Here is a 72,089-nt window from a genome sequence, read left to right on the forward strand (position 1 = left end):
GTAAAGCTAGGGAAACAATGGAGCATGTTTTATTTGAATGTGAAGGCGTCTACCCAGCGGTCGACTTAGTAAACATGTCCGCAATAGGCATTAGTAAGAGGCGATTGGAGAATTGGTGGAACTAGGGAAACGACAAAAAACGGAGACGTACAAAAGCACTGTTTGCACTAGGGGATGAGAAAATTTGGGTGTGGTACTTCGTAGTGTCTTTTTTATATTGCTTAACGTAGGTAGAACATTACACATTATAATAGCAAGAGCTTGGTGGCGCAACCCACCGCCCCATTCCAAAGGGGACGCTCATAACATCCATCCATCCGTGATTTGAGGTTTGGTGGCAAAAAAAAAAAGTAGGGAGCCCACAAATAACGGAGGCGTACAAAAACAGTTCGCAGTAATAGTTCAAAAAGTTTGATGCTGAGAATGAGGGGTTTGTTTGTTTTCTCAAAAGTATAGGTAGGACGTTAGGCATAATAAGAACATGCATCCATCTACCCGCGGCAGCAGAGGCGCTGGCCGAGCATGCTAAAGAAAGAAAAGTAACCAAAAAGCGCGCCTTGGCGGATAGCGTTCGCCGCAAGCGTTTCCCGGGGAAAATTACCGTTACATAAGCTGCAGTTGCCGGGAAGGGGCAACTGTAGCATACGAAGCAGGGAGTGACGTCACCACATCTTCATGTGTAAGATAACCCGCCTAGCAATTGATTTGTGTTGATAGTGCTATGAAAAGGCTACGCATAGTTATGAGGGCAGAACAGCAGCGGGAACGCGGTGAGCGACGAATGGAACAGTAACGTGAAAATACACAACGGCACCGTGCGCGCGCTTGGCTGGACCTAGTTCAAAGCTACATCACATTTTACGTCTTTCCGGTCAGTTGATGCCACAGCTTCGCTGGCCAACCAGCTTTACTGCGTGGATTAGAGCCATTTTTTTGTCCCTTTATCTTTTTTAATTGGTATAACCCATGCATCGGACGTTTAAGATGCCACAAAGTGACAAGAAATGCTTTTCATATATTTTGCAAGAGGCTTTCATTTTTCATGATTAAGAGGAGGTCTCATTGAAGTGCTTTCACTACTTTTTGCTATTTGCTTTCACTACATTTTAAAAATCAAAGAAAATAATTCCCCTAGACTTAAGCGTCTCCTTGAAAATTCATCAAATGCTGACAACCCTAATGAGTGCACGAGTTTATGCAAAGCCACTATAACCTTTCGCGACTTGCCGCAAATAACCCACGAAGTGGCTCAACATGAAAGCATATTATTGAAATTATTTTGTTTTTATTATTATTGCCAGTATGGTGGTGGAGAACTCGACAAAAAAAAATTACGCAAGCTCCAATGTAATCGGAAGCCTTGGTCCCTTGCATCTTGAATGCGGGTCAGCTGGTGAACGTGCTGGAAAGAAAATAGAAGAGCATGCAACAAATCACTTGAAATATCCACTGACTGCTGTGAATGCTGCTTGTCGCGATTGTCGGCGACAACAAATGCCATTGTAGCGTTGTATAGTAACAGTAGTAACAATAGTGTAGTAATAGTATAGTATATAGTAACAATAGTATAGTAATATAGTAGCAGTCGAATACGAATCGAGTAGTTTTTTCTGCCGGGCTCATCATCGGCTTGTGTTACTCAAGACCTTAACATTCGGCAACTGGAAAGTCACGTCTTGTGGGAAAATGAACAAGTCGGGGCACGCCACCACACCGAGCATGGTCGTGACGCCGACTTTGTGCGCGCAGGCGCTGCTGCTATTGTCAATCACCTCGGCTGCCTTTCTCGGTGGAACCTGCCCTTCCTCATATTTTTCTCGCAACTGGAATGCCATCGCCTGCCAACTACACCTGCATTCGGACGAAGAGGCCAATTCAGCCTCAAGCCCGCCACTTCTAGCCCCAACCGTGCTTTCCGCCTGGCCACAGCGAGCAACTTCCTGCGCGGGAGACTCGCTACTTCTACTTAAGCAGCCTCTGTCTTGGAACTACTTGGGGCAGGCCGCCGCACCGAGCGTGGTCATGACGCCGACTTTGTTTGCGCAGGTTAGTTACCTACCTTGTGCAAGATGTGTACGTTCTAGTGACCGAATGTTTATCGCAGTGTCGTGCCCCTCTGACACATTTGATGCCACTCGGAAAATTTTGTTCCACTCGCTATTTTCATTATGTGTAAATGATCATCTCACTTTTCTTTTACTTGCCCTTTCTGGGGACATTGAACTTAAACCCGGTCCTGCTAATGACACTCCCACTCCGGTATCCCTTGAATCCATTGCTAGCGCCCTATCCCGTTTAGAAACCTCTCAGAACACCGTTCTGTCTGAGCTCGCTCTAATTTGTGCTAACCAGGCCACTATTGAAAACCAGGTCGCTCGTATATCCACCCGTGTCGACGCCCTTCGGGAAATTGTAGATGCTCATAAATCAAGTCAATGGATACCTGTATCCAGTGACAACCTTGTAATAATTAAACTCGCTTCACAAGTTAACAACCTCGTAGAGAAATGCGATGACTCGGAAAACCGCCCTCGTCGGTACAATCTACTTATTTTCGGTGTTGAGGATGCGCGGGGTGAAACTTGCGAGCAATGAGTCTCGTGTTATTTCACTGTGTGCAGGTAAACTTCAAATTGACATCACCAAAAGTGACAAAACGCGCACACAGGCTTCGCCATTTCCAGGCCGCTAAACACCGACCAATTAGAGTGAAACTTGCTCAGTCCAAAGATACGTGTAGCATTTTGTCTGCCGGGCCGAAGCTTAAAGGTTCGCAAATTTCTATCCCGAACATTTTTCATCGCGCATCCGGCTTGCAAGGAAAAAGTTGTACGCCTATGCGAAACAAAACAACGCCTCCACTTTCAAGATACGCTTCGATAAGCTTAGGATGGATGAAAGGCAGTTCTTTTATGACGTGCAATCCGACTGAGTTTTAGAAGTTAAATCCTAGCCATCACTGCAGGCTTGCACAGCACTCTCCTTTCCATCCTAACCGCTACTAAACCCTGTTGACGCATTACGCAGTCGCATACTATCTGTACCGTTGATACGGTATCGTTGATAGCGATGATACATAGATACGTGATACCGTTGAAGCACTTCTCGACGACAATAATACAGACATGGCCATTTTCACTGAGTCTTCGTTAACCCCTGACATAGATAGCACTGAGCTACTGCATGCAGATTTCCCCAACACTGTTTTCAGACGCGATAGGAAGGAACGACGAACTCAACACTGCCATTTTAGATGCAAACTCTCAATTCCCACGTGCAAACTATATTATTTGTGGTGATTTTAACTTTCCGGATGCCAACTGGGATAATCTAACAGCATCAACCCGCCAGTCAAAAGATTTCCTTGATTTAGCCTTAAACCTCAACCTCCCACAAACAGTAAACTTTCCTATGCGTGGCTCAAACAGCCTTGACCTGATCCTCACTTCTCAACCCGAATACATTCAGTTGTTAGCATGTGACAATGGGTTGAGCGATCACAGTATTGTCCTCTTCAATTGGAATCTCCCTCTTCCAATCAAACAGCATTCAATAAAATTAATACAGGGCTACAATAACGCTGACTTTTCCAAAATTAATAGCGAACTAAATCTTTTTTTTGAATACCTAAAAGAAACTGCTTTTAGAAGGTCTGTTGACGGAAGACGGAAACGGGCTGCTGTATAAGCAAAAGCTACTCAGCCTAATAATTATCTACCTCTTTGCATTCGTGGTGTAATGAGAAAGCCTTGGTACACAAACCAACTAAAAAAACTAGTGCAAAAGAAAAAGCGTCTTTTTAGAGTGGCAAATAAATCTGGTTCTGCCCGGAAATGGAAGAAATATTTCACCTCCCTGCGCGAGTACAACAGCGTTCTGAAGCTTTCTGAGAAACAGTTTTTATCACCAGGATCTTCTCAATATCATCCGTGTAAACCCCCCAAAAATTTCCAAAATACTCGCACCAAGTCGAAATCAGTCGCATACCATTACCATAACTAATCCTGATGGGTCCCATGTTCTAGATGAAAAGCGTTGTGACGTCTTGAATTCGTACTTCTCTTCCGCCTTCACTTGTGAATCTTCCACCAACATTCCTGTTTTACCAAGATTTTGCGGCACTGAAATGCCTCCCATTGATGTAACTGCTGCAGGTATCATGAGCCTAATCAATAAACTTAAGATATCTAACTCCCCCGGACCTGACAACATACCGACGAAGATACTAAAAGCCAATAACGTCATTTCTAGCCAGATATTACACATGATTTTTACCCAATATACAAGCGAGGGTACTATGCCCAAGGACTCGAAACTAAGCAAAGTAACCCCGTCTTTAAATCTCGTAAGCGCTCCAACCCATCCAATTATCGCCCGATCTCACTTACATATATTGCCTGTAAACTGTTTAACATGTCATATATTCCTATATGGCGTCAAACTCGACAGAAATTCTTTAGTAAACAACATGGCTTTCGACCGCGCTTTTCATGCGAAACACAACTTTTTGAATTCACCACAGAGCTCCACCTAAACATAGATTCTTCATTTCCGAGTAACGTAATTTACTTAGATGTTTCAAAGGCTTTCGATCGCGTCCCTCATCATCGACCAGTTTCCAAACTTTCATGCCTTCACCTCGATCCTCTAATCCTATCATGGATCATCTGCTTCGCTGTTCAGATACTACCAAAGTAATATCGGGTGTACCCCAGGGATCCGTCTTCGACCCACTCCTTTTTTAATATACATTAGCGACCTCCAAACAGACATATAATCTACAATATGTCTATTCGCCGATGACTGTGTTATTTACCGTCCTGTCACTACTAACACTGACCAATCCATTCTGCAAAATGATCTAAATTCTATTGACAAGTGGTGCTGACGCTGGATGATGGAACTGAATGTCTCCAAATGCAAGTTAATGCATGTATCACGTAAACACTCTACATCGAAATTTCTATGCTCTTTGGGCTCTGTGAATTTATCTGAGGTCGACAGTTACCGCTACCTTGGCGTTATCATCACTAACAAACTAAATTGGTCGAACCACATTCAACAAATAACAGCCGATGCCTCAAGATTCCTTAACTGTATTAAAAGATCCCTATCGTTGTCTCCTCCGTCGATTCGTAACTAACAGATGAAATTTTCATCTGTACCAAATTAGAATATGCGTCTACAATTTGGAATCAGCATCAAAAGTACGTGATTGACACTTTAGAAGCTACTCATAATCGTGCCTCCCGCTTTATCTTATCGAATTATGACAACACTATCAGCGTTACTAACTTGAAGTTATCTAATAGTCTACCCCTTTTAGCATCAAGACGCATAATTTCGCAACTCTGCCTATTCCATAAATTGTACTATAACTTTCATGACCTTCGTTCCTCACTTTTATTTCCACCCGTGCGCTCCTGACACCGTCTATTCAATTCTTTATGTATCCAACGCCTTCATGGTTCGACAAACGCTTTTAGCAAATCCTTCCTTCCCTTTGCAATCGAACAATGGAACTCGCTCCCGGAATCCATTGTTGTAGAGCGAAACCCTTCGAATGTTCGAGAGTTACTAGCCACCCATATTTGCAACTAATTATGCAAAAACCTGTTCTTTTTAGTGTATTTTCTGTTGTTGCCTTTTTTTCGTTTGTAGATGACCATTCCTTCGATGCTTGCGTTATTGTTTTGCCCTCCCCCTTTATGTAATACCCCACATGGAGCCCTTAAGGGAATAATAAATGATGATGATGCAACTTAGGCTGACTGACTTCTTTAATTTTGTGGTCGTGTATGTTTACCTCGTATAGCAAATTATTCTGCCATAACCTCAGCTCAGATCCTACGTGAGGGTCTTTTTTTTCTGTTCCCCTTTCGTCAGTTTCATGGTCTTCGGCGCACTTCTAACCAAGGGTCACGCGTCCGTGGCGTTGGACGGCATCCAGAAGCAGGGGCGCTTCTTAGCCGACGCAATTCCGGGCGTCTTCCACGGACCGATAAACGTGAGTGTGCTCTGAGGATCAATCAAACTTTGGGAAATCTTCCGATAGACCCACGCAGACGAAACACCGCGCCGTGCGGTGTTCCGAAGACCTTAGTAAATCATTCAATCGGTAGTAGCGACGGGCGGTGTGTGCAAAGGGCGCGGACGTAATCAACGCGAGCTTATGAGTCGCGCATGTACAGGGTGTTTCAAAGAAGGCTTTTATATTTTATTGCGATAGCAATTATATGGATACTCCAGACGCATTTCTACCGTTGCCGTCACCGTGAGGTTCCGTGTGAGTCCAGGGCCGATATAACTGTCGCCGGGTGCCCGTAAGCCGTGTGTGCAAGTGAACAACTGTGAGGGTGAGCTGGCGAACGCGTTTCAACCTCGCGTGCGCGAGCTAGGAATGCCACCCGGAGGCGCGTCCTCTCCTGCCACGCGCGAGGCAGGGGACTTGGACGAGGGAGGTGGGGCATTCTTCTCCAGTGGTTGCTAGGGTGCCTCGATGTCCTTGTTGAACGCCGCTCCGTACAGAGTGGATGCAACCGCGGCGTCTACTGCGGCGTTGGCCACGCGAATCGCGGACGCCGTATTAGAAGCCTCTGGCGGACGCCGTAGGGAGGCGTTACTGGCGCTCGTGTGTCTTGAAAGCGATCTGCGACGTGGCCAAAATGCGCGCCCGCGCGGGCCTCATCTTCAAAGTGATCAGCGATGTTTGAGCGTGCGCGTAGTGCTGGTAGGTTCGTATGCGCTGCGCTTTCGATGTTTTATTCGCGTTGAAGCAAGAGATGCATGAAGGTCAATTCGCTTGCTGCTGCCGCGATTCTCCCTCCAGAATTTGATAGTGAGTTTCCGCGCTTATCTAGGAAGATGTGTTCGTGTTTACTTGTGCGCGCGTGACATCCTGCTGGTCAATTTAGTTAAAACACGTTGGCGGGCTGCCAGTTGGATTGAATCCATGATAGAATGTGTAAGCGCGACTGAACAAGGACATAGAAAGAAGCAGACGCACAAAGACAGCGCTGTCTCCGTGTGCCTGTTTCTTCATACGTCCTCGTGAAGTTATGCTTGCACTTTCTATTATTGTTACTTTCGTTAGCAAACGGATGTCTACAAGTTTGCACGGGGCGCTGGAAACTACTATCCTTAATTCGTACAGCTATCCACTAATTTGCTGTCGCAATCAGTGCGCCTTTCGGGCGAAACTGCGAATTTTTTGACGTTGCCTGTGGCAGATGGCACAATTCTTGTTCATGAGCAGGGGATATTCTTTAACGGTCCGCATAGTGGACTGGCCATTTCTGCCGCTGCTGATTGACTAGGGCCATTCGTCTCCTGCTCACTCGCGCAGCTGCATCCTATCAGCAGCGGCTGAAATGGACTGTCCACTAGGTGTACTCTTACAGCTTACCCCTCCCCCTAGTCTATCCGGAGAGGCGGACATGGAAAAATAATTGAAATGCATAATCGGCTAATTAACAATTTGGTGTACTGGCACAGCTAATTTCAGTGGTCGCCATCTAGGCTATGACGTCCCACAGAGAGTCGCCATTTTGGACTTGAGAAATGGAAACTATGGCGTCATTTTGTCCCATGACGTAATTATAACGTGGTTCCACATCAATCCGCTATATAAGACCGTTACGTCATCACTGGCACCCGAATTTCGCCGCCATCTTCGATTTCAGAGTCAAACTATGACGCCATTTTTGAGTCTGACGTCATAATCACGTGGTTTAACTTCTTGCCGCCATATTGGATCATGACTTCATCATCGGCACCCAGATTTGGTCGCCACCTTGGATTGGAGATTCCTAAACTATGTCATGATGTTTAATTATGACGTCATAATCACATGGACTCGCTTCCATCCACCAGATTTGATTACGACTTCGTCATTGCCGCTATAATTTGGCCGCCATCTTTTGTTACGACGTCAATCACGTGACGTCACCAATCTCCGATTGGGTTGCTAGTGATTTACTATGGTGCCGCTATCTTGCATTTATTGATGACATCAACAAGTGGCAGCCATCTTGGACATATCAGTGACGCCACCGATCAATCACCAATTCAATATACTAATGACGTCAGCAAGCAATCACCAATTGGGTTGTTATATCGGTTTCATATGGGGGCCGCTATCTTGATTTCCTCGGACTGAGTATGTCACGCTGAAGGGAGGTAGTAGCAGACCTCAAGAAATCGAGAAACGCGATGAATAAGGGCTAACGCTCTTAAAATAATTTATCACGAAGAAAATCGAAAATGACTGCCAGTTATACATACTAGCGACCCATTAGGGCATTGTGGTGAAATTACAGTAGCGTGCTGCAAAAATGCACGTAAGATCCTAAGACATGTGAATATTTTTTTTTATTGTGTCCATGGGAGAGCCGCCTAGGCTGTATTTCTAGAAATAGCTTTTTTTCGGCGACCTATATTTGTATATAGTACGAATAATTTACTGGCCGAAAAACAAACAACAGTGCGACCAAGTAGTTCTTTGTTCGAGTGAGGTATAACCGAGATAACAGTTATTTTATAATCCTCGTTTATTTTCGTTACGTTTTAAAGCGAAAATTTGGGACTGTTAGGTGTCAGGCAGCTTGCACTGCTGGCTGTTTGACATTTTGTGCCAAACACTCCTTCCGCACGCTTGCCTTTTACACCGCACAGGAAAGGGCTGGGAAACTCCCGTAAACAGCTTTGGATAAAGGTGAGTCAAATCTTCGTACGGAGTGGCACAGTGACGGTGGTGTTCTGCTGCTTACCACGAAATTGCCGTTTCGATTGCCGACAACGTGCGAGAACATAGCAACAGACGCCCACATTCTGAAAGCGGTCGCGACCTCGCTTTGGGTCGAAATTGCGCGGTCTGCTTAACAAATGTTTTTAAACTAAGAATAACCTGTTCTTCCGCTTTATTTCCTTTTTTTCACATTGCTTTCTCTAGAAGTGCAAGCGTATAGCTTCCATTTGGCGCGTGTTCATTTATGCACTTAGCGTCATCGTTGATGAATTCGTTACTTCTCTTATTTCTCCCTGCTTGCCGTGTTTTTGAACGCTGCCGATCGATGCCGTTGTACATTATTTCGCTAGATGAATTTACTTTTCTTCATACGAGTGTTGCATACGTGTTATCAAGTGACACTCTTCCTTCTTGCGTTAAATACGCAGTAATTGTTTGTGCATTGTATTATAGCTAAGCGCATTTTTTCTAGGAGTATTCGTTTTTTCTTTAGTTTAGTGGCTTCTAAATTAAGTGATGACACTGCGCTTGCAGGATTTACGCATTTTACGTATGATAAAATTTTAAGTAATGATTGATATGTGTACCTTTGAAATATTGCTCCCCTTTACGCTATGCCCAGTGCACTTGGGCATTTCCTGTATGTTATTTAGAAAAAGATCAGAGACACGAGCACAGCATCGCTCATGCTCGCGGCCGTTTTCGCTCGTTAAACTTGAGAAAATGAAATTTTTCGCTCAAAGGGAAAAGTGAAAAGACGACACAACTAAATAAATACTAAATAAAGGATCGAAAATTCGCCGGTGGATAGAGTGTAATAAACAAGTCCAAGTTGCGGTTTTGAGAGCTAAAAACAAGAAAGTCAACTTTCATTTAGCGCTTTCTCTTGGTACGCCAAAAAATGAGGAGTTCCTGCTGTGAAATGTCTTGGCGTACTCTTTAATGAAAACATGTCCTGGGATTCGCAGTCTGATTCTGTTTGTTCCAGCCTTTCTCGCTCGGTTGCTATATTATCGCGCACACGTTTTCTTTTGCCTGAGAAAGTTAAACTGTTGCTGTATAATTCATTTTTCCTTTCAAAACTGTGCTATTGCTACCTTGTCTGGGGAACCACCACAATTTCCAACATTCTGAGGCTTTCTAGATTACAGAAAAAGGCTGTCCGTTTGATTGTCAACGCTCCGTATAACGCACACACAGGGCCCATCTGTAAAAACTTAAACGTAACACCTGTTGTCGACTTGTACGATTCTTTACTAATAACACGCTACAAACAAGGCATTAAAACACACAATCTGTGCTTGAAAGAACTTGCTAATTTCACTGAGAGAATGCATGCTTATGACAAGCGCGAAATCACATTTTGGTTTACAGCACGGACCCGTACTAACTATGGCCAACAAATGATTGCATATACATTGCCTACTCTTTTAAACAACCAGCATTGTTTTCTGTAATGCTGCTGTTAAGTTTTGATATTGTGCTGAAAAGTTTTTCCAAGTTTTCATAAATTTTCATGTCGTGCATAAAAGTAAAGTATTTCCTTTTTAATGTTAATTTCAACACTTGCAGTTTTATTTTTCAAACGTATAGTTTTGGCATTGCAGGCTTATCGCATACGAACACTTCCTGTTGCCCCTGTGAAAGTGCAACTATCGGGTAATGACCCCGTCAAGCTTCTCGCTTTTAGCCTGTGCCCCCAGCATTTTTGTACATGCTGTAATGTACCGTAATTGATTGTTCAGCTTGTTCTTCTAGACCATTACAGTACTCATCTGTTGTAAAATATCTTGGTTTATATCTTAATAATAATAATAATATTTCGGGTTTTACGTGCCAAAACCACTTTCTGATTATGAGGCACGCCGTAGTGGAGGACTCCGGAAATTTTGACCACCTGGGGTCCTTTAACGTGCACCTAAATCTAAGCACACGGGTGTTTTCGCCCCCATCGAAATGCGGCCGCCGTGGCCGGGATTCGATCCCGCGACCTCGTGCTCAGCAGCCCAACACCATAGCCACTGAGCAACCACGGCGGGTTTGGTTCATATCTTGACAGCGACCTTTCTTGGAACAGCCACCTTGCTTACGTTTATAAAAAAACTTCGCGCCCTATCCTGTCTACTGTACTATATAAGATACTGCATGCCCTTATCAGTAAGGAAAACTATAACACATGCTTTAGGCTACAGTCTACTCCGGGATGGAATAACAACTTACGGGCACTGTGCTGTCCGCTGGCACAACAGAATAAATGCGATACTGCACTCCCTCTCAAAAAACATATCTTATGATCTGAACCTGAATGCTGACACAGACCGTTTCAAAGTACTTTCGATGCCGAATTTCAACGATCTTTTAATGCAAACGGTTGTTTTAAAACACTTCTGGTCCAGTCAACTCCGAGTTCCGTACACAGCTTCCCGATGCTTAAGACCCAGGGATCCCTTTTGGAGGCCACGTTGTTCCACAAGTTACGGCACTAGAGCTCGGCCGCATTATGTGACAACCTACTTCAATAAATTACCGCACAGCACTTTCTGTGCAAAAACAAAATATAAGTTAAAGAGACTGCTAAGGCGTATCTGTTCGTAAAGGCGTACTTGTTCCGTTTATTTACCGTTATTGCTTGTGTTCGTGCATGTGACTGTGCAATTCCTTTGCACCATGACGGTCAGTCTGGTATATGGTTATGCATTATATCATGGTAATTTTTGTTCACACGCATTTCTGTACTTCTGTGTTCCATTATGCTCAATGAAATTTCTTTTCATAGACACTGTATAAATTCTTATAACCTTTTTTGGCATTCTATACTTGAGTTCGATGCTTATAAATGGTCTATCAATGTACCGTGTATGGTTTTGCTGCCTGCCAGGCGCTGCCGCTGAAGCCTTCAAAGGCTTTGGCAGGCCTGTATGAATGTACTGATTTGATCATTGGCAATAAAGGCATTATTATTATTATTATTATTATTATTATTATTATTATTATTAATACTGAAATAAAATGAATGAATGAATTTTGAAGACAAAGCGGTCTTCGATGGGGGGTTCTCCAGATGTCAGCCTTCATTCTGGTGGTTTGCCGGAACGTGTTTGAACGGACGGCCTGCTGCGGGCGCTGCGACGGCGGGTAGGCTTCTCTGCGTTGAGCTGGCGTGTAGGTTTCCCGTCGACACCTAGTTGGCCTCGCTTGCCTTTGCAGAGCGGCGGCGTAACTTGAAACGCGTGGCTTTTGGCAAAGTCGCAATAGGGTGGGTGCCGTTTCGGCGGGATCGGCTGTGCCTAGCGCTTGCTGTACTTCGTCCCTCACGAGGTCTGCGAGCGAGGATATTTGTGGTTGCGCACCCGGTAGCAACTTGCGCAGCTCATCGCGTACGATGGCGCGAATGGTATCTCGATGGGCCACCGCGGAGGCAATTCGAGGGTCGTTGCAGTCTGACTAACGAGCGCGTAAGTTGCTGCGCGAAGCTCGAGCGTCTTCTCGATAGTGGCCGCTTCGCTAATTCATTCAGCGACGGTCCTCGGCGAGCTGCGACTGAGAGCGACGAAAAGTTGCTCCTTGACGGCCCTCATAATGTACTGAAGATTCATGTCCTCAATCATTCATGTTGGCGTGCGTGTGGCTGAAGAGCTTTTGCATTTCTTCTGCAGCCCATCATGACAATCCATAATGTATTCAAACCAACTGGCCCGTCAACGTGGTAATTGAACTCACCAGCACGCTGTCGCGCGCGCAGAGGTGAACATGAACACATATCGCACGATGACAGCGGAAACTGTCTGTGAAAACGCTGGAGTTAGGAACCGCGGCAGCAGCCGCGAGCCAATTGACGTCCGTGCAGGCGTCGCTTCAATGAGTACGAAACGTCGAAAGCACAGCGCATACGAAGCTACTGGCACTACGCACACTCTGCAAACATCGCAGATCGCTTTGAATTTGTGGCCAGCCCGGGCACGCACTTTGGCCACTGGGCTCCATGGGATTTGGCTGAGCGTCCGCGGTGCCATGCCTGTTAATTATTCAGCGAACGTTTATTGCAACTTTTACGGCTGATAATTCTTCGAACCTGACTTCCTGTAGTCATCTAGCAACTTGCAATCTACATCACTATTTTGCTTTTGGTCAACAATAACCTTTTTGTTAGGTCGCAAGGCAGCTTCGGTGTTTTCCCTCGACTGGCTTAGAACATCAAAAAAATTAAATTATGGGGTTTTACGTGCCAAAACCACTTGCTGATCATGAGGCACGCCGTAGTGGAGGACACCGGAAATTTCGACCACCTGGGGTTCTTTCATCATCATCATCATCATCATCATCATCATCATCATCATCATCATCATCATTATTATCATCATCATCATCATCAGCCTGGTTACGCCCACTGCAGGGCAAAGGTCTCTCCCATACTTCTCCAACAACCCCGGTCATGTACTAATTGTGGCCATGCCGTCCCTGCAAACTTCTTAATCTCATCCGCCCACCTAACTTTCTGCCGCCCCCTGCTACGCTTCGCTCCCCTTGCGATCCAGTCCGTAACCCTTAATGACCATCGGTTATCTTCCCTCCTCATTACATGTCCTGCCCATGCCCATTTCTTTTTCTTGATTTCAACTAAGATGTCATTAACTCGCGTTTGTTCCCTCAGCCAATCTGCTCTTTTTTTATCCCTTAACGTTACACCTATCATTCTTCTTTCCATAGCTCGTTGTGTCGTCCTCAACTTGAGTAGAACCCTTTTCGTAAGCCTCCAGGTTTCTGCCCCGTAGGTGAGTACTGGTAAGACACAGCTATTATATACTTTTCTCTTGAGGGATAACGGCAACCTGCTGTTCATGATTTGGGACTGCCTGCCAAACGCACTCCAGCCCATTCTTATTCTTCTGATTATTTCCGTCTCATGATCCGGATCCACCGTCACTACCTGCCCTAAGTAGATGTATTCCATTACGACTTCCAGTGCCTCGCTGTCTATTGTAAATTGCTGTTCTCTCCCGAGACTGTTAAGCATTACTTTAGTTTTCTGCATATTAATTTTTAGACCGACTCTTCTGCTTTGCCTCTCCAGGTCAGTGAGCATGCATTGCAATTGGTCCCCTGAGTTACTAAGCAAGGCAATATCATCAGCGAATCGCAAGTTACTAAGGTATTCTCCATTAAATTTTATCCCCAATGCTTCCCAATCCAGGTCTCTGAATACCTCCTGTAAACACGCTGTGAATAGCATTGGAGATATCGTATCTCCCTGCCTGACGCCTTTCTTTATTGGGATTTTGTTGCTTTCTTTGTGGAGGACTACGGTGGCTGTGGAGCCGCTATAGATATCTTCTAGTATTTTTACATATGGCTCATCTACACCCTGATTCCGTAATGCCTCCATGACTGCTGAGGTTTCGACTGAATCAAACGCTTTCTCGTAATCAATGAAAGCTATATATAAGGGTCGGTTGTATTCTGCACATTTCTCTATCACTTGATTGATAGTGTGAATATGGTCTATTGTTGAGTAGCCTTTACGGAATCCTGCCTGGTCCTTTGGTTGACAGAAGTCTAAGGTTTTCCTGATTCTATTTGCAATTACCTTAGTAAATACTTTGTAGGCAACGAACAGTAAGCTGATCGGTCTATAATTTTTCAAGTCTTTGGCGTCCCCTTTCTTATGGATTAGGATTATGTTAGCGTTCTTCCAAGATTCGGGTACGCTCGAGGTCATGAGGCATTGCGTATACAGGGTGGCCAGTTTCTCTAGAACAATCTGTCCACCATCCTTCAACAAATCTGCTGTTACCTGAGCCTCCCCAGCTGCCTTCCCCCTTTGCATATCTCCTAAGGCTTTCTTTACTTCTTCCGGCGTTACCTTCGGGATTTCGAATTCCTCTAGACTATTTTCTCTTCCATTATCGTCGTGGGTGCCACTGGTACTGTATAAATCTCTATAGAACTCCTCAGCCACTTGAACTATCGCATCCATATTAGTAATGATATTGCCGGCTTTGTCTCTTAACGCATACATCTGATTCTTGCCAATTCCTAGTTTCTTCTTCACTGTTTTTAGGCTTCCTCCGCTCCCGAGAGCATGTTCAATTCTATCCATATTATACTTCCTTATGTCAGCTGTCTTACGCTTGTTGATTAACTTCGAAAGTTCTGCCAGTTCTATTCTAGCTGTAGGGTTAGATGCTTTCATACATTGGCGTTTCTTGATCAGATCTTTCGTCTCCTGCGATAGCTTACTGGTTTCCTGTCTAACGGCGTTACCACCGACTTCCATTGCACACTCCTTAATGATGCCCACAAGATTGTCGTTCATTGCTTCAACACTAAGGACCTCTTCCTGAGTTAAAGCTGAATACCTGTTCCGTAGCTTGATCTGGAATTCCTCTATTTTCCCTCTTACCGCTAACTCATTGATCGGCTTTTTATGTACCAGTTTCTTCCGTTCCCTCCTCAGGTCTAGGCTAATTCGAGTTCTTACCATCCTGTGGTCACTGCAGCGCACCTTGCCGAGCACGTCCACATCTTGTATGATGCCAGGGTTAGCGCAGAGTATGAAGTCTATTTCATTTCTAGTCTCGCCGTTAGGGCTCCTCCACGTCCACTTTCGGCTATCCCGCTTGCGGAAGAAGGTATTCATTATCCTCACCTAAATCTAAGTACACGGGTGTTTTCGCATTTCGCCCCCATCGAAATGCGGCCGCCGTGGCCGGGATTCGATCCCGCGACCTCGTGCTCAGCAGCCCAACACCATAGCCACAGAGCAACCACGGCGGGTTGGCTTAGAACATGAACGACGAAAGCTGTACCGATTCCTCAACGTTTACTTACATGCTCGGGCTATAACAATTTCCACATATGGCGTAGCGCCACTGCAAAAGGACGTCTGGGATAGCTTTCAAAACCACAGCTGCGAAATCCACTCGGACTAAATTGTGACTTATGTACTAATGAAGTAGTAATCGCGAATCTGCAATTTCTTAACATCTTCCAAATGGTGCCTCAGCAAATGATCCACGCATGTGGTTAACAAATATGAGGCAAATCTTTGACATGTCCTCCGAAGAGTTTCAGTGTGCCACGAGCGTCATAGAATCTTGAAATGACAGTGGTGTCCATGAGCCGCGCTGGTTTTTCATTTTATCTTTAAATGAGTAACCACTTGTACAGTACGCTTCCTCAGTAAGGAAAACCATCCGTTTGTCCGTCCCTGTGTTCGTCCACCCCGTAAGACCACCGCTTTCCAGAGAGGTACCACCGTAGCAGCGGGTGAATTCCCCTTCGTGGTGCCGATCGCTTCAACGCGAGAAAAGCTCTGAGAACATGCCGCTCACGAAGCAGTAAGCATTCGCCGCAATCGGCCGCCATCGCTTTCAATATAGTGGCCCGCCCGTACCGCTTCAACGCTAAGTGGCAAGAACAAAATGCACACGCACCTATCTGCACTCGCGGAACATTGTTACCATCGCAGATCATTTTCAAGATAGGGCCTGTTCGGCCGCGCCATATGCAGCCACCGCAGGGGGTCGGTTTATCACCGTTGAAGGTGGTTCTATGCATATCGGTAAGGCGCTAAATAGCGATAACGGCTGATCAAAATCGGAATGCCATCACCCCATATGATGCCGCAACTGCAATAGATTGCTTGATCCATCAATTCAATTCGTGTCGCCGCAGCGCTGTCGTTTGTAATAGTCGCATCAAATTCTACAGCGCTGATAAGTATACACCGGGCTGCGCGGAGTTGAGCAAGTGCCGCAATGAATATGCATGCTTACAAAACTGCCAGACGAGACTCCGTGGGAATATTTTATGTATTTCCATATATATAACCATACATTTTGTGTGATAGACTAAAGGGTCATCATTGCCGGCTAGCGGTAGAGGCAGCGTTTGTTTTGGAGTTCTTGTTTTAAAAAAAGTAGCAATTTTCCCCGAAAAACGAAGTATCCATTGGGATATCAAATCAGTAGAGAGCTGTACGAAGTAAGGATAGAAGATTTATAGGCTGTAAAAAGTTGTAAATATGGCCTAACTAAATTAATAAGCCAGGTGTCAGTCGCACACAAGCAAACATGAACTAATCTTACTGAATGACCAAGGAAACTCCCTGTCAAAACGTTGGAATGACGAAGAGCGGCAGCAGCGGCGTGCCAATGTACCTTCGTGCTGTCGCTCGAATCAACACGATCTGAGACGTGAAAACACAGCAAGCGGCGGACTATGTGCCCATCCCAGGATGTTTTAAGAAACTGCGGCTCGTAACAGGCGCCCTCACTGCCCCCCACCCTCACTGCCCTTCACTGGAGTCTAGCGCGCGACGGAAGGCGGTACGCTTCACGCCCGTTTACCTCCCTCGCGTAAACGAGATTGAACCGTGATCGCAGGCTCACATTCGCACATGCAGCGCACGGCGAGCGGCTACGGTTGTATTGCACTTGGAGTTTATATGGAACACGGAAGCGACGGCGATGTCTACTTCTACAAGCTACTCATAACCTTTTCCTTCTTATTTCCAGTGTAAAATATTTCATGGGGCTCCTGCACATAAGTACTATCTAAATTTTTTTTTGCCACTTCAAATCAAAATTGTCACAGTTGGGCTTTACCGATGGCTCGTTCAGTAGGCCTAAATAAGCCTAGTAATACTCACCTTTATGTAAGTAATGACTACTTTACGTAAAATTAAGCTTCAAGATCAATACCCCTAAAATCTGGTACTGATTATTCTCCGTAAATGAGAGTCGCATCTGTCATAAAATTTCGAAATGTTCATTTTTGTATTGTTTGACGTGTTCAAAGACCATGTTTCTTGCAGCGTCTGTAGTGAAAGAGCTCTTTGCAGAAGCAAGAGGCTATCACTCACCTCTATTTTGACGTCTTCGAAGGAGCGTGCGACATCGTATGCAATGCCACTTTTCGCTCTGAGGCCCAGGTCACGGATTCTCTTCATGGAGGCCTCGATATCCTGCCACAATTTTGCTGACGCTTTTACTCTCTCTTTAATGAATTCCTGCGGTAGAAACAAAGTTCGAGCTTGTGAAATCAAGCTGTGGACGGCCTCAGAGAGGCTGAACATACTTTATCTGTAAATTGGCCTATAGAAAATGTGTCACTGTGTCTGCGGATTTGCATTCGGAGCACAAGTACAGGGGTTGCCCCTGTTGCCCATACAGCTAAACTTAGCTGGCATTTTCGTAGTATATATATATATATATATATATATATGCGGCACGATTGCGGACGGTGCCGTTCCTTTTCTGCACAAACAAATCGGTGGTGCTTGAGACAACTCACATCGAGGCTCTTTCCGCCAGCTTCGACGCCTTTTTGAGACCCTTGACGCCTTTGCTGATCCCATTATGAATAGGTAATACATTTCCTTTGAAATAATCTGCATTATCCGCTTAGGGTGCGTCTCATTCCTAAGCACACAAGCTTGCGTTGCCCTCATACAGCCTTTATCAGTAATCATTTAACAGTAGAAAAACCTCTCACCCAAGAGAGTCACAAGCAACATAATGCATTCAAATAACTGAGTTCTTTAGAAGCTTTGCTGACGCCTAATTTGCCTGCTTTAGAAACTATACGCAATGAATTTACAAGAAGCAAATTCTCCACTGAAAGACGGCGTCTTGTAGGCAGACATGATGCCTGAGCACAGGCCATCCCATTTTTGTTCTTTAATGCTTTATAGTGGGATTGCACTCGGGCGCATATTTCAACAGATTTAAGACTTTTTTCGGCAACTGTGTCTTTAGTACAACATCGTGTAATATTCGCGATGTCGTAGTATGGCTTGAAATTCGTAGATTACGAAAGTTTTGGCACAGTTGGCACGTGCGTCTAATGGCACATTCAATTAGTCATTTTGGAGCACTCCAAAGCACTCTGGCAGCGCGAATTCCATTCGGCTGGGCTAAATCGAGCTTTGGATAGCATTCAGCTGGATTTCTCAGAGCCCCTTGCTCAGACAACTCAGAGCTGGTCTTCCCTGCTACCTGGAAATTCCGCTTCCGAGGAATGGCGGAATTCCTGTCACGTGGCTCATGTCGCCCCCCGTTGTTAGCGTGGCGTCAGCGATGGCGCTGACTCGGTGCAATGAATGGCCGTCGCAACCGCACCTTGCGTGTTCGGAACAGACGACGCGCAGGCGTCTTTCCTATTTGAGCCTCAGATTGCTCTGGCGAGCTGCTGCACATTTAGCTCGCTCACATCCATCTATGGCTCCAATGAGGAGCGGCCTCACCATTGTTGTAATGTAGTAGACTACGTCAGGGACTGGCTAAATATATCATAAATGATCGGAGCTTCCAACTCTCTTCTCTACAAATTTTATCTCTGGCGGCGGTGTATGGGATATAATCAACTGTATGCAGCGTTGCGATTGTAGCCCTTTCGCTTGCTTCCTTTCGTTCACCCAAGCCCAATCATGCGCATTTGCCTAATTGGGTTGATTATAGGACCTATAGCAACAAAGTAAGAAGTGCAGTGATTGTCGATTTCAATGATGCTTCGAAGTGCGCTCAGAACGTGAGTATCTCTTCGTTGATAAAGGGTAAGAATGATGAAGGTGACTAACCACACACTGAGAAGGAACGATTAGCGCCGAAATAGGACACAGCTAGCACATTTTTGAGCTTCTCTTGCTGCCACGCAGAGTAAAAAGCGAACAAGCATTTCTAAGAAACAATGAGAAGTCACTGCAGGCGGCCTAATTATCTCATATTCATTGTCAGCAAATGTAACGGCGGTTGTTTATGGCATGGTTCTTCCACAACTAAAATACGGCGCAGTGCAGCAGTCTTCATCCCACCGCCAACGCCAAACGATCTGAATCTCTGTGTCTTTATTAATTAAATTCACTATGGATACCTGTTCCCGACATTTAACATTAATATGAAAACTTGATATAATACATATACACGAGCTCTTAGGGAATGAAACGGCAATGCCGTGCGCTGTAAGCTATCAAATGCTTCTAAGAATAGGGTACAATGAATCGCCACCTCATCAGTCATTCATTGATGGTTTTTTTAAATGCAATATAAGTGGAAAACATTATGTTTTTTGAAAAAGGGTTCAGCAATTAGGGACGAGAATATTCGTGGCCACTATCCTGCAAAGACATTTTAATTGTCTACAATAATTGCGGCTAGTTAAATGACCTGAAGAAGTGTTAAAGCTCGTAACTACGCATTTCAAGCAACAAACCTGAGAGAGTTGTTAGGGATAAAGCTCGTTTTAAAACAAATCCTAAAGTGGAACTTCCGGCAGCTCAAGAGCAGAAGTGGCGCCATCTATCGCCCCCCTTCACTCTTGAAACAGAGTTGTGCTCGTCACTGAGAACGTTTTCATTACGACCCCATCCTAATGTGGCTGCCAAGGATGCGAAATGGACACGAGACCTCATCGGCTGTAACACTAGAATGCAAGAGACACTGGGCCGCAGCGGATGGACGGCACGTGAAGAGTCCCACATTTAACAGAAACTGTTACTATGTACGTGCAACGAATTATTATCTAGATACATATCAGCAGGCAACCCCCGGTATTTCAACTTTTCGCTTAACTGGAACAAACCGTTCAAAGCACCGGCGAACAACCAACGCAATGCCATGGAAGGACAAATCGTTTACCTCAAACTGGTATGCACACCGCGTTGGTTAATTCAAACCCCACCAGTGAGCCCTCAGGCACGGATGGTTCCTACAAAGGCTTGAATACATCGCATTCAGCAGTAGCGATCGCGCAGATGTGAAGCTCTTTTAGCGAGATTGATTTCTACCCTTTAGTGGTGGACATTCCGCGCAGATGCGATTTCATTCGTGCCCACGGTTTTCATGCCATAAGCTGGAGAAAATTTTACGCATATCGGATCTCAACGCCTCATGATGGCTGGCACGTGTTCGACCGGAACAAACAAAAATCACTTCAAACAATGTAAAAGGCTTCAATTAAGTGTGCCACCATTTCTTCGTTCGATATTTAGGATAAATTACGGACATAGGACTGGGCCATCTTACGTAAGAGCGCATGCTCTCTTTCAGGTACATCATCGTTGTATTCTTAACCTGCAACGTGGTTATACTACAGAACTGGCATACTCGATAGACGGTACCTACGTACGGCCTGACGCCTTGATTGCAGGGAGTGTTCACAGTAGAACTGTACAAGCCGTAGAAAGCTCGACAATCCCCCACCGTCGTGCACACCTGCAAGCGTGAGTGAATTATTTTACAAAAGCACAGATTACTGTCGCATCTGCATTGATATAGGCGAGTGCTTTTGGATAAAAAGTTCGGTGAGTTGTTAAGGTTACATGATCTTGAACTGTAGCGCGACATGATAGACACAGAAACTAGAAAAGAGGACAAGCGCAGTCTGCTTCTGGTCTCCGTCTGTGCAATTTCGCGCTACAATTCCAGAGTGCTTCTGATGTGGCAATTTTTTTTATTAGAAAGCCTTTAAGCGCAATGGTTGTGGCGTCTGTGGAAATCATATGAAAGGTGAGGTGGACCTATTTGGTCGCTAGTATCACAAGGCCGTGTGAAAAATTCATTGCTGGTTATTATAATTTCAAAACGACTTCCACGGAACGTTGCCGGGTATTTGCGTCTTATCTAATAGTATTTCAGAATTTCTGGCGCTCCCGGCGAGCTTTCTTTCAAGGTTTGTTAGACGGAACTTTTGAGCTTTTCAACTTTTCGCTTAACTCAAACAAAGTGTTGCAGAGTAGTCAAGTCGGCGCGACCGGTCAGATAAAGAAAAAATTTGCAGCACTGGGATGAGCCTGCCTCCCTGTTTGCCAGAAAAGCTGCCTCGAAAATTTCGGAAAATGGTATTTATCAAAAGTTTATTTTTTACACAGTTAGGATGACAGAAGCAAAGCATTTCCACCATGCATTATAACTACTCCTTAAATCTCTGCGTTCGGTGCGCCCAATGCTGTTTTATCAAAGCCTCGAAAGAATAAAAAAAGAGTTCCTTCACGGAGTATTAACGAGTCACACTGCTCGAAAGTAGTATACCTCCGGCTACTTCTTTTCCCCTGTCATGTCAATTATAAATGTCCGCAAGGAAGTAGATATTTTAAATCAGTAGGCAAAGGACCCTTTGGTACTTCCGAAAAGCTCACACAAGGAGGACATGCCAACAAACGCGAGTTTTCAGCACGTGTCCGTACAGATACATGATCATTTCACTGTTTTTCTTTCAAAGGCCACTAACCGGCCAAGTATTGTCCCTTGCGTCTCCAGTTGACTGCTGAGCGCCCTATGTTCGTAGCATGAAGGTGCCCTTAGCTGAACATATAAAGGGCCTCTGCTACAACTCCACCTGTATGAAACATGGAGGTGTCAATACCTCTTACTTGCCCTAGACTGGCTTGGAAACTGCACCGCTCAAGCTATAGAGATCCTCAACAGAACCGGATCGCAAACACACCCAGTTCGCACCGGCAACACAGACCGTACTCCAAGAGCACTAGCACTATTTTTCAGACCACTATACTAAAAATAACACGCTAGCAATATATATATATATATATATATATATATATATATATATATATATATATATATATATATACATACATACATACATACATACATACATACATACCGGGCATGCTTTTGCCTAAATATTCGTTAATGTTGCAAGCGCTTGCTTGTGTTGGTTATTTTACTGCGACAGCAATCATAACGACACTCGAGGAAAATTCTCACCATGCCCCGCGCACCGAATGCTGTGTTAGTTCGATGCGATGCGTGTGATTTTGAATCTAGAATGATCGGGGCTTCATGTGCAGCGCCCTCCCTTGCACGGAACTGTTAGAAGACACGTCAAAAAGCCACGAAGGAGGGAGGAGGGGTACAAATACTGTTCGGGATTTCCTATAGTGTCTGCTGACGTTGGTAGGGAATTTCGCTCATTGTTCAATACGTAGCAGATATGCATTAAAAATGGAAAATTTCTTCTAATGTAGAGCCTGGGATAAGTCCGTGATGACCAGGCACATTTAGCCACTTCGGTAGCGAGATCCTAGTGATAATGCAACCTGTCAAAGAAAGCCCTAAAACAGCCTAGGTTAAGGCATAAGTTCATTTCAGTTATACTAGTGTCCCCATCACATTGTAAATTTAACGCTTTGCAATTACCAGAGTGCCGCACTCATGCAGCATAGACGAGTTTTCTCAACGCAAGAGTTTTGCATAGAAAAAGCCGAAGTGTAGCATGTTATTTCAAAAAGATCCGTCAAATGTGCTCGAGGATAGAGTTCGCATTATGCTTTTATCGATTGCTGGCATTCCAAGAAAAGTTGGCAGAAACGTGGTTACCGAGACAATGATACGAGGGCAGAGTTTCCATTTGACACTTTTACGTTTAGCAAGAAATTAGCGCTGTATCTCAACTCCAAAAAGGAGACAGAGATACTTCAGTTTGCATCGGTGGGACAAAGTTGTTGTCTAAAGAGTTGTAATAGAACCCTCAAATTTGGCTGCTTCAAACTTCCGAGTCTCTTTTTTTCATGGGCTGTTGTTTTATGGGGGGTACATCTCAGAGCAATGCAATCGCGGCTTGCAGGATGGCTTGTTACTGGCTTTATTTTACATTTCGCGAGTTTTCTGTACGACGCAAAAAAACAATGATTACGTAACAAGTAGCGAGTTAAAAGCTGCTAAAAAACGTTTCCTAAACGTTCTAAAGCTTTATCGAAAAGTTTGCCCAAATAATACCGCACTAATAATTGCATTTAGGCGGAATACGAAATACATTCATACGAAATACTCAATAATTTTCATTCTTATGTTCAGACGGCCGCAGTGTTTCTGCATTCGTCGCGCAAATACTAAGACTGGGCTACCCACTGAAAGTTTATGCTGTATGAGGTGCTGCAATTTTACGTAAATCATACAGTACGCTATAGCTTTCCGCATATGGAACTTTTGTCACAACATTTTCAGTGCCCAGTGTCTAAAGGTCGCGAAAAATCTAGCAATGTTTGGCTATGCACGGGTACGTACGACATAGGAACGCGCCTAGCAATTGTGCGCCCGTCTCCTCTTTCGGCATCCTCGACTCTGGGTCTCTGGTGCTAAACACTCGTTTCTGGAGCGAGGAATACGAACGCAGGGAAAAACACAGAAACAACGCCAAACATTAATCTGTGTTTGTGTTCTTTTTTTTTCTATGGTTGCGCTATATTAGGTTCCACTATCTATTTATTGCTAGCAGGCTTCATCACACGTACCTTGTGGTATCTCAGTCGAAGTCAAGATGACTCTGAAACCTGCATGTAATTTGATGAACATCCTCTGTAAGCCGCTGATTTCTGTCATTCCGACCGCTGATGGTCAGTGGAGGCGGCAATTAAGAGTAGACTGTCGCCTTTCTGTCACTGCGCACGTGAGAGAACAAACATAATCGACATGAATTGAAGCAATCCTCCTGCTGTCCGCTCTGCGAGAGCAGCAGAATTTCACGACGGACACCGCCATCTTCCGATTAACAGCTTCCCTGAAAAACACACCCTGCACTCTCGTTTTGAGCAGTCATCTATTCATTCCATGTATAAAAAAATACATAAATTTGTATCTACGCAGAAGTAGGGCCTCCGTGGCACATGAGCGAAACGGGATCTTCGCTGTTTCATAATAAAGAAACCTCAGTGCAAGGACTGTACAGGCTATCAATGCCTAGTGTCCCATCAAATTTAATCAAGGATTGCAATTATGCCGACGCCCTCCTGGACCCCGCGAAGCGAGCCACGAATCGAACCTGCTAATTGTGTTCGCTTTAGTGCATAATTAGTCGAGCTTGTTTACGCAATTTGCGAGCGGTAAATTAAGGCAGAGCGTCCAGCAAGAAAGGTGTTGAAATTTCTAAGAAACGTCCGTTTGTCAGCTTCGAACTTCCGAGTCCGTTTTTTCAGGAGATGCCCCTTCATGAGCGTTATTTTTCATGGCATTGAAATTGCGGTTTGCAGGTTGGCGTGTTACTGGCTCTATTTTACATTTCGCGAATTTTCTTACGACGCAAAAAGCAATTATTACGCAACGTTTGGCGAGTTAAACGCTGCTAAATTAGACGTTTCCTAAAACGCTTTAATGTTTTATCGAAAAATCTGCGAACTATAATACTTCAAATGTTCGTGAGTTATTCCGCACTATTTGTTTCATTTAGGGAGAATGCCAAATATAGTACGCATTGCTGCATACAATAGACAAAAACATGCATTGGTTCGCTTCTTGCTTTAATGCTCCGGCACATTTTGAAACCTGCGTTAAACTGACCTGGGACAGCCCGTATAGAATATTGTTACAGTGAGGGTACGTAGAAGATACTGGCGCAGCAAATGCCGACGGATGTACATGTGTGTACTCCTTTTGCTTCGTGACCATTTTTTACCTGCTAACCACTACTACGAAGTTCTACAAAAAACGAAGGGTAAGGCGGTTATACTCAGCACAGCGAGGAATATCGATATAATTGCGACTGCAAGGTGTTTAAGGTTTCAGTACTTAGTAAAAGGAAGCTTTCATTTAGGCCGTGCATAATGATGGTGATAGCTTAATAGCTAAGTGGATGCTGAAACAAAGTTATTAGACGCGAACTTGGTTGGTCGGTTTAGACCTAGAATACTTGTTTTGACCGCATCAATGTTCTGTAAAGCGTTATTCGAATTTTTTATCGGAACAAACTGTACACCGCGATTATTTGGAGTTCCTGCAGTAACGGAGGTATTCGCTAGTGGTGAACTTCCCGCCCACAATTAAATATTAGCCCATAACATGCTGTGCGACATACACCTGCTGATGAAAGTGGTAAATGGTAAACATGGTAAATAAATCACTCGTGGTAACATGGTGATAAATAACACACGCACATGCGTGTGCGTGTGTGATTTACATGGGAGATGGTATGGTGGGTGCGATTTGAAAATATTTATGCACCGGAGGGGAAAAATTTTAGGCACCGCGCTTACCGCTCTCAAAAAACTGGGGGGAGCTGATTATACAGCTAAAATTAGCATGCGCAGAACCTGCGCGGTGGTCTAGTGTTAAGATAGTGTAGATTGATAAGGTTAGGCGGAAACCTGACGACACGATTACGACTCAATAACCTTAACTGCTGCCGTGATGAAACGGTCGAAGCTTTATGTCATAATTTACTTGAAACTCACTACTCCAATAAGTAGACGCGGAAATAAAATGACGTACATAAACAGGCGCGAAGAGAGACGGCACGCGCATTCATACAGTCTTAGGGCGGATGTAATTGATTATCAAACGCTGTTCCTTCTGTGGCTATCATTGCCAGGATTACAGACATATTGTGTGGCGTTTGGGTCTACGGTGAGAGCAAGTTGTCAGATCTAAGGCGGCATTAAACTGGCTCCAGTATATATAGGTTGCATTCGTACTGCGAGGCGTCAACCAGGCAAGTCTGCTTACGACCACGTAGGTTCTTATCTGGCATGAGTTGAGGACATCATCTCTTTCGTGCTCACATATCGTGTGCATTTCCCGTGTTCCTGCTCAGTCAGTTCACTGAATACGCAGGATGTGCAACGTTTTCACTCGTGAAGCACGTTGCATTGCGAAGCAGTGAACCATATATTCGGCTTAAAAATATTAGGCTCGATGCAAAAAAATTATCAACCAAATATATTCATCCGAAAAAAAAAATTATTTCAGAAAGCACACGAGAGGGCGATTCCGTGATGTAAAATGAAGGTATATAGATTGTCAGGAAAATAAAATGTGAAGGCACCCGACCATATTCCTAGTCGGTTTTAAACATATCTGACTGTTTTACGTGTATTAACAATGTGCAATCCTTCCAGGTACATCGCGCAAGCCTATTCGTCTTTCTTTAGACGTGTCCTTCCAGCTATTTAAAGCTTGCGTGTACTGTCTCCACAAAGCGCTACTGCACCCGTATTGAAGAAACATGTTCCATTTAGGAAGAAACGCTGAAATCTAGTAACTGAGGCAACTTTACTTCCAAATAAGGAGATCGGCTTTTAATTAACCTTCCTAATTCCTCTTGCTCAACAATAAAGTACCAAATAATAATTCAGTAAAATATACCTAACGATAAAATATAGTAACAGACGTTCATGTATTATGCACTGCTTTTAAACATGCCGTTCATTTGTGAGTAGCCCTTTTTTAACAAGCATCGTAAACTTTGTAGCATGTTCACATAAATAGTAAATTTACATTACCCTTGTGTTGGCTCGAGATGCTCTAACAAACGTATAACTGCGATGTGTGTGTTTTTTTTTGGTGCTAAGTTACACGTTGGTACACTCCGTGCTTTTTTTTAACCGAACGATTTTAAGCAATTTTTGTAAACAGTGAAAGGACTTGAGTCTTCGTAAAGTTACTAGGATTTACCTTTTTTCTCCACACCGAACGTATTATTCAAATTAGACCTTATTTTCCTTAAAAAAATTTGCACATTACGTTACCACTTCATCGTAAATCTTCTGCGGTGCACAGACTTTCGAAGTGGCTGTCAGCACGCATTGTAGACAGTCGCATATGGATATAACTGCGTAGGAAACCTAAAAGCTTCTCTAAAAGACGTCTTTCGACCTCTGCTACTCTACCTCAACGAATGCCTAACAAGAGTTAGAACACGCTAGTCTCATATCTCTTGGGAACCAGGCAACCCCATTTTTCAGAAATAGCTCCACGATCTATCGGTCCGTATTCACGAGATTTCACCCATTCGAATGACTAATTCTACATATTGGAACATAGAAACTGAGATCAAGATTTCATTAGCTAATAGGTTAACCAGGACGTGAGCAATATTACGCACCATAACTACTCGACAAGTTGAAACTGCTCGACAAGAAGAATGCAGACGCCACAGCCGGGATGCGAACGCGCCACCTTCGTGAACAGCAGCAGAATGCCGCAGACATTGACTTGCCGCGTTGCGCGTGAAGAAGTGAAGACTGCCAGCCATTCTTAGAAACAGAGAGAGTGGAGTGAAATACCTTTTCCAGCAACGCGTGATTATCGTTGGCCGACACCGGTACCTCCTCAGTATATGATGATTACCAATCGTTGGAAATTCTTATTAACTTTATTGACTTACTTTTGAAAAACAAAAAATGCTGCCACTGCAGAATTCTTCCATGCAGCACACAGGGGCTACGACGTTCAGCTAATAACACGAAGCAGACTCCCTTGCCATCTATAGCACTTTCTTGTAATTTCGTAATTTAACAATTTCATTCCTTGCCGGGTAACGCTCAACGTAATTACATTGCATTTTCACAAACCAATCACATATAATTAGTCACATTGTTGATCACACAAGCTGTAATAGGCGACGCAATTCAAGGACCCTGGATCTGGCAGGAACTGCAGCAGAACGCCGGAGATGGTGCCTCGCAGCAGCCCCGCGAATTCACATGTTCAGACGAGCAAACCAGGGAGCTTAACGTTTATTTGCTGATGTTAGCGCATCGCCAGATGTTAACCAACTAATTAGACAGCTGCCTGTATGTCTAAATAGTGAAGGCCCCTTAGGACGTTTATGCCAGATCGCCTACGGACAATTCTTTACACATTTTCATTGGCCCTACCGGGAGCGTCGTCTTCGTGTCGCAGGAAGAATGAAACATTGCGCATCTCAGGGGAACCATAAGCTGAATAACGACGTTCTTGTATTCCGAGATGTCCATGAGCTACAACGGCCTGCTTCCAGGCCCAGACATGGAGCGAGCTTTCGGTGTCGCTGCTGACGACTTCACGACAAACACGACAGAAAATAACCGATATAGTTTTTAGAGCGCAGCTATTAGGCGTCTGTTCCTGCGACGAGCGTCGGAGTCGTCGTACCCGAAAAAAACGAGCAAATGCGAACGCGGAGCGCGGATGAAAGGCGGCGACAGCGAAGAGAGCGCGAGCAGGAAAGCGGAACCATGAGGCGGAAAGCGCAGGCGGAGGGTATGGCGAAAGCGGGAGAAGAAAAGTGTAGCGGTGCGCAACACCGGCTTTGCGGTGACGATTGCCACGAGATGGCGCCAGCCTAGCGCGCGTCCTTTGTTCCCTGATGACACCACCGATACCATATACGGAGACAAAGCGCTGCCAATTTCCGTCTGCTACTGTGGATCGCAACCAAACATCACTCACGCATCACCCACGCGCTACCTCTCGCGATCTCGAGATTAAGCAGGCAGTGGCACAACACTTCGCTTCATTTGCAACGTGCCGCACGATACAGACCTTCCGCGCCAGCCAATATATCGCGAAATGAAAACGCCTATACAGTCGCGCTCAAATTTCGCATCAGGAATTATCATAATCGTAGGTGATAATTTTTTAAAGCAATCGCTTGCGAAGATAAGCAATGTCTGAGGCACTGCAGAAGGCGCACTGAATGTGCCTGACTGTCAGCTCAAGAGAGTTTGCGTGTATTCTCGGGCTTCTTGCATGCTTGATAAACACTTATGTAGCGCGTATCGATCAGCAGATAACTGTATCGGGAGTTTTGCATACTGGTACAAAATTTTGTCATCATAACTTTTCATCTAATTATGATATTTGAGAAGTTGATTACTTAAGACTAATTGTGCAATAAGATGGAATGCAAAAGAAATTAATATGGGTATCTCCAAGCGAAGGCGAGAACGTAACCTTGGTTCTTTGCAGCTACATGGCATTTGCACGTTTTTGAGGGCTACGTGGAACAAACTATATCGTGGACTGCAGATTTCAAAGACAGTCTATGACAGCACATCTTTTGCCGACAAATTTCAGTGGTTTTTCTCCAAAGTACCCATCTGGCGACCTATAGAACACAATAGACTAAAATAAATTACTTTACAACGCATTTTGTCAAGCGGCGCAAATGTATGAACGAAACTAACAACGAATAGTCTATTGGCCTTATGGACTGGCCTGATAAAACGCTGTGACTTTATTAAATATCACACGAGAGCCGCAGTAATTAGCTTCTGGAGCTGCGAAGGAAATTAAACGACCTTGCAAACTTTAAGATCGCCATGAGAAGCGCGCCTTGTGCTGGATGTCGCATAATCCTATATTGTGAATACGCATTGAAGTGAAAGGCCGCACGAATTGCTCGCTCCCCTCTATGTTCTCCAGCGTTGTAAGTGAGAGTGTTTACAGTCTTCGAGTGAGATAGCTCACACTTTGCTAAGCGTCCATGGTGCCATGGTTGTAATTAGTCAGCGAACGTTCATTGCAACTTTTACGGCTGATAATTCTTCGAACCTGACTTCCTGTAGTCGCCTAGTACCTTGCCATCTACATCAATACTTCGCTTTCGGAAAACAATCCCTCTTTTGTTAAGTCTCAAAGGAGCACCGGTGTTTTGCGTGACTGGATTAGAGCATGAACGGCGAAAGCTGCAGCGATTGCTCAACATCTGCTTGCTTTCTTGGGCTATGACAGTTTCCACATATTGCGAAGTGCCACGGCAAAATGACGTCTGGCACAGTTTTAAAAACCACCGCTGCAATATCTACTTTGGCTAAATTGCGACTGTTGTGTACTACTAATGTAGTAATCGCAAATCTGCAAAGGTTTTAGTCGCCTCATTTCCTTAACAGCTTCCAAATGATGCCTCAGCAAAAGAAGTGCGCAACGCGGTTAAGGGCTGTGACAAAAATCCCGGACATGTCCCCTGGACATCTTCAGTGTGCCACTGACATTCCAGAATCGAGAAAGTAACGGCAATGAAGGGCGCAGTAAATTATAAAATACTTCTAAGGAATGGCTACACTGTATGGCCACCTCATCAGCCATTCATTGTTGCTTTATTTTTAAATCTTATCCTTAAGTGGAGAACATAATGTTTTGTTGAAACAGTTCAGCAATGAGGGACGAGAAGATTCTTGGCAATAGCCAGGAAAAAACTTTATTTGACTAAATGCAATGTGGTTAGTTTATAACCTGAAAAGTGTTATACTCGTACGGGATGAAAAAAGAAGAGGGTTGAGACCACAGCTAAATTTGTCGAAATTTTCCTAAATGTTGAGACCACAGCTAAATGTTGTCGGAACAGACTATGCACTTAAAATAACAATACTGACCGAGTTGTTCGGGATAAAGTCCGTTCAGAAGGAATTAAGAAGCAGATTCACAAGTAGGAGGGTTCAGAAGGGTTCAGAAGTAGCTCCAGTAGCTCCTCAGCTAATTAGCACCCCACGGAAGTACATTTTTTGGATGGGTCTTCGGAAAGCTAGTAACGCTAAGATACATGTGAAGAAGCTTCTGTACAGCAAAATTATGCGTCCTAAACTAGTGTGAGAAGAGCGTTTTTTCTTGGCTACAATCTCATGTTTTCCAAGGTGGTCCAGTTCCGGCTTAATTTTCGGACATCCTTTTCATTCCAGCTATTTTTAAGACACTGTTGGCAGGCATTTATGACGCTGAAAGGCGAGCACACAGAGACCACACAAAAGAAGCAACTCCGGCAGGACCCATCTCGCAATACTGTCGACGTAAATGCTTTTAGGGTTCAAGCAATGTACCGGCATGCCCTTTGGCTGAAAACAGTTAAGAATCTGGGCCACTATTGATGTATTTAGGATAAGAATTGCTCGTAAGAAATATCGAACAGTTGCTTTTCGAATACGAATAGTGCGCATAAATACGATTATACGATAAGGAATATTCTCAGATCTCAACTGAAAGTTTTGTTATTAGAATTACGATGGTGATAGTTGAGTGATAAGGTGTGTAACACGTGACAGCCCCCTGGAACAGGCTATAACACAGGGGCGGGGGGTGGGGGTGCTCGCGAGCATAATTTTATACAATTACTTGTGCAATATGCGCAAACAAGGCTCTGTGTACTAAAATCCAAATTTACATGAAAGGAAATTAGTGCATGATTAGAACAAATTAGAAGATAGAAGCACTGATAATTCATAATACATCAAAGCATTCAAGAGAAATTAATTGGAAGCAATACGAGAAGGATAGCAAAAATGCCAAAGGATCATCATATAGAAAACAGCTGAAAAGTTGTGTCGGTTTGCACAGGCGCATTCACTTTTTGAATGCTTGAGGGTGTTGTATCAACATTAAGGTTATTTATTAGATCAGAAATCATTCTTCACACTTCTTGTTTCGTGCGATAATATCAGCTCACATTCCACAGCAACGTACAGCCGCAATCAGAGTCATCAAAGTTAAAGCTATACGAGTGCTACGCATGCATGCACATTCAGAACAATGAAAGAAATACGGAAACGATTAGAAAGCTTGAACTGAGCGTAAGCCAAACATGTCGGCTCCTCAGAAGAATCGCCAACAAGAACGCAGGCATGAGGCAGGCTAACCTATTAAGGATAGTACAGTCCTTCGCGATCAGCAAGATCACATACGCAACACCGTACCTTAAACTAACAAGGGCCGAGAAAAATAAAATAGAAATCATCATTAGGAAAGAAGTTAAAAAAGCCCTAAACCTGCCACCATGCACATCTACGCAGAGGATACTAAACATGGGCCTTTCAAACACCCTAGAAGAGTTGATCGAAGCCACACTAGTCTCCCAGCTACAGAGACTAATGAGAAGCAGAGGTGGTCTGAGAATTCTAGAGAAACTAGGATACAAAACTAACAACAAAGTAAGAAACACGGGAGCCATTCCGTCACAAATCAGAGACAGGATACGCATACCACCACTCCCGAAGAATATGCATCCCAGTCAACACCAGGACAGGAGGAAAGACAGGGTTAAATCATTACAAAAATCACTAGATAAAAAGCAAGGAGTGTTCTACATGGATGCAGCAGAATATGAAAGCCGACCAGGTTTCTTCTCAGTGACGACACAGGCTAACGGTAAGAACTCAAAGAGCTGCAGTACCCCGCAAAACCGAGTGGAGGTTGCAGAGGAGGTGGCCATAGCCCTAGCTTTGACCTAAAAGGGGTCAAAATCATAGTGTCAGATTCCAAAACAGCCATGAGGAATTATACCGCAGGGAAAACCTCCAAAGAGGCGCTCAACATATTGGAGAAAGGACCAATACCAGAAGAATTAGCAAACCTTATATGGACTCTTGCCCACGAAGGCTTGCCCGGCAACGAGAAAGCGCACGCATTGGCCTGAGAGCTTATTTACCGGTACACCAATGCAGCCGCCACAGCCAGGGAGCCCCTACAAAATGAAGGCATAAACGCTTACAGCAAAATTCTCGATTATTATAGAATGGGAAGGAAAACACTGCCAGAGGCGCATAAGAAACTAAGTAAGCAAGAAGAGATAACATGGAGGCAACTCCAAGCGGGGGGGATCTGCAACCCCTACATTCTGAAGAGATTGCACCATAAGATTGAGAACATGAATTGCAAACACTGCGGGGCAAAGGCGGACATGATCCACATAATATGGACATGTCCTAGATAAAATAAACCAGATAGGTATAGACAATCCTGGGAGACTTTAACGACCAGCTCGAAGGACGATGATCAAAGAGAAGTCATCCGCATGGCCCTGGACACCGCTGAGCTCCAAGGAGCATCAGCCAGCTGAAAAGGGAGGAGCAAGCCGAAGAGGCAGGAAGACTCTTGACTCCTCGGGGCTCTTTTTGCGGGTGCAAATAAACGTTATTTCTCTCTCTCTCTCTCTCTCGACCAACTCGAATTTCATTAACCGCCACCGAAAGTGTGATAGTAAACGAGCGTTTTAACCCGGCATGTTGTGCTCGTCACTGAGAATATTTTCATTGCGCCCCTATCTTAACGTGGCGGCCACGGATGCGATTTGGACACGTGGCCTCATTCGCTGAAACACTGGGCCGCAGCTGATGAACGGAACGTGCGGCCACAGTCAAGAGAGACTGTAACTAGCTATATGCAACGCATTGTCTGCATACATATCATCAGACAACCCCCGTTATTTGAACTTTTCGCTTAACTGCAACAAACCGTCCAAAGCACCGGCGAAAAACCAACACATTACCATGGAACTACAACTCGTTTACCTTTAACTCGAATGCATCCCGCCTTGATTAATTAAAACCCCACCAGTGGCCCCCTCATGAATGCAGCGGTTCCTACAAAGGCTTGACTACTTCAAATTCAACAGACAGAGCGGCAGCTATCGCTCAGATGTGAAGCTGTTTTAGCGTGATTTATTTCTATCCTTTAGTGGCCGACATTCCGTGAAGACCCGATTTCATTCGTTCCCGCTAATTTTAGGCCATGACACCCTGGAGTTACTTTTACACATATCGGATCTGAACACCTCGTGATGTCCGGGACATGTTCGACCGGAACAAACAAAAATCACTTCGAACAACGAATAATGCTTCATTTCATTGTGCCACCATTTCTTCATTCGGCATTTTGTATAATTTATGTGCATAGGACTCCGCGATCACACGTAAGGGCGCATGCGGTTTTTCAGGTGCATCACCGTTGTATTCTTAGCGAGCAATGTGGTTATAGTACAGAAAATGCGTACTCGAAAGACGGTACCTATATACAACCTGATGCCTTGATTGCAGAGAGTCTTCATAGTGGAGCCACACAATGCGTAGAAAGGTCGGCAATCCCACACTATCGTACGCACCTGCAAACGTGAGTGAATGATTTTACAAAAGCACACATTATTGACGCATCTGCAGTGATGTAGGCGAGGGCTTTTGATGCGACAGTTTTTTTTTATTGATAACCCTTTAAGCGTAATGATCGTGGCGTCAGCGCAAATAATATGAAGGGTGAGACAATAACGTAAGGCCGTTTAAAAAATTGATTGCTTTTTATTATTATTTCTTGGCGAAGGAAAACGGTGGGAGGGGTACAAATGCAGATCTGCTTTTTGTCAGAAGGAAATGGCCCATGAGAAAAAGATCGCCCTCGTTTGAATGGCTACTCGTCACGGCTGAGATCTCACGCAGACATGCTTTCGCTGGCAAGCATCTTTCGCTGCATGCTGCCGTGATTACCTGCCGCCACAGGCCTTAATCAAAACTCGTTTCGCAGAACGCCGCGGGGTATACGCGTCTAATCTAATAGTTCGTCCGAATTTCTTGCGCTTGCGGCGAGCTTTCTTTCAAGACAGGTCAGACGGAACTCTTCAACTTTTCGCTTAACTCGAACAAACTGTTGAAACCAGGCACGTACCCAGGGGGGGGCCCGGGGTGGGCCCGGGCCCCCCCCCCCCCCCGAAATCATGTGGCATACCCCCCCCTCCCCACCCACGCCACCACTCCTCACACATTCCTAAAGCGCCGCCAGATCAACGTTGAGACCTGGCAGCTGTTCATCGGTCAGCATTATGCTGCCTTGTTCACTCCTTTTAGATGGCGGTAGTTATCGGCCTCTCTTGTAATGTGAAGGACAGTTTTCTCATAGATTCCGCACCCGCGCAATTAACTCGAGATGCGTTCAGTTGTCACCATCTATTCAATCGTCACGCCCATAGCTGTTCCTTTTGTTAGTTCAACCTTCTTTGTTTAGGCTGATCCTGGGATCAGGAGGGGGATGCGGCTCTTACTCAGCTGGTCTGCACTCTCATAGAACGAGTTGCGGCCAGAGAAAACGCCAATTGCGTTCAACTTTTCCCTTTGCTTCATTATTTCCTTGAGTTACGGCTCGCCGCGACGCTCGCAGATGCCCGGAACCATCTACACGTGATATGGGTTAGATAAGGGGGGAAATAAAATAATGTGAAAGAGAGTCCATCATGAAACCCTGCAATAACCCTTAACCCATAAGCAAGATGACTGTCACCCGTTACCTCGTCTGTTTTTCCCTAATTGTATAGCACTTTTCGTGCAAAATTGGCAACTGTAAACAAAAATCGCAAGGAGTTTAGAAATTAATCGATCTACTAAGGGAGCGAGCCAAGGCAACAACCAAACTGCAAGCAAAAGTGAATGATAAGAAAGTTAACCGTTGTTTGTGAGAATATGTATGGATCCACATCTTTTTATTTAAAAAGGAAGTAGAGAAAACGCCGCCGGAAGTGGAGAACAATTATTTGTTCTGAATGTTGCTTCTACAGTTATCGGCCGAACCGCCTCACCTAGCCACTTCTCTGCTGTGCTTATGTGGGTGTTTTTCTTACCTTTCGCGGTGAGCGCAGCACGTCTAGAATCGCAGAGTCCTGCGCTCTGTTGTATGGGACTGGCGGCCGCACAGCATTACGCAATTCGCGGAACTGTCAAAACTGATCAACAAGGCGAAAATAACTGATATTCGAAACTATAACATGAGAAAGACTGAAGAAGCCGTAGAAAATGAACGCAGCCTGAAATCAGTAAAAAAGAAACCTGGCATAGGACAAACCATGATGTATGCACTAAAAGATAAGAAGGATAATATCATCAGCAATCTTGAAGGTATAGTAAAAGCAGCGGAAAAATTTTAAGCTGACCTGTATACAGTACCCAGAGGAGTCGCGATACCTCACTTAGAAACAGTAATGAACAGGATACAGAAACTCTTCTATAACTAGCGATGAGGTCAGAAGGGCCCTGCAAGACATGAAACGATGAAGATCGGGAGGAGAAGGTGGAATAACAGTCGACTTAATCAAAGATGGAGGAGACATAATGCTTGGTTGAAAACTGGCGGCTCTTTATACGAAGTGTCTATCGACTGCAAGGGTCCCAGAAAACTGAAAGAATGCAGACATTATACTAATCCACAAAAAAGGAGACGTTAAAGAATTGAAAAATTATAGGTCTATTAGCTTGCTCCCAGTATTATATAAAATATTTACCAAAATAATCTCCAATAGAATAAGGGCAACACTGGATTTTGTCAACCAAGGGAACAGGCTGGCTTCAGGAAGAGATACATTACAATGGATCACATCCATGTCATCAATCAGGTTATCGCGAAGTCTGCAGAGTAAATAATCCTCTCTATGTGGCTTATATAGATTACGCAAATCCATTTGATTCAGTAGAGATACCAGCAGTCATAGAGGCACTACGTAATCAAGGAGTACAGAACGCTTACGTAAAAAGCTTGGAAATATTGCTACATGCGTGTGGTATTTGTTTGTTTGAACGAGGCGCGTGGGCGCCATCACTCCAGAAAAGAGTAGGAAGAACGAACTGGGCTCGCGCTGTGAATCTAACCGGTCAGCGCTGCAACCGTTGTTGTAAATATAATCTGTAAATAGCTTCTCGTCTTACTGACTCGTCCTTCGCGTAAGAATATCTACAGAGGTTCTACAGCTACCTTAATTCTACACAAGAAAAGCAGGGAGATACCTATAGAGAAAGGGGTCAGACAGGGAGACAATTTCTCCAAACCTATTCACTGCGTGCTTAGAAGAATTCAAGCTATTAAACTGGGAAGGCCTAGGAGTAAAGGTCGATGGCAAATATCACAGCAACCTTCGGTTTGCCGATGATATTGTTCTATTCAACAACAATGCAGACGAGTTACAAGAAATGATTGGAGACCTTAACAGATTGTCTAAGAGTGGGGTAGAATATTAATACGCAGAAGATGAAGATAATCATAAATAGCCGGGCAAAGGAACAAGAGATCAGGATCGCCAGTCGGCCACTAAAGACTGTGAAGGGCAACACTGGATTTTGTCAACCAAGGGAACAGGCTGGCTTCAGGAAGAGATACTTTACAATGGATCACATTCATGTCATCAATCAGGTTATCGCGAAATGTGCAGAGTACTACTGCAATGTGTACGTGTGCCTAGATCAATTAATCACAGGGATCCCTGATCATGAGAAGGAAACTCATAGAAGAATAAAAATAGGTTGGATCGCATACGGCAGAAATTGCCAGCTCCTGACTGGAAGCTTACCATTATTACTGAAAGGTAAGGTGTGCAATCAGTGCATTTTGCCAGTGCTGACATATGGGGCAGATTCTTGAGAGCCAGTTAAGGACCGCGCAAAGAGCGGTCGAACGAAGATTGCTAGGCATAACGTTAAGAGAAAGAAAGAGAGCGGTTTGGATCAGAAAGCGAATGGGTATAGACGATATTCTAATTGACATCAAGAGGGAAAAAATGTACCTGTGCAGGTCATGTAATGGGCTGGTTAGATAACCGTTGGACCATTAGGGTTACAGAATGGGTACCAACAGAAGGAAAACGCAATCGAGGACGACAAAACACTAGGTGGAGCGATGAAATGAGGAAATTCGCGGGTGCTTGTTGGAATGGGTTGGCGCAGGACAGGGGTAATTGGAGATCGCAGAGAGAGGCCTTCGTCCTGCAGTGCACATAAAACAGGCTGATGATGATGATGATGATGACGACGACGACGATGATGATGATGATGGAGTTGTTGGGCCCCCCCCCCCCCGAAAAAAAATCCTGGGGTTTAACATTTTTGCAGCACTTAGATGGGCCCGCCTCCCTCTTTGCCACAAAAGCTGCCTCGAAAATTTTGGAAAGTTGCATTTATCAATATTTTCTTATTCTTTACACAGTTAAGATGCAGTTAAGCTTTACACAGTTAAGATGCAGCTTTACACAGTTAATATGCAGTTAAGAGAGGCAAATCATCTCCGTCGTGCGTTGCAACTTCTCCACAAATTGCCGCGTTCGCTTCGCCCCTTGATGTTTTATCAAAACTTCGTAAGACTAAAAAATAGCTCCTTCATAAAGTATTAACGAGCCACGCTGATCGAAACAATATACCTCCGGCTACTACTTTTCCCTTTTATGTCAAATATAAATGTCCGCAAGGAAGTTGATATGTTAAATAGTCAAACGGACCCTTTGGTAGTTGCAAAAAACTCACACAAGGAGGACAGGCAAACGAACGCGAGTTTTGGGCCATGTCCGTACTGATACATGAATTTCACTGTTTTTCTTTAAAGGCCACTAACAGGCCAATTATCTCATGTGTCTCCAGTAGACTGCTCAGAGCCCTATGTTCGTTGCACAACGGTTCCCTTAGATGAACATATAAAGGGCCGTCTGATAACGCGTGAATTAAGCACTCTGCTGCAATTCTGCATATTTCAAAAGAGAAGTATCAATGCGTCTTGCTTTTACTAGACTGGCTTAGCAACTGAACGGCTCAAACAATAGCGATCCTCAACAGAAGTGGATCACAAACACACCCAGTTCCCATCGGAAAGAGAGCACTTGTATTTATATATATATATATATATATATATATATATATATTTGTACGGACTGCTTGTGGACGATGCTGGTACTTTTCCGCATAAATCGGTAGTGCTTGAATCAACACATCTAAAGGCTTCTTGCGCCAACTTGGAATGCCTTCTCGAGGTCCTCGGCGCCTTTGATGATGCCGTTCGGAAAAGCAGTACACTGCCTTTGACGTACTATGCATTATCGGCAGTATAGCTTGTGTTTCATGCATGAATACACAACCTTCTGTTGCCTTCACACTACCTTTATTAGCTATGATTTAGCTCTATGCTAACTGAAAAAGCACAAAAAAATTTAGCACACAACAGATTTATTTAAGCAAAATAATGCTGTCGAATAGCAGTTTTCTTTCGAAGGATTTGCTGACGCCGAATTCGCCTGCTTAAGGAACTGTATGGAATAAACTTACTGGAAGCGAATTCCCCACATGAACACGGCGTCTTGTAGGCGGACATGGAGGCGCAGCACGAGCCACCACATTTACTTTATTGCGTTATCTTTGCCATTTCGTTCGGCCCCATACTCCAACAAAATTAACCATTTTTTCGGCAACTGTATCTTTTACCATACATCGCGCTACGTACGCAATGTCGTAGAATCGGCTCAAATTCATAGATTATGAAACATTTGGCGGAGTTGCCACGTGCGACTAATGGTACATTCAATCGGTCGTTTTCGAGAACTCCAGAACACTACGTCAGCGCGAACTACATTCGGCTGGGCGAAATCAGGGTATCGATAACATTCGGCTGGACTTTTCAGTGCCCCATATTACTGTTCAGACCACTCGGAGCTGCTCTTCCCCTCGACCTGGGAATTCCGCCACCGAGAAATGCCGGAATTCCAGTCCCGTGGTTCACGTATGAGGGACGTTCTAGACTATGCCTTTAAAAGTTGTTCGGGAAAAAACCAGCTTTGAAAAATTCCTGGACTGGAACCTGCAACAGCTCCTTAGCAGCAGACGCGACGCCCCCGTTCGGCTCCATTTTACTCTTGAAATAGAGACTAGTCAATTGGTGTCCGTATTCAGGTCAAGTACCTTTCTTCTGTGAATGTCACTACTAAGCACAACATGGAAGCAAATTTTTCGCATTACTCCTGATTATGTAACCTACCAAAAATATGGCAACAGAGTCAGGTTTGATCCTAAAGCCAGCAACGCCAAGATGCATGTGAACTAATGTCTAACAAGAGTTAAAACAGGTTAGTCTATAAGTAAGAACGCTAAGGAAGCAAACACCTGGGAAAATAGGAACTGTTGGCGACCCGGCAACCAAATTTGTCAGCAATAGCCATACGATCTCTTTACTCATACTTATGAGACGATGCCCCGTTGGAATCGCTGATTCTACGGATCAAAACAATTGAGGTCAGCATTCCATTAGCCAATAATTCAAAACGTGAGCGATATGATCCAGCATACCGCAAGACTACTCGACAAGGTGGCCCATACTCCGGAATATGCACCACAGACAAGACAGCACAGAAGACCGGACATAGCTGTAGCGCACAAACTAACTTCATTTCAGGAGCACAAGAAACTTGTGCTGTAATTTAAAATGCTGGTAAATGACGCGCATGCTCTCAATATTCGTACAGAAGGCTTAAGCGCTTCGCTCTTTAGTGCAATTTCTTACGGGGATCATGAAGTTAATTCGCTGGTTCACGCCTCCCAGTCTTTCTTCTGGCGTTAGCTCAATGGGGCCGATGCACATAAATAATCACGGAATATGTTTTTATGCGTGCTTTTCCATCAATGCTACAGTGTGACCCGAAAGAACTTTAGAAACTCTCATTTGATTCTTGAACCTTGTCTGCTTATACTTCACCTAGCTCGAAATCAGAATAAGTTTAATGATAAATAAATGAACGCATGAATCGCGTCTTTCAATTATTCCTTATATCCTAAAAAGCTATGTATATGCACACACTGACACTCATTCCGTATTGTTAATGAAGTAAACTGATCGCTTCAGGAATTAATTATTTGTTTGTAAAAAAATATAGCAATAGAGATCTTCGCTTAAATATAGACACAATGCAACTCGCGCTATCACATTCAAACTACCCGCCAAATGGCGTCAATGCTTCCGATAGGCAACTTGCTCATTCGTTACCCGTACGTCCAAAACTTGCACTGTCTACAGAAAGTACATACAGATACTTATTTTGCACTGACGTCTTTGGACCATTTACGCATGGCGGGTAGATATAAGCGCTCACACTTTTTACCGAGTAATCCATTTAGAACTCCAAAAAGCCACGAACGGACGAGGGAAAGCGGTAGACTTTTTAACACTTTTTCTCTCTAGACTGTCCACGAGCTTTGTACGTCCGAAAGACGATGCCTATACGGGAACGCAAATAACTTCGTTACGGGTCAAGTGACGGTGTACATCTATTTGCTTCAATATGATTCCCGATTTTGCATCAGGCAAGCGTGAAGCAGTAAATCACGCGACTCACCCGAAGTGTCGACTGTAGCTGTTGACGCTAAGAGTGTTACGAACGCAACGAGGGGAACTAGTCCTCGCCCAGCTGCTTTCATGGTTTCACTCCTGGTTTCACTTCCGGTTTTACTCCTAGCTTTGAAAGAAGGGTAGCCTGCGAAACAAGAACCGAAAACACGCAAACTTGTTCGAGTAAAGTACGGAGTTTTCCGGCCCAAGGGGGCTCACGTAACGCACTTCAGACACGGCAAACTAAAGTTGTTGCTACGTGCTACGAACGTGGCACCTTCGCGATCAGCCGCAGAATGCCGGAGCCAGTGAGTTGCCGCGTTGCGTCTGAAGAAGTGAAGACTGCCAGCCATTCTTAACAACAGTGAATCAGAGTGGAGTGAATTACTTTTTGCACCTACTCGTGATTACCGTTGGCCTACATCAGCACTTCCTCGGTATATGATGATTACCAACATTCGCGGAAAAAACCTGAATACCTTTAAAGCACTTACTTTTCAAAAAAAAATGCTGCCATTGCAGAATTCGTCCTGCACACAGCGGCTACTGCGTTCAGTTAATAACACGAAGCAGACTCACTTGTCATCTATCGCACTTTCTGTTAATTTCGTAATTTAACAATGGCACTCCGCGCCCGGCAACTCATTCAGTCAATAAATCAATTGCATTTTCAGTGAACAATCACATATAATTAGTTACATTATTGGTCACACTCAATTTAGGGAACCTGGATTTGGCGACAACTGCAGCAGACCGCACGATATAATTCGCATGTTCAGATGAGCAAACCAGGGAGCTGAATGTTTATTTGCTCACCTCGGCGCACCGCCAGATGTTGACGGACTAATTAAACCAGTGGTTGTACGTCTCAATGGCTAAGTCCCATTAGGACGTTTACGCCAGATCGGCCTACGGACCCTTCATACAGATTTTCATTGGCCTTACAGGGATACAGGGAGCGTCGTCTTCGTGTCGCAGCAAGAAGACTGCGCATCACAAAGGAACCATGTATGCTGAATAACGACGTTGTTGTGTCCCGAGATGTCCATGAGCTACCATAACGTTCTTTCGGGCTCGCAAAATGGAGTGAGCTTTCGCTGTCGCTGTTGATGACTTCACGACACACACGGCAGAAAATAACCGATAAAGTTCTTAGGCCACAGCTGTCAGGCGCCTGTTCCGGCGGCGAGAGTCGGCGCCGTCGACTCTCGCCGCCGGAACAGGCGCCTTTCGAGCAAGAACGAACGCGGATCGCGGATGAAAGACTGCGATAGCGAAGAGAGCACGAGCAGGAAAGCGGAACCACGAGGTGGAAAGCGGAGGAAGAGGGTATGGCGAAAGCGTGAGAATAAAATGGAATCGCCGCATAACACCGGCTTTACGGTGACGATTGCCACGAGGTGGTGCCAGGGTAGCGCGCATCGTCTGTTCAGTGATGACACCACCGATGCCATATATGGACACAAAGCGCCGCAAATTTCCGGCGGCTGCTGTGAATCGCACCCACACATCACCCACGCGACACCTCTCGCGATATCGAGTATAACGAGGCAGTCACGACAGACGTCGCTCCATTTGAAACCAATATAAGGGGAAATGAAAACGCCTATACAACCGCGCTCAAATTTCGCATCAGGGAGTATTGTAATTGTCGGAGATAATGTTTTTTGAAAGCAATCGTTTGTAAAGATAAGCACTGTATGAGGCAAAGCACAGGGCGCACAGAGTGTGCTTGACTGTCCGCTCAAGAGATTTTGCGCGTATTCCCGGGCTTTTTTTCACGCTTGAGAAAACACTTATGTAGCGCGTATCGATCAGCGGATAGGTGTATCGAGAGTTTTTCATACTACTCCAAAATTTGGTCATCGCATCTTTTCATCTAATCATATTATTTGAGAAGTTCGTTAAGGCAAAATATGCAATTAGATGGAATGATAAAAACCGTTATATTGTATTTCCAAGTGAAAGCGAGCAACGTCACCTAGGTTATTTCCAGCTACGTGGCTTTTGCATATTTTAGAAATTTAAGTGGGACAAACTATATTTCAAAGACCGTCTGTGACAGCACATCTCTTGCCGAAAGATTGCAGTGGTTTCTCTCCAGTGTACGCAATGTGGAGGTTTATACAACACGATAGACTAGAGAAAATTACATTGCGACGAATTTTGTCAAGCAGTAGAATGTATGAACAAAAAGTACAACGAGGAGTCTATAAGTACCCTGGAAAGGCCTCACAAAAAGCTGTGAACTTATAAATAAGGCATCACACCAGCGCCACCGTAATCAGCCTCTGGGGCTCCGAAGGAAATTAAATGACCTTGGAGACGCCATGATTGCCATGAGAAGCGCGCCTTGTGCTGGATGTCGCATAATTCTATATTCTTGACGCATTCAAGTGAAAGGTGGCGCGAATTGTTCGCTCCCCCCTCTGCGCTCCAGCGTTGTAAGTGTGAGCGTTTACAATCTTCGAGTCAGATTGTTCACGCTTTGCTGGTCGCCCATGGTGCCACGCTTATTCATTTAATTAGTCAGCGCACGTTTATTGCAACTTTTACGGCTGATAATTCTTCGAACCTGACTTTCTGTAGTCATCTAGTACCTAGCCATCTACATCAATATTTTGCTTTCGGGCAACAATCACTTTTTTGTTAGGTCACAAAGCAGCGTCAGTGTTTTCCATCGATTGGCGTGGAACATGAACGGCGAGAGCTGTAGCGATTCCACAACATCTACTTGCTTGATTGGGCTATGACAGTTTCCACATATTGCGTAGTGCCACTGCAAAACGACGCCTGGTACAGTTTTCAAAACCACAGCTGCGAAATCCGCTCGGGCTAAATTGGGACGGTTAGGTACTACTGAAGTAGTAATCGCTAATCTGCAATTTCTTAACAGCTTCTAAATGGTGCCTCTGCAATCGATCCACGCATGCGGTTAGTGAATATGACGCAAATGTCGGACGTGTCTTCCCAAGATTTTCAGCGTGCCACGGGCGTCACTATCTACCAATGAAAGTCGTGTCCAGGAGCTGCTCTGATTTATCATCTTATCTTTAAATGAGTAACCACTTGTACAGTACGCTTAGCAAACGAGAAAAACCATCCGTCTGTCCGTCCCTCTGTTCGTCCACCCCGTAAGACGGCCGCTTTCCAGATAGGGACCGTAGCAGCGAGTGAATTCGCCTTCGTGCTGCCTATCGCTGAAACGCGAGCTAAGCTCTGAGAACAAAGCGCTCACAAAGCTGCCAGCATTCACCGAAATCCGCCGCAATCGCTTTCAATATAGGGGCCCGCGCGTCCCGCTTCAACGCTAAGTGGAAAGAACAAAATGCACACGCACCTATCTGCAGTCGGGGAACACTGTTACCACCGCAGATTATCTTCAAAATATGGCCTGATCGAACGCGCCATATGCAGCTACCTCGATCGTGTGGTTTAACCCGGTTGATGATGGTGCTATGCACATGCGTAAGGCGATAAATAGCGATAACGGCCTATAATAAACAGAATGCTATCAGCCCACATGGCACCGCCAACTGCAATAGAATGCTTGATCCATCAATTCAGCTCGTGTCGCCGCAGCGATGTCGTTTGTAATAGTCGCATCAAATTCCGTAACGTTGATGCGCGGAGTTGAGCAAGTGCCGCAATGCTTATGCACGCTTACAGAACTGCCAGACGAGATTCTCTGGGAATATTTTATGTATTTCCATTTAAATAAACAAACCTTTTCTGAGAAAGAGAGACCAATGCGTCATCACTGCCAGCGAGCGGTAGAGGCAGCGTTTGTTTTGGACTTCTGGTATTTGGACTTCTTGTTTTGGACTTCTGGAAAACCGCAGTATCAATTGCGATATCAAATTGGTGGCGAGCTGAACGAAGTGAGCATTGAAGGTTTATAGGACGCCAAAACTTGCAAATATAGGCCTGACTAAATTAATAAGCCTGGTGTCACGCGCACACAAGCAAACATGAACAAATCTTCGGGAAAATCCCTGTCAAAACGTTCGAGTGGGGAAATGCGGCAGCAGCAGCGAACCAATGGGCCTTCGTGCTGTTGCTCGCATCAACACGAACTAAGACGCAAAAACACTGCGAGTGGCGGACTATATGCCCATCGCAGACAGCTGTGAAGAAACTGTGGCGCGTAACAAGCGCCCCCCCCCCTTCCCTACCCTTCTCTCGAGCCTAGCGCTCGAAGGAAAGGGTACGCTTCCCACCCTTTAACCCCCCTTGCATGCACGAAACTGAACCGCGATCACAGGCTCACATTCGCACATACAGCGCACGGCGAGCGGCACAAATCGTATTAACCTGGAACTTTATAGGCAACACCGAAGCGACGGCGATGTCTATTTCTGCAAGCTCCTCATAACCTTTTCCTTCGTATTTCTAGAGTAAAATTTTGAATGGGGCTCCTGTGCATAAGTACTATCTGGATTTCTTTGCCTCTTCCAATCAAAACTGTCACAGTTGGCCTTTACCTATGGCTTGTTCAGTAGTCCTAATTATGTCTAGGAATTCTCAGCGTTATGTAAATATTGAGTACTTTATATGACTAATAAGCTTCAAAATAAATACCTCTAAAATCTGGCACTGATTATTCTCCATAAATGAGAGTCGCATCTGTTATGAAATGTGGAAATGTTCATATTTGTATTGCTTCACGCGTTCAAGCAGCATGTCTCTTTCAGCGTGTGTAATGAAGAAGCTCTTTGCAGATGCAAGTGACCACGACTCACCCCTATTTTGACGTCTTCGAAGAAACGTGCGACATCGTATGTAATGCCACTTTTCACTCTGAGGCCCAGGTCACGGATTCTCTTCATGGAGGCCTCGATATCCTGCCACATTTTCGCTGACGCTTTCACGCTCTTCTAATGAATCCCTGCGGTAGAAGCAAAAGTTGAGCTTGTGAAATCAAACTTGCTAACTTTGGGCGGCCTCAGAGAGGCTGAACACACTTTTAGTAAATTGGCCTATAGAAAAAGTGTCACTGTGTCCGCAGATTTGCATTCGGAGCAATTCGAATATATATATATATATATATATATATATATATATATATATATATATATATATATATATATATATATATATATATATATATATATATATATATTGTGCACAATGCCGTTTCTTTTCTGCACAAGAAAATCGGTAGTGCTTGAGACAACCCATATCGAGGCTCCTTCCGCCATCTTGGGCGCCTTTTTGAGGTCCTTGACGCCTTTGCTGATCTCATTCTGAAAAGGTAATGCATTGCTTTTGACCTAATCTGCATTATCTGCTCATGGTGCGTGTCATTCCTGAGCCCACAAGCTTGGGTCGCCCTCATATAGCCTTTATCAGCAATCATTTAACAGCAGAAAAACCTCACACCCAAAAGAGTCACAAGCCACATCATGCTTTCAGATAACTGTGATTATTTATAAACTTTGCTGCCGACGAATTCGCCTGCTTTAGCAACTATACGGAATGAAATTACTAGAAGCAAATTTCCCACTGTAAGACGGCGTCTTGTAGGCAAACATGATGCCTGAGCACGGGCCATACCATTTTCGTTCTTTAATGCTTCATAGTGGGATTTCACTCGGGCCACTAATTCAACACATTTAAGACTTTTCTCGGCAACTGTGTCTTTAGTACAACATAGCGCTACATTCGCGATGTCGTAGTATGGGCTCAAATTCGTAGATTACAAAATTTTGGCAAAGTGTGCACGTACGTCTAACGGTACACTCAATTAGTCATATTGGAGCACTCCGGAGCACTCTGGCAGCGCGAATTCCATTCGGCTGGATTTCTCAAGGCTCCTTGCTCAGAGCACTCCTAGCTGTTCTTCCCCTCGACCTGGCAATTCTGCCACCGAGGAACGGCGGAATTCGAATCACGTGGCTCGTGTCGGCCCTGTTGTTGGCGTGTCGTGAGCCATGGGGCTGACACGCTCCCATGAATGGCCGTCACAAGCATACCTTGCCTGTTTGGAATAGACAACGCGCCGTTATCTTTCCAGCCTCAGATTGCTCTGGCGAGCTTCTGCACATTCGACTCGGTCACACTCTTCTCTGGCTCCAATGAGGAGCGGCCTCATCATAGTTGAAATATAGTAGAGTGCGTCAGGGACCGGCCGAATGTATCATAAGTGATTGGAGCTTGAACCCTCTTCTCTAAATTGCCGCAGAAGCAACTTTTATTTCTGATGGCGGCCGATAGACTATAATCAACTGTATGCAGCGTTGCAATTGTAGCCCTTTCGCTTGTTTGCTTTTGTTCACCCAAGCCCCAATGATGCGCATTTGCCTAATTGGGATGATTACGGATGCTATAGCAAGAAAGCAAGAAGTTCACTCATTGTCGATTTTAATGAGGCTTAGAAGTGCGCGCACAACATCGGTATCTGTTCATTGACACGGGGTGAGAATGATTGAATGAATGAGTGAAAGTTTACTGACCACATGGTGACAACGAAGGATTAGCGCCGAAATAGGACAAAGCAAGCACATTTTCGAGCTTCACGGTCATGTGACCTCATTCTCTGTCACAGCAGAATGCAACAGACACTGGACCGCCGCAGATGGACGGAACATGCGGCCAGAGTCCCACAGTTAACCGAAACTATTACTAGCAATATGCAACGCAATATTGTCTACATACGTATAATACAACCCAGTCATTTCAAGTTTCCGCTTATATAGATGAAATTGCTGCGCAGCACCAGCTAAAAACGAACGCATTGTCATGGAAGAACAACTCGTTTGGCTCTAACTAGAATCCATACCGCGTTGGTTAATTCAAACCTCACCAGTTGGCCCACAGGCACGCAGCGGTTACTGAAAGCTTGAGGTGGTCAAATTCGCTTCCCTCAAAGGTGAAGCTGCTTAGTGAAATTGATTTCTATCCTTTAGTGACCGACGTTCCGCGGAGCAAAGATTAAATTTGTTCCCGCTGTTTGATGCCATGTCACGGTGAAGCAGCGTTTTCACATATGGGTTCTCGAAGCCTTATGATGGCCTGAGTCGTGTTCGATCAGAGCAAACGAAAGCGACAGATCACTTCTAACAATGGAAAAGTCTTCAATTAACTGTGCAGCCGTTTCTTGATTAAACGTATCGAATAAGTTATACATATCGGACTAGGTGATTCTACGCAAGTGCGCATGCACTCTTTCAGGTGCATTCGCCGTTGCATTCGCCGTTGCATTCTTAACGTGGTTATAGTAAAGAATTCGCGTACTAGATAGACGGTACTTACAGAAGGTCTGATGGTTTCATCGTAGAGGGTTCTCACAGTGGTCAGGTACAGGGTGTGGGCCGCTCAGCAGTCCCCAATTTTCGCGTGGAACTGAAAACGTGAAATAAGTAAACGAATTATTTCACAAGAGGGCACATTACTGGCCTGTTACTGGAGTGATATAGGCAAGTGTTTTCTATACTTCGACAATTCTTTTTCCATAAAAAATATTTTAAGCGTAATCATTGTGGCGTTATTGGGAGTCATCCTAAAGGTTATGTGTACATACTTGGTCGCTAATATCAGAAGGCCGAGAAAAAAAATTTCTTTTGTTTTCTCTCTGATTAGAACTTCAGGGTGCTTCACCCCGAAGTTCTATTAGGAGTAAAGGCGGCATTGGTACAAATGCAGATCTGCTTTTGTCGTCAGAAGGAAATGCCTCGAGAGAAAAAGTTCGCATGGCTGCACGTCGCGGCAGATATCGACGCCGACAAGTTTTCGCTGGCAAGCATATTCAGCGGCGTAACCTTTTAACCATAACCTTTTCTTTTTGTGTTTCCACTATTAAATTTTGCAGGGGCTCCTGTGCATAAGTACTTAGTTTTTTTGTTCCTCTTTAAATCAATATTGTCACAGTTGTCCTTTACTTATGGCTCGTTCAGTAGTGCTAATTGTGTCTATTTTGAAGCTTATTATTTACATAAAGCTGAGAATTGTTAAATACCTCTAAAATCTGGTACTGATTACTCAATAAATATGAGTTGCATCTGTTATAAAATGTGAAAATGTTTATTTTCGTAATATGACGGTTATATGGTTTTGACGTGTTCAAAGATAATGTCGTTTGCAGCATCTTCAGGGAAGGGCCTCTGTGCAGAAGCAATTAATAACGACTCGCCTGGATTTTGACGTGGTCGAAGAAACATGCGACATCGTATGGGATGCCACTTTTGGTTTTGAGGCCCACGTCACGGATTCTCTGCAGGGAGTCCTCTATATCCTGCCGCATTTTCGCCCACGATTTTACGTTCTCCTTAATGAACTCCTGCAGTAGAGGCAAAATTTGGGCTTATGAAATGAAACTCGCTAACTGTGGACGGCCTCATAGAGGCTGGATATATGTTTTTGGTAAATTGGCCTATAGAAACTGAGTCACTGTGTCTGCAGATTTGCATTGGGAGCAGAAGTACAGGGGTTGCTCCGGTTTCCCATACAGCTAAACCTTGTTCGCAGTTACGTGTGATATATAGAATGATTGAATGATTGCGTATGATATATATATATATATATATATATATATATATATATATATATATATATATATATATATATATAGCTTTTAGAAACTGACTCCAGTTTAAATTCGAAGAACTACACGTGGTGCCCACACAGCTAAACCTAGCTGGAATTTGAGATTATCTACGTATCCAGCCTCAGAGAGGCTGGATATATGTTTTTGGTAAATTGGCCTATAGCAACTGTGTTACAGTGTCTGCAGATTTGCATTTGGAGCAGAAGTAAAGGGTTTGCTCCTGTTGTCCATGCAGCTAAACATTATAACGCAAATTCCAGCCAGGTTTAGCTGCACGGTCAACCGTACTACCGATTTGTGGAATAGATTGGTAGTGCTTGAAACAACACACAGAAAGGCTCCTTGCGCCAACTTGGAATGCATTCGCGAGATCCCCGGCGCCTTTGATGATCCAATTCTGAAAAACAGTACTCTGCTTTGACGTCATCTGCATTATCAGCTCAATAGGGTGCGTTTCCTGCGTGAGCACAGAACCTTGTGTGGCCTTCATACGACATATATTGGCATTGAGATAGCTCTCCATTCAGTGCAGAAGCACTTAAAAACTTTGCACAGAAGAGGTTTACAAGCAACCTAACTCTTTCAAATAGGTCTTTTTTAGACGCTTTGCTGACGCCGAATTCGCCTGCTTTAGCAACCATTGGGAATACACATACTGGAAGCACATTCCTCACATGAACACGGCGACGTGTATGTAGACATGAATGCGCCGCACGGGCCATACAATTTTTTTTATTTAAGATTTTTTACCGCAACTGTATTTTTTGTAGAATATCGCGTTACATTCGCAATATCGTAGAAGGGGCTCAAATTCGTTGATTACGAAAAATTTGGCAGAGTTGGCACGTACGACAAATGGCACATTCAATTGGCCAGTTTGGAGCACTCCAGAGCACTCTGGCAGCGCGAATTACACTCGGCTGGGCGAAATCGACCTCTCGATAACATTCGGCTGGATTTTTCAGTGCCTCTTGCCACTCCTCAGAAAACCCGGAGCTGCTCTTTCCCTCGGCCTGGGAATTCCGCCTCCGAGAAATGGTGGAATTGCATTAACGTGGTTCATGTATTAGGGACATTCTAGACTACGCCATTAAAACAACAAACCTGAGGGAGTTCAAGGAAAAGCACCCCTTATCAAGAAACAATAAGCCTAGGGTGAAGTAAGCGCTTGACCTCGTTTTTCGCGCGTCCCTTGTCCCTGCTTCCGGCTGTACCACACAGTCTAAAATGGAAAACCAACTATCCGAAACCATCACCCTGCATAGGGAGTTCGAAATAAAGCCGGTTTAAGAAAATCTCAGGAGTGGTACCTCCAGTAGCACCTTAGCAGCAGATCTGACTGCCTTGTTCACCTCCACTTCACTCTTGAAATAGAGCCTAGTCAGTTGGTGTCCATATTCAGGTCGAGTACTTCTGTTCTGTGAATGTCAATTCTAAGCACACCATGGAAGCAAATTTTGCGCATGAGTCTTGATGACAAGAACTACCAAAATATGGAAAAACTGTCAAACTTGATGTTAAATCCAGTAACGCTCAGATTCTTGTGATCGAATGTCTGACAAGAGTTAAAACACGTTGGTCTCGAAGCAGGAACCCTAAGGAAGCAAACATCTTGGAGAATAGGAAACGCTGGAAACCCGGCAATCCAAATAATCAGCAAAAGCCGTACAATCTATCTAGTCATACTGATGAGACAATGCTCCGTTGGAGCGACTGATTTTAAGGATCAAAACAGAGCCTGACATCAAGATTCCTTAAGCTAGTAATTCTTTCAAAACGTGAGCGGTATGATCCAGCATAACGCAAGACTACTCGACAAGGTGACCCATACTCCGCAATATGTACCACAGACAAGACAGCACAGAAGACCGGCCATAGCTGTAGCGCACAAACTAACTTCATTTTAGGAGCACAAGAAACTTGTGCTGTAATTCACAATGCTGGTAAAAGATGCGCATGCGCTCAATATTCGAATAGAAAGCTTAAGCGCACTGCATTTTCTGCAATTGCTTACGGTGATCGTAAAGTTAATTCGCTGGCTCATGTCTTCCAGTCTTCCTTCTGCCGTTATCTCAATGGGGCTGATGAGTATGTTTTTGTGCAAGCTTTTCCATCAATGCTATAATGTAACCCGAACGAACTTCAGGAACTCTCATTTGATTCTTGAGCTTTGTCTGCTTATATTTCACTTAACACGAAATCATAATAATTTTAATGATAAATTAATGAACGCATGAATCACGTATTTCATTTATTCCTTATATCTGAACTAGCTATGTATATGCACACACTAATACTTCTTCCGTATTGTTAATAAAGTAAACTTATCGCTTCAGCAATTCACTAATTGTTTGTAAAAATATAGCAATACAGGTCTTCGCTTCGATATAGACGAAATGCAACTCGCGCTATAACATTGAAATTACCCGCCCAATGTCGTCAATGCTTGAAATGGTCTTGCTAATTCTGTATTCCTACTTCCAATACTTGCACCTCTACGGAAAGCACGTACATACTTTTTTTTGGCACTCACGTCTTTAGTCCGTTTATACATGGCGTGTAGACAAAAGCCCAAGCACTTTGTTAACGAGTAACGCTTGTACAATGGCAGCAGTGCACCAATTCACAAGTCCAAAAAGCCGCGAACGGACGCAAGCAAGCGGTAGACATTTTAATGCCTTTGCTCTCTAGACGGTCCTCAAGTTTTGTACGTACGAAAGCCGATAGCTAAATGGGAATGCAAATAAGTTCAGTACGGGTCAAGCGACGGTATAAATCTATTTGCTTCAACATAAATACCGATTATGCACCAGGCACGCCCGAACTGGTAAATCATCCGACTCACCGGAAGTGTTGACGCAGGGTATCAACGCCAACAGTTGTCCGAGTACCACAAACACCACCAGGAGACGAAGGCCCCGCCTAGCTGCTTTCACGATGCCGGGCGAAGATTCACTCCTCGCTTTGAACGAAAGGTAGTCTGCGAAACAAGAGCCGAAAACGCGCCAACTCATTTTAGTGAAGTACGGCGTTTGTCGGCTAAAAGTGACTCCGGCCACGCACATAAGGCACGGTGAAACAGAGTTATTGCTACTTGCCCGTAGAAGAATGCAGCCACCACAGCCATGCCACGAACGCGGCATCTTCGCGATCAGCAGCAGAACGCCGCAGCAGGTTGACTTGCCGCGGCGTGTCTGAAGTGACGATTCCCAGCCATTCTTAATAACGGTGAGACAGAGTTGAGCGAATTTTCGCAGCTACGCCTGATTATTGTTGGCCGACATCAGCACCTCCTCAGTGTACCCTGATTAACAACATTTGCGAAAGAAATTCTGAATAATTTTAACTCACTTAATTTTAAAAACAAGAAAGTGCTGCCACTGCGGAGTTCCCACCGCACACAGTGGCCCCCCTACGACGTTCAGCTAATAAACACGAAGCAGAATTGTACGTAGCCAATCAGACGCAATCAAACACTCGCAATATCGCACTTTGTCGTAATTTCTTAATTTAGCGATTGCATTTCTTGCCCGGTAGCGCTCAATGTTTTTCCATTTTCACTAACCAACAGCATGTAAGTAGTCACTTTATTGGTCACACAAGCAGGAACAGGTGACGCAATATTGGGAACCTGTATTTGGCGGGAATCGCAGGAGAGCGCCCGAGGTCCTGCCCCGCTGCAGCCTCATGAATTCGCCTGTTCAAACGGGCAAACCAGGGAGCTCAATGTTTATTTGCTCATGTTAGCGCACCGCCAGATGTTGACCGACAAGTTACAGCGTTTCTACCACCTGGCTGCCAGACAAGTTGATGCCAACGTTGTATCGTATTGTAAGGTTGTCTTTGTTGTCGGCCTGTGCTTGCCGCTGCCGCCCTGAAACGGGGTTTCAAGGCCTTCAAGTTGCTGTGTGCAACTAACTGTTCCTGAAATATCCCATAAAGTGCATGTTTATAAAAATAAAGGCAATTCAATAGCGCCTACGGACGATTTTTACAGATTTTCATTGGCCCTACCGGGAGCGTCGTTTTCGTGTCGCAGCAAGAATGAAGCGTTGCGCATCTTAGAGGAATCATATACTTAAACATGACATTCTTGTGCCCCGAGATGTGTAAGCTACAATGCCCTGCTTCCTGGCCCGCACATAGACCCAGCTTTCGGTGTCGCTGCTGATGATTTCACGACAAACCCGTTAGAAGATAACCGATAAAGTTTTTAGGGCGCAGCTGTTAGTCCCCCCCTTCCTGCGCCGAGCGTCGACGTCGTTGTGAGCGAAAAAACGAGCAAAAACGAACGCGGAGCGCCGATGAAAGGCGGCGACAGCGAAGAGAGCGCGAGCGGGAAAGCGAAACCATGAGGCGGAAAGCGGAGGAGGGGGGTAGGGCGAAAGCGGGAGAAGAAAAGCGTAGCGCTGCGCAACACCGGCATTGCGGCACCGACTGCCACGAGATGGCGCCAGGGTAGCCCGCATAGTCTGTTCAGTGATAACACCACCGATACGATATATGGACACAAAGCTCCGCAAGTTTCCGGCTGCTGCTATGATCGCACCCAGACATCACCCACACATCACCCATGCGCTATCTCGAGATTAACGAGGCAGTCGCGCCCCACTTCGCTCCATTTGCAACGTATCGCACGAGACACTTTCCACGCAGCTAATATATCGCGAAATGAGAACGCCTATACAGCCGCACTCAAATTTCGCATCAGAGATTATCGTAATCGTAGGTGATAATTTTTTTAATGCAATCGCTTGTAAAGACAGCCAATGTATGAGGTGCGGCACAGGGCGCACTGAATGTGCTTGACTGTCCACTCAAGAGACTTCCCATATATCGCTGGCTTGTTTCACGCTTGACAACACACTTATGTAGCACCTATCAATCAACAGATAGGTGTATTGGGAGTTCTTCATACTGCTTTAGAATTTTCTGATGGCATCTTTTCATCTAATTATAATATTTGAGATGTGGAATAGTCAAGGCTAATTATGTATTTAGATGGAATGCAAAAATAAGATTGTCACGCTGCCACGAGAGGGACAAAAACGACGGTCCCTAACAAGACGAAACAGACAACGTAGTGAGACTAACCTAACGTTCAGCCATACTGGTTGTACCGGCCATATCTTTTGCAAAGTAAATATGGTCCCATTTAACCTCATATGTCCGCCCGTTTTAATATAAATATCACCAAGTGAAAGCAAGCAACGTAACCTTGGTTCTTTCCAGCTACGTGGCATTTCTATATGTCTGAAAGTTCCGTGGGACACAGTATTTTGTGGACAACAAATTTCAGAGACAGTCACTAACAGCACATGTATTGCCGACAAATTTCGGTGGTTTCTCTCCAAAGTACTCATTCGAGAGCCTTATATAACACGATAGACTAAAGAAAATAACCTGCTAACACATTTTCTCAAGCGATGCATATATTTCAACGAAAAGTACAACAAAGAGTCTATTGGCAGCCTGTACCGGCCTTATAAGACGCCGTTACTTTTTCGCATAAGCTATCAAACTAGCACCGCCATAATCAGCTTCTGGGGATGCGAAGAAAATTAAACAACATTGCAAACGCCAAGATCGCCATGAGACGCTTGCTTGCCCATCATAGCTAAAAACTTGCTGTGGTTTAACGCGGGTAAATCAAGTTTGTTGAGCGATAGCACAGTTTCGCTTGATTTGGGAAAGGACGCAGACGCTCGACGGCGCTGTCAGCAAATAGCGCATCTACAATGGCACAACACAACACACATTCACTGCTCAACGTGGTAACAGCAGCGATCGCATTCATCTTCATGCCGCGTCTTGCTTCAACGTGAACAAAGCGTTGAAAGCACAGGGCATACGAAGCCACCAGCACTTAAAGCACTTTGTACAGATCGCACATCGCATTGAAGATGAGGCCCACGCGACCGCGAATTTTTTCCACACCGCAGATCACTTTCAAGGTGTGGGCACCTGCGCAGCGTTCGCAGCAGCCGCTGGTAGTGGCAGGCTAACTCCCAGTTTGACCTTGGCAGAGCTTGAAGGTCAGTTAGGCTAGCGGCTAATAAGTGAGTAGTCGCGGACTCGCCGGTGCTTAGCAACGAGCCGTTCTGTGCTCACGAAATTGCTTAGGCCTACTCTCGAAGGACCATGTTGGATGGCGGGCTGACCCCTTCGGCAGCCGATAAAGTAAGGAGCGAGGTGGACCGGAAAACAAGGCAATGTGCAAATGGGCACTACTGAACGAGAGTAAAGTTAGGCCAGTGCCTAATGAATACTTGCAGAGTCGCTGGTGCTTGACAGCGAGCCATTCTGTGCGATCGTGATGAAGCGAGGCCTATTCTCTTGAGGACTGGCGGGCTGATCCCGTCGGCAGCCAAGAAATAAAGGTGCGAGGTGGGCGGGAGAACAAGGTATTGTGAAGCTGAGAATGACTATAAGCGATTATAAAGCCAAACTAGCGCCTAATAGGTGAGTACTCACGATGACTCGTTGGAGCTTGGCAGCGAGCCGTTCCGAGAGCAGTCTCAACGTTGCAGATCCAGACGCGCTCAGACCTCGTCGTTTTCTCCTCGGGCCATGGTTGCGTGCTCACGAGACGTGGAAACGCGCTGGTATATATGATAATGAATGCTTCTCGTGTGCAAAGCGCGCCAGAGGACGCGAGCAGGGTGTGTCGAATGACCGGTAGAAATAGAAGATGACAACGCCGACGCACTGCGTGAGTTTGGCGCGAGCGGACTAAGTGCCGTAACGGAAAAACAGCAACAAAAAATAGCAGCGGAGCTGCAAAAAAGACAAAGCGCGCCACTGTGTGTTAAATTTTGCTCAAATTGGGCCTTTTCCCTTCCACCTTTTTAGTATACTCTGTGAACAGGCACAATCGCGACTAATCGCGGCTTAGCCTGTCAAGATGTCCAAATTGAAACGCGCAGAGCGTCTCAAGACGCTGGCTTGCCCGCGAGAAATTCATAAGTACGTTTTATGCTACTTGTCTGTTCGGGCGTCTTCGGCAGGACTGTGCCTCTGGTCCCGAACGCGTTCTGACGCAAAAGTTCCAGCTCTGCATGAGCAGCAGTTTTAGCGTTCATGTCTGGTCGTGGTAACAGGCCTTCTTTCGCCTCACCGTGTTGTCGGCATGTACTGCCGACTTTTCCATGAGGCGACAATATGAAATATGAAGCCAAGTCCACCACGCATATTGTGCGGACAACGCACTGAAAAGACTTATCACTGCCCCATTTGTTAAAGATCGTGGCTCAGGGCTCGTCCTCGTTCACGGGAGAGCTCCAATTTGCCTTCGTTGCCGGCGCAAACGACACATTAGACGATACTGCAGAGTGCCAAGATGTGCTCAGTGTGGGGAATACGGCCATGAGGCATAAGTTTGCGTGTGTGCATATGCAAGACTTACTGGCATCAGCCAAGATGACCACGAGGTTCTCCAATTGATGGAGTAGGAGGTAAAGGAAAAGTTGACAGCGTCTTTGGAAACACAGTTTGAACAGGTGGCAAGTGAGGTGAAAAAGGTGGCAATGCCTGCCGCGTCCACATATGACGACAAAACATGAAGAAAGCGGATACAAAGAAGAATGAATGACACTGCCTGTACCCGAAAAAGCTGATCAAGGATCTGACGCGTTCAGTGTGGAGATAGACCTGGAGCCAGAGACGCCATATGAGACGTCGGATGAGACGGCCACAGCGAAGCCGGCCACAGTTCTCAAGTGGCACCGAAGTGATGCTCCGGATGAGAAGACGCCGGCAGACAATGTGCAACGCCTGGAGCCGCAGTGCATGGTGGTCCGGTGGACACGGCCCAAGAAAGGGACGCGCACCCGGCTATTAGCTTCGGATATTGTAGAAACGGCACATCGCTGATGTAAAATAATCTCAAAACCTAGTAAACATACATATCTGCACAAGTGAGCCACGTTGTTCCACCCTGAGACGAGTCAATATGAGCGGCCGAGCCACTTGAACAACTGCAACTGTGATCTAGACACATATATATTATGCGCTGTTACTAATGGTCCTCACTTTTGTTTAACTTCAACTTATTACAGTTTGCACTTGCCATAAAGTATTGTTAAATTGTGCTCGGCATAAGCGCTCACTTATAGGCTGTGTAGTTCTCTCGCAAAAACGCTGATGCCACTGCTGACACCGTCGGTAACTGGGCGAGTCTGCAGCTTTACCGAATCCATTTTCTCTTGTTTCTCTTTTGACGCAGAGGTAAACGGTCCTTCACTGGAATTAATAAATGTGTCCGCATAACAACACACATAGAGATCCTCCATCGCAGTGTCCGCGAAGGGTGACCAAATTGCAAGATGTTGGCACAGCGCTATGTCGCCGCCTGCCGCCTATTGTGTACGTGCCGTGCGAATGAAGACTAGTCGATACCAAATCGCTATAGGGCCACAACTTAACCATAAGGGCGGCTTGCTTCGTTCTGACTGCTTATTTTTTAAGTTATGGTCCATCGGTAGCGGGTGCAAGAACTCGACGGTGTCATGCCCAACCCAACCTTGGCTAAGCAGAATCAACATTGGCTCAAACTTCACGTGCACGGCTTGATCGAGGATCGGCGGACAGCTCCTCCCAGGTGTGACGCGGCTGTTTCGTGCGGCCTGTGGTCTCACAAGGCACAGGCGAAGATAATAACTGTTCCCCTTCCCCTGTCATTTTCATTAAACGAAAATGGGCAAACGGACTGTAGACTTTTTACGCTTGCGTTTATTCTTGTAACAATATATTTCGCAATTCACACACGAATTTGTCCTATGACAGGTTGCACAGTAGGGGAAATCGGATATTAGCAGAATGTCTTAAGGAAAAATGAAATGTTATTGCTTATTATTCAGGTTTCACCAGACGGCAGAAAACAGAAATTCCACACAAATATCCTCAGCATATTTAAAGGTTTGTCCCCTTCAAAAGATTCATTTCAGTTCCTCATTGGCATGCTGATAACAACTGGTAGAAAAAAGAGGGAAAGATAGATGAAAAAAGATAAGAAGAATAGTGAAGGAATAGCCAGAGTGGTCACACTCGAAGAGGAATGACCGCTAACCGTAGCAAGCGTTCGTATGCAGCGTGAAGTCGTTTAAGAGAACCGCAGTTGGTGTTTTTGGCCATGAGCATCTATTACTACTTAGGATAGCTTCCCAGTATATTTTCCTCCCAGGGCAGTCTGCCATCCAAGCGGCTCACAAAAAGCTCCTGGAAAAGCACGTCGAGCATGCGGCACTGAGAATCAGGCTTCCATAGATCTAAAAAGACGCGATGGCCTGGAAACGACAGGATAGCTGCTAATACATTCTGTTTGCATGGGTATGTTTGTCGCGAGACCCAAGATAGCATGCTGTCTTCTAACGTCTAATTATGTTGTCCCGTACAGTAAACTAAGACCTGAAGGAACGCGCACTGTAACATGCTACATAGTTGCTTGCATTTAACGTATGTAAGGCGATAAACGCTATTCTAAATTGTATGTTTAGAATAGCGTTTCGGTGAACCCACATTTCTAGTATTCCCGCAATCGCAAGATGTCAAAAGTATGACTTGTTCTACAACTTGCAAGTTCTTGTTATAAGAGCAGAAATGCAAGTCATGTAGACCACGGCTGCTAGTTGTTTCCACGACAGCGGAGTTGTAATTCACAGCACCTGCCGCTAAGAAATACGCCCGTGCTTGGAGCCGCCGAATAGGGAGGAAAAAGAGGTTCTCAGGAAGCGTTTATAGCCATGAACAACGGGCACCTATACCACTCCAAAGGACGGCTGCTCGGTGGTGACTCCAATCGTTTGGTCAGCACATTACACATCTACACTGGAATTCAACAGGTTTCACCAATGCCCGCTTGTGTTCTTTCGGCCCTTAATTGCGACTTCGCCTGCCACATGCACTCTTGTCTTCCCCCCGCCCATTCCCCAATGTGCTGAGAGATGCTTCCATCGAGCCTTATCTTTATGCTTAAAACAGGCAGTAGATTTCAGCCTTTTCTTTCAAACCCGCAGTACTCTTGTGGACTGATCCTTCATTATTAAGTGTCCACGCCAGGCGTCGTACAAGGCACATTTCCCGCACAATACAAAGGGGGTCTTGTAGGTACGCACGCCTCAGAATCATGAATGCTTCTTCTCAACTAGTTGAAGTGCACGGCCGAGTACATACCTGAAGAAATGCGAATCAGAAGTAGGTTCCCCGTAAAAGTTTAATCCAAGCAGCCTACGAGTGATCCACGAGTCCGTTGGGCTTCTGCATTCAGTTCTGCACCCGCAAAAGTGGCAGCATTCGCACTGCGTAAACAAATAGTACGCCAAGCTGTCGCATTCCTCCAGTCGCAGTATCAACGAGTATCCTCGAAAAAGCTGGTAAGGACACGTGACCCGTTCCCTCTTTCTCCCCCGCTTTCGACTAAGCAAAACTTCTCTCCATTGTGCCCGAAGCGGTTCCCGTGTGTTACATAAGGTGTCTCTGCCTACCGCAGCGCTATTAGAAGGCCCGTGCTTGGAGCCGCCGAATAGGGAGGAAAAAGAGGATGGAATAAATGCGGAGGATGAGTAATGTCTTCACTCCTGTCGTACTGAGTAATATACGACGCAGATAAAGCTGACACGGACGATCACATAAGTGTTTGTCACATCTGGGGTCGTAAGAAGGGAATTTATGCAGTGTCAGAAATTGAAGGAATTTCTGTGTCGTTCCTGATTGACACTGGATCATCGGTTTCAATCGTAGCCGCCGAAGAACCTTCCCGACGCCATTTCGATACTGTATTTCCTCTGACATCAACATCCGTCCAGCTCCTCGATTATTCTAAGTCAGCAATTCCTATAAAAGGATGTTTCATTGCTCCAGTTTCATTTCATGGCCGATGCACTTCTATCCTCCTGTAAGTTGTGTCGGGAGGAACAACAATTCTTTGTTTAAATGGTATCGCGGCTCTGGATATGAAGATTCAAGGGTCACCTCTCAGGTGTCTGCTAATGACGCAAGAAACTCCTCTGCTCCCTTCTGAATTACGTTCCGAGTTCGATCACTTGTTTGAAAAGCATCTAGAAACTGTCAAAGGTTTCACTCACAAGGTCAGAGTTCGCGCATCTGTTCAACCAGTGGCCAGCAAACTGAGACGACTACCACTCGTCATTCGTGAGCAAGTCTCGGCAGAACTACAAAATTTAGAAGCTCAGGACATCATTGAGCGCGTCGATTCTTCAGAGTGGGTCTCGCCAATTCTCGTAGCCAGGAAAAAGGATGGCTCGATTCGCATGTACGTAGACCTACGAGAGCCAAACAAAGCAATAGTAGTGTACAGTTTTCCCCTGCCACAAACTGAGGAACTGTTGAACAGCTTGGCTGGTGCACAGCGACTCTCCAAGTTAGATTTAGCTTCTGCATACCATCAGTTACCACTAAGTCAAGAGAGTCGTGATCTTACGACGTTTATAACCCACGACGGACTATTTCGCTTTAAGAGCGTGTGCTTCGGACAGGCATCGGCACCGTCAGCGTTTCAGAAGATGATGCATGTGATCCTCCAAGGGTGCAAATGCGTCTTGTTTTACATTGACGATATAATCGTACTTAATGAAAAAAGAGAGCGCTACGAAGACAAGGACGAAAGAACAACATGTACGACAGACAAGGCGCTACTTCCAACTAAATGTTTTTTGAAGAAACAGAACTTTAAATAGATGCAACCAAGGACGGCCCATCGTGACATCGCGACCTCCCTATCTCTTCAGAAAAGCTATCTCCTTTTCGGTAAGCGTCACTGAAGGGCAACTAATGCACGTGCCCTCGGCCTTAGCATTGTAAAAAGCTTCTAATATCTCCCGTTATAGTCTATCTCTAGACCGTGCCAGAAACCTGGTGTCGCGAAGATACGGACGGCAATTGTGACGTTTACAGTGTTCATTGTTATTTACGGCCCAATTGTGCTCACGCGCCCTTTCATTAAAACACCGTCCGGTTTGACCGATATAAACCTGTTGGCAACTTAGGGGTATCTCGTATACGACATTACTTTTGCAAGCAGTGTACTGCGCTGCATGTTTCTTAGAGCATGGTTCGCGTTTTGCTTTTGTCATCATAGGGCATATCTTGGCCAGCTTACATGGTGCACTGAACAGAAGATTGATACTGTGCCTTTGTGCCACCTTCTTGAGGTTGTGGGATACCCTGTGCCAATAAGGAATCACATGTAATGTCGTATACGAGATACCCCTAAGTTGCCAACAGGTTTATATCGGTCAAACCGGACGGTGTTTTAATGAAAGGGCGCGTGAGCACAATTGGGCCGTAAATAACAATGCGGGGGGCCATCTGGCAGAACACTGTAAACGTCACAATTGCCGTCCGTATCTTCGCGACACCAGGTTTCTGGCATGGTCTAGAGATAGACTAGAACGGGAGGTATTGGAAGCTTTTTACATTGCAAAGGCCGAGGGCACGTGCATTAGTTGCCCTTCAGTGACGCTTACCGAAAAGGAGATAGCTTTTCTAAAGAGATAGGGAGGTCGTGATGTCACGATGGGCCGTCCTTGGTTGCATCTATTTAAAGTTCTGTTTCTTCAAAAAACATTTAGTTGGAAGTAGCGCCTTGTCTGTCGTACATGTTGTTCTTTCGTCCTTGTCTTCGTAGCGCTCTCTTTTTTCATTAAGTATGCTCAACCAACTCGCCCACATCAAGCTTCTGCTGCTTCAGATATAATCGTGTACGGACGCTCCAGAGAGGATCACTGTCAATTTGCGCACTGTTTTGAAACGGCTCTCTGGCGCTGGCCTCAGGCTCAACTATAACTGTGTTTTTGACGTCGCAGAGTTGACTTTCCTAGGCCATGTTGTTAGCGCCAAAGGGTTATTCCCACTGATGTCATCTGTCGAGGCGATAACCAAGGCACCATCACCTACAAATATTAATGAACTTCGCTCGATGCTGGGACTCGCAGGCTTCTACTCGAAGTTCATCCCGCATTTTTCTGATGTTGTGGAGCCAATGAGTGTTTTGCTTCGAGGAAACGCGCCTTTCGCTTGGACTGCGGCATCCCATAGCCGAAAACGTTAATAACATCTTGCGAAGTTCTTCACCTTTTTGTTCCTCAGTTACCCGTGTACGTTACAACTGATGCCTCGGGATATGGATTAGGTGCTGTACTGTAGCAGGATAACGGAACATCACTGCAAACTGTCGCGTTCGCCTCACGCACTCTTCAACCGCATGAACGGAAGTACTCCGTCGGTGAGGACGCCAGGTAGCGTCGAGGAGGAGTGAGGACGTGTTTACGCCGGCTCCGCGAACAACCAAGGATTCTGGTGGTTTTTCTGGCAAAATGATCTGCGATAGTGCTACAATCGATTTTCGGAAGTGACAAGGACCCTGTGGACAGAATTGTTTGTGCCTGTGAGTCGATTTTTAGTGATTTTACGGCTAAAAAACTGTAACCTGAGCACAACGCCACGCTAAGCCTCACCTCGGCTTCGGCATGGCCCCGGCCGTGGACGGCGTCGACGGACAGCTCCAAGCCAGCGGCGGCTCCCAGAGAAGCGGCGACATGGCAGTCACGGTGGAAGGCAACGAAAAGGATCCTAAGGGACCCGACAACGAAGGATGGTTCACTGTTTTGGCGAAAAGGAGGCAGAAGACCGTGCCAGCTGGCGCGGAGACGACGCTCGGACGCTCGGCGGACGCTCGACGCGACGCGCTCAAGAAGGGAGCAGGGAAGAAGGAAGCGGAGCTATCGGTAGCATCGAACCTACCGAGACTGCCTGCCACGGGCTGGAAAGTGACTCTACGACTACGAGAAGGCCTCTCGGTGCTTCAGAAGGCACCGGAAGTGAGCCTCGGAAGAGCAGTGCGCGAAAGCGCGGGCGTCAGCCTGCAAGAGGCCAAGGGAGACCGCTTCGTGATAAACACCAAACAAGGTACGATTATCTACCACACATTATCGATGGAGAATGCTAAAAAAATAAGCAAGATAGAGAAGATCAGAATCGGAGACAAAGATTACGGGGTCGTCACGTACGTGAACGCACCGGAAAGCTGTGGGCGTGGAGTCATTCACGGCATAGAGGAAATGTACTCCGACAAAGATGTCCTACTCAACCTCAACGAGGATGAAGACAACCCGACAATCCTAGAAGCAAGAAGAATGGGCAAAACCAGAACTTTCCTCCTAACTTTTGACGACGAGGAAGTTCCACGCAAGGTTTTCTTCATGGGCGCTATTCTACGGTGCTTCCTATACAAGAAGAGGTACGAAGTATGCTACAAGTGTGGCGGACTCGGGCACAGATCAGACGTGTGTGACAATGACGAACCGAGGTGTAGAGGCTGTGGGGCAACCAGACCGCAAGAAGGACATCAATGCGAGCCGCAGTGCCAGCTCTGCGGCAAAAACCACGTCACCGGGGATAAGAAGTGCAGGAATTTATTCCGCACCCCGTACATCGTGAAGAAGAGACGTTGGGAGCAAAAACAAGCGGCCGATGAGGCGAACAAAGAGGAACTTCGTAAAAGCAGGCCAAGCGAGAGATCGAGCAGCAGGACCAGGAGCCGCTCGGAGTCCTTCCCGAGGCTACAGGCGCCGCAACAGCAGACAGAACAGAAGGAAACAAGTAACAAGGTGAGCTGGTCAGGCAAAGTCTCCCAGGATTCAGAAAAGGATAGAGAAAACCAGGAGCTAAAAGAGCTTATTAAGAGGCAGGAAGAACAAATCAGAATACTGATTGAGGATAGGAAAAAGGAGAGGGAAGAATTTTTAAAGATAATCGAGGAGATGAAAAGAGAGAAGGGCGGAAACAGTACGAGACAGGAAGAGAGTGTAGGGGACAAAGAACCTAAAACAGATCGGCCCCCGCTCAAAAAGAAGAAAACGGGAGAGACAGACTCAGACAGCAAGATGGACAAAGTTACTCAGGATATTACCCTGATGAACGGAGCTGTGATGCAATTCATGGAACAAACTCGAGCGGAATTTGAAGAGCGCGACATCGCCCTCAAAGCACAATTTGAGAAACGCGACTTCGCTTTAAAAGCGGAATTCGATTGGTTTAGAACACAATTAATTAACATTCAAAATGCATTGGCAAAATAACACGATCTGGCAGTGGAATTGTAGGGGCTTCCTGAAAAAGAGAGCAGTCCTACAAACATTCCTAACTAACATCGATAAACCAGATATCATTGCGTTGCAAGAGTGTGGGAAAAATGCAAAATTGGCCGGCTACACAGCCTACACTGGGCAAGGAGAGAATCGGCAGACAGCTATTTTAGTTAAAAGAAACTTAGCAGCAGTACTACGCGAGACTGACACAAATAAGATTGATCACGTCCTAATTGAACTAGTACCGAGGAAAAGAAAAGATAGAAGCCTATACGTTCTCAACGTATACAGCTCTCCTAAGCAAAAAAAGAATTGTGGCTTCGATCAGCTCATCGAAAGGTCCAAAAACATTGCAGGGAACAGCCCCATAGTCATAGTCGGAGACTTTAACGCGCAACACACGGCTTGGGGGTACGAAACCTCGCAACAAAAAGGCAGAGAATTATGGGATACTATCTCCAAGCATGAACTAACTCTACTAACAGATCCTCAAATCCCGACTAGAAAGGGAAATAGTGTTTCCAGGGACACCACACTGGACCTTACTCTCATAGGGGGACACATAACCGCACGATGGTGTAACACGGGAGAGGACTTGGGGAGCGACCACAGAATAATAGAGACGGTGGTAGAACACGGCATACCAACTCCCAAACCCAAGCAGTTCGAAGCGGTAAATTGGAACCTCTTTAGGCAGAAATGTGCCGAAAAAGTGGAGCTCAATGATTTAGGCAGTTGGAGCAAAGCCCTCTTGGAAGCGGCTGAAGAGGCCACCGAAAAGGTGGAGGCGGACGAAACGCAAGAGGTAGTAGACCGGAAAATGGTCGGATTATGGCGGAAAAAGAGGCAGCTAGAGCAAAAATTTAAAGAGAATAGAAGCAATAGAAACATTAGGAGGGCGTTAGCGCACCTGAACGGAGAGATTGAAGAATACGCACTCGAACTCACGAAACGAAATTGGAATAGCATATGCGAACAGATGGATCACAAAATTGGTAAATCAAATACATGGCAACTATTGAGGCACCTACTAGATCCCCAAAACAGCAAATCAGAGACGCGTAGCAACATGCAGAAACTAGTGTATAAATACGAAGGTAGTAATGGGCAATTGTTCGCTGAAGTTAAGGATAGATATCTTAAATGTGGTCCGCAACAAACGCTGCCGGACTACAAAGGCGAAGAGAACCCCCTCTTGGACAGCCCCGTCACGGTAGGAGAAGTCAGGGCCGAGTTGAATCGACTCAGAACGAAAACAGCTGCAGGACCGGACAGCATCAGCAATCGGATGTTGAGGAACCTAGACGACAAGTCAATAGTAAAGCTAACGAATTTTATGCAAGAGTGTTGGGAGAAAGGTAAGATCCCCAAAGAATGGAAGGAGGCTAAATTAGTCCTAATTCCAAAACCGGGGAAAAAGCTCAGCCTCGAAAACCTCAGACCAATATCCCTCACGTCATGCGTCGGGAAACTAATGGAACATGTGATACAATCTAGAATCAGCAGATACTTGGAAGACCAAGACATATACCCTGACACAATGATAGGCTTCAGAGCACACCTATCTGCGTGCGATGTCATGCTACAGCTTAAAGAGCAAATTATCGACCACAAAACGAAGGACACGAAAGCCATCGTTGGCTTAGACGTGGCCAAAGCATTTGACAACGTAGACCACAGGGCAATCTTAGAACAATTGAATAGCCTAAACGTAGGGAGACGTACCTACGAGTATATAAAGGACTTTCTGACTGACAGAACAGTAACGGTCAGTCTAGGGGGTAACGAAGAGAAAGGGATAGTGCTCAGTAATAAGGGGACACCGCAGGGCTCTGTGCTCTCACCCACTCTCTTTAACATAGTAATGATTGGACTCCCACACAAACTTGAGGACTTACAGGGGCTAGAACATACGATCTATGCGGACGACATCACCCTATGGATAAATAGAGGCAGTGACGCCCACATAGAAGAAACGCTGCAAAAGGCCATCAATTTTATTGAAGAGCACTTAGAAAAAGCCGGACTTAAATGTTCAGCTACGAAGTCGGAGGCTCTCTTCATCAGTCCACAGAAAATGCGAAAGAAAATCCCTAACCACGGGATAAAACTCACTGTTAATGGGGACGCGATTCCAAACGTAAAAGCTATACGTGTGTTAGGCATGCAAATTCAGGACAATGAAAGAAATACGGAAACGATTAGACAGCTTGAAATGAGCGTAAGCCAAACATGCCGACTCCTCCGAAGAATAGCCAACAAGAAGGCAGGCATGAGGGAGGCTAACCTATTAAGGATAATACAGTCCTTCGCGATCAGCAAGATCACATACGCAACACCATACCTTAAACTAACAAGGGCCGAGAAAAACAAAATAGAAATCCTCATTAGGAAAGGAGTTAAAACAGCCCTAAACCTGCCACCATGCACATCTACGCAGAGGATACTAAACATGGGCATTTCAAACACCCTAGAAGAGTTGATCGAAGCCACACTAGTCTCCCAGCAACAGAGACTAATGCGAAGCAGAGTTGGTCTGAGAATTCTAGCGAAACTAGGATACAAAACTAACAACAAAGTAAGAAACACGGGATCCATCCCGTCACAAATCAGAGACAGGATACGCATACCACCACTCCCGAAGAATATGCATCCCAGTCACCACCAGGACAGGAGGAAAGACAGGGTTAAAGCGTTACAAAAATCACTAGATAAACAGCAAGGGGTGTTCTACACGGATGCAGCAGAATATGAAAGCAGACCAGGTTTTGTCTCTGTGACGACACAGGCTAACGGTGAGAATTCAAAGAGCTGCAGTACCCCGCAAAACAGTGTGGAGGTTGCAGAGGAGGTGGCCATAGCCCTAGCTTTGACTCAAAAAGGGGTGAAAATCATAGTGTCAGATTCCAAAACAGCTATCAGGAATTATACCGCAGGGAGAATCTCCAAAGAGGCGCTCAACATATTGGAGAAAGGACCAATTCCAGAAGAATTAGTGAACCTTATATGGACTCCTGCCCACGAAGGCTTGCCCGGCAATGAGAAAGCGCATGCATTGGCCCGAGAGCTTATTTACCGGTCCACCAATGCAGCCTCTACAACCAGGGAGCCCCTACAAAAAGAGGAAGGTATAAACACTTACAGCGAAATTCTCGATTATTATAGAATGGGAAGGAAAACACTGCCAGAGGCGCATAAGAAACTAAGTAAGCAAGAAGAGATAACATGGAGGCAACTCCAAGCGGGGGTGATCTGCAACCCCTACATTCTGAAGAGATGGCACGATAGCATTGAGGACATGAGTTGCAAACACTGCGGGCAAAGGCGGACATGATCCACATACTATGGACATGTCCTAGATACAATAAACCAGATAGGGATAGACAATCCTGGGAGACTTTAATGACCAGCTCGAAGGAAGATGACCAAAGAGAAGTCATCCGCATGGCCCTGGACACCGCTGAGCTCCAAGGAGCATCAGCCAGCTGAAAGGGGAAGAGTAAACCGAAGAGACAGGAAGACTCTTGCCTTCTCGGGGCTCTTTTTGCGGGTGCAAATAAACGTTATTTCTCTCTCTCTCTCTCTCTCCGTCGGTGAACGTGAGGCCCCTGCCTGCGTCTGGGCCTGCGAGCACTGGCACGTTTACCTGTGGGGCCGACCTTTCATCTTGCGGACAGACCACGCTGCTTTGGTTACGCTCCTCTCAACGAAAGGCACAGGTCACCGTCCGTTAAGGATAACGCGCTGGTCATCACGGTTGCTGTGCTACAACTACATTATGAAATACAGAAAGGGTAGCGAAAATGTCATGGCTGACGCACTCTCCCGGCTGCCCGTACAGAGTTTCATCCATGATGCACCCGAAGAAGAATTTATATGTATCTTGTCTCCAGTAGTTACCATGCAAGTGCTTCAAGAAGCAAGTGTCGCCGATCAGGCTATCTCTCAAGTTAAGCAGTTTAACACTACTTCTTGGCCTGACAAGAAATCCTTGTCAAAAGAGCTGCTACCTTACTTTCACGTGCGATCTCAACTCTCTGTTGTTAGCGACATTCTTTGCCGGGGTGACATGATTGTCGTGCCTTCAACTTTGACCCGCCGTCATATGGATCTGGCTCACGAGTCACACCCAGGAATTAGTCGTACCAAAGCTCGCCTTAGGGAGTCATATTGGTGACTGTGCATGGATACTCACATTGAAGAACTTGTACGTACATGTGTAGCCTGCCAGTCATGTGACAAATCAGCACGTACATCTGCAGCTCCAATGCAACCCGTCACTCTTCCCGAGAAAGCTTGGAAAAAAGTTGCTATCGACATTGTGGGACCTTTCACGCAAGCTTCAGCTGACTGCCGATTTGCCATTACATTTATTGATTATTAGAGCAAGTGGCCAGAGGTGACTTTCGTGCGCGATGCGCCCACGTCTACAGTTAGAAAATTCCTGCTTGAACTTTTCGCAAGAGAAGGATATCCACGTGGTATCGTATCAGATCATGGACCACAATTTTCTTCAGCGAATTTTGAAGACTTTCTCAAAGAGCGCGGAATCACGCATTACAACTCGTCTGTGTATTACCCACAAGCTAATGGTTTGGTGGAAAGATTTAACAGGGTATTAAAGTCCTATATTCAATTAGCCCTGTTAGAACGTCGTTATCTAAGAACAGTGATGTTTGATTACCTGCAAACATATCGCTGAACGCCTCATGCGACTACTAGTGTTGCACCCGCGGTTCTTCGTGGACGCCAACTCCGAACCAGGCTAGACATTGTCGGATTGCCTGACAAATGTTTCAGCACGGACCCTTCAAAGGCCCTACAGCAGTTGAGAGAGCGCATCAAGATCAAGCAAATGATGTCAATGCGCTACACCGATGAAAAATGCCGTGCCAAGGAACCCAACTTCGTCGTTGGTGATTACGTGCGAGTTAAATTACCTGCAGTCCATGGGAAGCTATCTTCACAGTTTCCGGCACCCAAAGAAATTATTGGAAAGCGCGGGCCCACCTCTTACCTCCTACATGATAGGCAGGTGTGGAATGCTTCCAAATTAGCGGCCGTTCACTGTGAAGCTATCAGCAAAATGAAATTAGATGCTACTGCTGTCATGAACTGCTCTCTGGCATCCGGTCATTCAACTAGTACGGCTGTAAGCCATCCGCCTCAACCTGACACATCAAGCGCAGATAATCAACCCCTGAACCATCTGCTGCAGGGCGCACGCAACAAGCTTCAGTTAATTTGCCAAGACGCGAAGAGCGCGTGAGTAGAGCGCCCGTACCAAGAAGACACCAACGAAGCTGCAGGACTACATCCGGAAGTAACGGACAGAAAAAGAAATCTTATTAAAGAATAGTCCGGCAGTTCTTGCTGTGGTGGCCTCAGGTGACGGCTCGAAGTCCTTGGACTCGAGCAGCTTATATTCGGCTTGCCGAACGGCCCAGAGCTGGTCTGCCAGCTCTGAACTTTTGATAGTCGCCATTTAAACGCGACAGCATTAAGGAGCTCGTGTCGCAGAAAAGCCGGTGTCGTCGGTGTCGGCAGCGTTGGCCGTGAGCGAAAAATCCCAGCAGGCAATTCATAAATAAAAAAAATTACCGACGATTACGTTACTTCCTAATGCGAAATTTGAGCGCAGCAAATAAGCTGTTTCACCTTTTGGATAGATTGAGGCAAAGAAATCGAGCAACACATGTATGCGCTATCACATAATTTTTTTTTAGAGCGCAGCTCTTTGGCGTCCGTTCCTGGGTTTCGCGTCGTCGTCGGCGTCGTCGTCGGCGTCGTCGTCGGCGTCGGCCTCGTAACCAGCTCCGCCCCCCTTTCATCCCCCCAGCGCTAGCAGCGACCGACTGATACCGCTGGATGCCGCTGACGCCGCTAGAGAGTCAAGATAACGTGACTGCATAGAACACCGTCGCCGCCAAGCAGAAAGAGTATCAGTCAAAGGCATCAGTCAGTCGCTGCTATCTCTTCCCTCCTCCCTTTATCGTGTTGTCCGCTTGCTGCGCGCGCTTCTGCCCCCATCGTTTGCCGCTGGGTGTACACGCCGCCCCCCTCCGCTTCCGCTTACTGCTGGTTGCTCTCGACGGCGGCGATGAGCCTCCGCTTCGGCGGCGCGAACTGCAGGGTCTTCTCGGCGGCGGCGATGAGCTTCTGCTTCAGCCTCGCTTACTGCTGGTTGCTCTCGACGGTGGCAATGAGCCTCCGCTTCGGCGGCGCGAACGGCAGGGTCTTCTCGGCGGCGGCGCTTAGCCTCTGCTTCCCCCACGGCTGTGACAACCTCGCGAGGCACTTGTATAGATCTCGTCTTTGAGAATCAAGCATTGGTGTACCAAGTCGAACATATATCAGTCTATTTCTCCGACCACAAAGCTTCCTTCATGACTGTCAAGAACTGTTAGTGGAGTCTTTGTTAAAGGAATACGTGTGAAAAATAAAAAAAAAATTCTGTGATAGCGCATACATGTGTTGCTCGATTTCTTTGCCTCAATCTATCCAAAAGGTGAAACAGCTTATTTGCTGCGCTCAAATTTCGCATTAGGAAGTAACGTAATCGTCGGTAATTTTTTTATTTTTCACACGTATTCCTTTAACAAAGACTCCACTAACAGTTCTTGACAGTCATGAAGGAAGCTTTGTGGTCGGAGAAATAGACTGATATATGTTCGACTTGGTACACCAATGCTTGATTCTCAAAGACGAGATCTATACAAGTGCCTCGCGAGGTTGTCACAGCCGTGGGGGAAGCAGAGGCTAAGCTCCGCCGCCGAGAAGACCCTGCAGTTCGCGCCGCCGAAGCGGAGGCTCATCGCCGCCGTCGAGAGCAACCAGCAGTAAGCGGAAGGGGGCGGCGTGTACACCCAGCGGCAAACGATGGGGGCAGAAGCGCGCGCAGCAAGCGGACAACACGATAAAGGGAGGAGGGAAGAGATAGAAGCGACTGACTGATGCCGCTGACGGCGATAGTGAGTCAACCCCAGCTATCCGCCACACAAGAACACGGGGGGGGACCCTTTCCTCCTCTTTCTGCATGGCGGCGACGGTGTTCTATGCAGTCACGTTATCTTGACTCTCTAGCGGCGTCAGCGGCATCCAGCGGTATCAGT

General features: G+C 45.5%; 1 protein-coding gene across 4 annotated transcripts; it reads right to left on the reverse strand.

Annotated features, from left to right (window-relative positions):
* Positions 1-1,189: 1,189 nt before the first annotated feature.
* On the reverse strand, positions 1,190-56,588 carry LOC142563166 (uncharacterized). Of its 4 annotated transcripts, XM_075673716.1 has the most exons (10): positions 56,348-56,581; positions 52,719-52,853; positions 48,583-48,672; positions 46,071-46,216; positions 41,336-41,473; positions 34,231-34,324; positions 23,997-24,143; positions 20,873-20,958; positions 17,610-17,756; positions 1,190-1,402 (listed from the first exon to the last, which is right to left on the reverse strand). In XM_075673716.1, exons 7-10 carry the CDS (start codon positions 24,082-24,084, stop codon positions 1,292-1,294), a joined length of 432 nt encoding a protein of 143 aa, XP_075529831.1. In that variant the 5' UTR covers positions 24,085-24,143; positions 34,231-34,324; positions 41,336-41,473; positions 46,071-46,216; positions 48,583-48,672; positions 52,719-52,853; positions 56,348-56,581; the 3' UTR covers positions 1,190-1,291. The 4 variants fall into 4 exon arrangements, 3 of the variants coding, with proteins under 3 accessions (XP_075529831.1, XP_075529832.1, XP_075529830.1); XM_075673717.1 differs by lacking the exon at positions 34,231-34,324; XM_075673715.1 differs by lacking the exons at positions 23,997-24,143; positions 41,336-41,473 and having other exon boundaries at positions 56,348-56,586.
* Positions 56,589-72,089: the final 15,501 nt, after the last annotated feature.

This window comes from Dermacentor variabilis, chromosome 11 (assembly GCF_050947875.1).
Source record: "Dermacentor variabilis isolate Ectoservices chromosome 11, ASM5094787v1, whole genome shotgun sequence".
Classification (NCBI taxonomy): domain Eukaryota; kingdom Metazoa; phylum Arthropoda; class Arachnida; order Ixodida; family Ixodidae; genus Dermacentor; species Dermacentor variabilis.

What these genes read in the sequence shown, in the direction of transcription:
- LOC142563166 (XM_075673715.1), bottom strand. Translation starts at nt 46,181, where the DNA reads ATGTGGCAGGATATCGAGGCCTCCATGAAGAGAATCCGTGACCTGGGC. An exon ending in TCGAAGACGTCAAAATAGGG is followed by an intron (nt 34,325 to 46,070) that starts GTGAGTCGTGGT and finishes TCACGTTTGCAG; the next exon opens with GTGCGTACGATAGTGTGGGA. An exon ending in TGCAATCAAGGCGTCAGGCC is followed by an intron (nt 17,757 to 20,872) that starts GTACGTAGGTAC and finishes TTTCTACCGCAG; the next exon opens with GAATTCATTAAAGAGAGAGT.